The sequence below is a fragment of the Vicugna pacos genome, chromosome 26 (genome assembly GCF_048564905.1).
Source record: "Vicugna pacos chromosome 26, VicPac4, whole genome shotgun sequence".
In the NCBI taxonomy this organism is placed as follows: domain Eukaryota; kingdom Metazoa; phylum Chordata; class Mammalia; order Artiodactyla; family Camelidae; genus Vicugna; species Vicugna pacos.
The window spans coordinates 25,683,975-25,751,518 of record NC_133012.1 but is presented as its reverse complement, the minus strand read 5'-3'; the positions used below and the strand labels follow the sequence as shown (position 1 = coordinate 25,751,518).

Genomic DNA, 67,544 nt, shown 5'->3' with positions numbered 1-67,544 from the left:
GCACCAGCAGTCTCGCCAGGGAGTGACCGTGGGCTCCCTCCCCTTTGCTGCAAATGAGCTGGATGATCTGAGAACCAAATCAGTTGAATCATTTTATCTGTACAAGTCGGTGTGGAGACAAAAGTCCTGACCAGAGGCTTCTTGTCACTCACACCGTGGCGGCGACCTTGAGTTCAGCTGGGTGCTCTTCTGTCCGATGAGCTGTGAGAGCTGGGGTGGGGTGTGTGGCGGGGAGGTGGGGTGGTTGGCGAGGTGCCCCGGGTGAGGTTACTGGCTGAGCAGCACGGCCCGGTGGTCCCCATGGCGGGAAGGACCGCTCGGCCAGCGGTTCCACTGACAACGACGACAGCTGTCAGAGTGAGAGGGGAGGGACGGGCGGGGACAGCTTGCCGTCGGCGTGTGCTTGGGAGGGATGGGATTCCACCTGGACGGTGCGAGCTCCAGCTTTCCCCATGGAACCTTCGGCTTCTACAAACATCTTTTCATTTTTCAGATGGCACTAGGGCACTCAATTTTGAAAGACCCTGCTATCTTCGGGGTGGAATCTGCCTGAAGCAAGGCGCGCCAAACTGTGAGCCCTTCAGAGGACCCTGCCGAGCGTTCACCGTCTGCTGCAGAATTAAGGGGAGCTGATGGAAGCCCAGCTTGGGGGGAATCCTGGCAAGAGAGCTGGAGCATGGCCCCTCTTGTGCAAATAAAAGCGAACAGTTGTCAAGTCTGCACAGTCAGTTACTTTATCAAGCGCATGGATCAAAGGGACGGTTGTTTTCCATGAAGGGGTAGGCAGTGGGCGGGAGACAGTTATGAGAATTTTACATTACGCTTTAAGTTTTGCGAAGTGTTTGCATTCACATAACACACGTAATCATTAAACCGCTTTGGTCTGTCGGTCCATCCCAGAGGTAGAAACCCAAACTGGGCATGGCCAAACAGCCAGCCCCGCTGCCGACAAAGCAGGAGTGCAATTTGGGACTCTTTTCTTGGCTCTTAGACAACGGTCTGTTCATGTGGAAGGGCAGTTACGGTTTCCTTGATCTCAGGGAGGCTGGATGTGAAAGCATTCAGCACGGCGGGTCAAGGCGAGGTGAGACCAGGCCTTGGTCCTGGGACCCGCCACTATGCTGAGTGCGGGGGAGCACGTGCGGGGGAGCACGTGCAGGGGGCGCGGTGGCGCTGGGGCCAGGCGGGATGGGCGCCCGTGTGTACAAGACACTACCTAGAAGCGCCAGCTTTTCTTGCAGATGTTGGGAGAAGCCTGTAGGAAGCCAGGATCTTCAGTCGAAGGTCTTATGCCTGAGGCTGGAGCCCTGGGGCGGGTGTGATTTTGGGTGTCGTTCTTGTCCCCTTTCCCGTGCAGGGCATGACGCTTGCTGTGGCTTGCTGAGTAAGTCCTCTCTCCACTGCCGACGTCTCCGTCCCCCCTCCGGGGAGGCAGCAAGCCCAGACATCACCGGCTTTCTGCAACTCGCAGCGCAGGTGTGGGGCGGGGGGAGGGGGGAGGCAGGAATACTGCAGGGCGCGGAGAAGGTGGGGGGCAAAGAGGAATGACAAGGTGCATGGACATTCTTCCAAAACCAACTCAGTCATTTGGGTCCCAATCAACGAATAACTAAAGAAAATTCAGAGCGGGTTTTCCGACGGCCAGTGGGCTGTTATCAGCGTACCCCAGCGTCTGTAAAGGCATCGATACACATACAAATGTAGTTCCCCAGTTGTTCATTCCTGCATCGTCTGCCTGCAGGGGTTACAACCGGGTTCTGAGTACTGCTGGGATCTGAGATGCTAGTCCACACAGTGCCCTGTCAGAAGAGCTTATCTGTCCATCCGTACAGCAATCTGCTACCACCAGGGGAATTTAGGAACCAATGAGTAATTTAAAAATAGTCCATTGCCTTACTTGTATTTCTTCACTGTGAAGTTGAAACCTCCTCCGCTCTCCCATGTCTTCCCCACCACTCACAGCCTCACTGCCCCCTCCCTTGGGGCTCCTGGGGAGCCGCAGCCCTCGCCTGCGCTCCTAGCCCTGCGTCCCTCGCCCTGTGCCTCTGGCCCCGAGCCCTGAGCACTGAGCCCTGAGCTCTGCGCCCCTAGCCCTGTGCGTGGGTTAGTTGTTTATTATCAGGGAAAATGGATACCAAATTTTTAGAAAAGTGTTATTACTAGGGGAGGGCAGAGCTCAGTGGTAGAGTGCCTGCCTCGCATGCGCAAGGTACTAGGGTCAACCCCCAGTGCCTCCATTGATAGTAAATAAGTAGGAACCTAATTACCTCCCCCGCAGAAAATAAAAAATAATTTTAAAAAGGTATTATTACTAACAACTATAGAAAATGGATAAACAGCAAGGTCCTACTGTGCAGCACAGGGAACTACACTCAGTATCTTGTAATAGCCTATAATGAGAAAGAACATGGAAGGAATGTATCTATGCACAATGAGTCACTGTGAACGCCCCTAGTCTCGTTTCCCCTGCACACCTTTAGGGGCAATGCTTGATCTGCATAAGCTAAGGCTGCTTTGCTTCTGGCTGTAGGAAGGCCATAATGATCACCTTCAGGATGCGCCTCTTGATTGCTTCTCGCTAATTGTGGGAATGCCAGGTGAGTAATCGACCATCACCCAGGAAGGGAGGGAAGGCACAAGAGTCCTTGAGCCGGCCACTTCTGAAGACATTTGCTGCAGACAAGATTCACTCAGAGTAAGGGCGGTCGTTTGCTATGAGGAGACCAAGATTTTCCAGGTGAGAAGTAATTGAAATCTCGCCCCCAGCTCCCTGGGAGTCTAAGTTGGGGTCGGCTGAGCCAAACCCCAGCGACAGAGAGCAGGTTAAGTAAGATTAAGGGGTAGGTGGGCGGACGGCTGCCAGCATAACGGACGCCAACTGGGGCCCGTGTGTCCTCCTGTCTCGCGGGTCCGACTCAGCACTGGACGCGCAGCAAATCAGTCCTCTGTCGTCAAGGGCTTTGCAACGAGTAGATATTGTTGAATAATCATTAGGACCAGGTGCCTCCATGCTCTGTTTCTCCCCAGACAATCATGAAAAGCCTTTACCCAGCACCCCCGAGACGAACTCTCCTTTCACAAATCCTAACTCAGGAGCGCACCTCCTGTTCCAAGCACCTGCCTCCACCTTCCAGGTGAGCTATGACATTGTCCCAGTGGCCCCCGTAGGTGCGGGCTGCTCTGTGACTGCTTCTGGATCACTGTCCCCTCAGCGCCCCCCCTCCACCCCGTGAGTGAGTTACCCTCTAATGCACTGGCCCAGGGTCATTCGGAGCGGCCGGCCTCGTTTTCGGGCTCAGTATGCCTTCGCAGTTGGTGGCTCTTCCATTCCCTACCTCCTCCGACGGCGGCGCTGCACCCCGCCTCCTGGCAGGGCCTGATTTGAGAAGAGAGCTGGTGTTTACTCAGGCTTTGGCTCGGGAGGAAAGCCCCTCGGTTTCCACCTACCCTGCAACTGTGCTATGCTTGGCGGTACGAGAGCCGGGAACACGAGGTCTCATTGGTCATGAGACATCACCGCAGCTGGGACGGGGCCCTGAATCAGCAGGGCCATCCCTGCAACACAGATAAATTCCACCAGTCAGACTCAGTGGGACCGGCCCTCACTAAGAACCCGGCCTGGGGACACAGGAGCCGCTGCACCTGGGGCAGATTTCGGACGTTTCCCGGGACCTGCAGGGAGAAGGGAGCCTTGGGAGGTGAGCCCTGGGGGCAGGTGATGGTCTTCCTTCTACTCATTTCCGTAGTACCGAGTGCGAGGGTGATTCCTGGGGAAATAAAAGACTGTTTTGTGACCGCACCTGCGCCGGGGTTGAAGCAGCAGGCCGCAGAGACTCTGCGTGAGGAAGCAGGGGAAGGTCACGCAGACCGTTCCCAGGTCTCCAGGAGTAAGCGCGGCGGCAGTCCCGGCCGCTCCTGTTTCTCCTGCGTCGTCACTGTTGCTTAATTACCGTTCTCTCCTGGTCCTTGACTCACCGAGTGCCAGCGAAGAAACGCCTCCAGCGTGGAGCAGCCTTACCATGGCTGCTGCTTACTTCACGGGGTTCGGGCCACACCTGGACGTTCTCCTCCACGTGTGGTTGCGCTGATCAGACCTATAAAAGCAGCAGCTCTGAACGGCTTCTTATTCAACCGCACTGTAGTGCCGCTTGTTTTCTCCTTTCCAGGAACTTTTCCGAGGTCTCTTCCGAATCAGCACCATGAAGTTATTTTGCCTTTTCGTCTTTGTGGCCTTCTTCACCTGCCAAGTGATGCCAGGTAAACCCTCTCAGGCGCCTCCCTTCTGTACAGGAGTCCTATTTCCTTTCTCCAATCTGCTGCACTTTCCGAAGGATACCCTGGTCACCCACCCCAGCTCAGGGACACTAACACGGGAAAAACGAGAGCAGGGACGTTTCTCAAGTGCTTCACCTCATTTGCACCTTCGGACTGTCTACACTTGAGGCACTGAGAAGGAACACTGACATCGATGGGGGAAGAATGGCGGAAACGTGGGCCTGCTCTCTTGTCCAGTCTGATGACACCCCTGCACGTAGGTCTCCTTTCTTGAAGCTTCCGCCTACTGATGTGCGTTGGAGCTGCCAGCTCTGTCCAAAGTTTACCATTTGCCTCATCCTAGAGGCACTGTCTTGAATGAGTGGCTGTGAGAGCAAGAAAAGAGGACACTTTGAGGTTTGTGGAACCATGGCATCCTGGGGAAAACGCAGAGGTGTATCCTGCCCGTATCTTGAGCAAAGGGCGGCATGGATGGGGAGAGAGAGGGAGGCTGGAGCCTGAGTCCCTGCCTGATGGTTCCCTGCGTCACAGAAGTGCCGAGTGTCCCGGGGCCGCTTGGGGGAGCAAAGGGGCCTGTGTGCGAGCACCGCAGGGCTCTGGCTGGGCACCGGGGGTTGGAACCTGGCTTCCTGCGGAAAGTCGGCAGTTCTCTTCTGCTGCCGTGTTGTGCTTCGTACTCACCCAGCGTGGTCCTCCGCTTCTCCCTCACTCTCTTCTTCCTCCGAGGTCCTGTCTTAATAGAAGCTCATCTGATCAAATACTCCCTTCCCGGTCACACTGCTCAGGGCTTCTCGTGCCTTCCAGAGAGTCGGCTCACAAAACTGACAAGACTGAGCTAAGGGGTCAGGAGCTGGGTGGAGCGGCGTGCCCCCCACCCCGAGCCCCTCCTCCTCTGCTCTGGGTTGCCCGTGGCCCGTTCCCTGTGGAGCCACTGGGCAGGGTGACTGATTTCATTGTGTCACTCGGATGAGTGACCAGAATCAGCCTCCTCACTGGGCTAATTTTCAGTCAGAGAGGAGGCAAGTGTAGACCCTGGCGGGCTGTGAGTCCGTATCCTCTCTTGGGGAAGAGAAAGGAGGGGATTCGCAGGCCTCCTCACAGTGAGGTTCTCGGTGCAGCACTGGGACGGAGACGTTAGTGGTCCCCAGGCCTGGGGGGCGCAGGCGCCAGAGCTCCTCAGTCACAGCTGCCGTGATCAGCACAGAGGGGTGTGGGCGGCCCTGCCACGGCAGCCACAACCGCTCGGCGTGAAGACAGGGACACAGGAGCCGGGCTAAGCAAACTGTCTGCTAGAGGCCCAGGTCCAGCCCCTGCCCTCGCAGCAGGCGGGGAGAACAGGGCTGAGGCCCCGAGCCGGGGCAGCAGGGGCGTGGGAGCCTGGCGCGGACCCCAGGAGGGGAGGCTGTGGCCCTTGTCCAGGCTGAGGCCGGTGAGAGCCGCCCCCCGACCACTGCAGCCTATGCCAAAGCTGGCGGCCTCTGCGCGTGGTTCGTCACAGACAGGCGGGGCTCGGGGCCCTCCTCCTCTCTCCCACCTGCTAAGAGGCAGGAAAGCAGACTTTTCAGCCTGGCTTGGAGCCAGCTGGGATTTTTTTTCTCGTTTAGAAATCTCTCTCCCCAGCTGGTACCCTGGCTACTCTGGGACATTTGCTTCAGGGACTTGAATTTTAGGTCTTAAACCTTTTTGTTTTTAGGATGGATCTGATAAAGCCTGAAGGCGGGGTTGGTCTCTGAGCCTGGGAACTGTGCGTGGGCTTGAGCCGGTTACTGCCAGCCCTCAAGGGGCCAAGCACACTGTGTGCGTGTGTTTGCACTAGTAGGTGTGCAGTCTCCTGCCCGGGCTAGGGCTGCCGTACCGTCCTGTTTGCAGGGGGCTCCTGTCCCAGGAAGATAGAAAGACAAAATTTTAACGTGTTGCTTCCCAAAGACATTATCTGATGACCCCACAATGCGCATCTCAGAAGGCACAACTGCAGGCTCTCTGTCCACCAAGAGGAGTATTTAACGCCTCTGAGCCCAGCTTCCAAACGAAAGCACAAACTATTTCTGCTCACAGCAAGCTCTTGAAGACCGGCATCGTCCTCCTGTTTAAGGAGCCGGGAGAAGGGACAAGGTGGGAAAGATGAGGTGTGTTAAGACAGTGCTTTCATGAGCAATACATCTAGGGGGTTCCTGGTGGGACCGAATTATTTCTTCCCCCATGTAGGGAGCTTGAGCCTCTTCCAAAAGCAAACATAGTTTTTGTTCTTTCCGCAGGTTATGAGCACAGCGAAACGCTTCGTTTCTGTGACTCACATACAAGCGTGTGCCTGAGGAGAAAGAGAAATTGCATTATTCGCAGGCCAGGGCTATGCCCTGGGAGGAGCTTCTGCTGCACAAGGATAAAGTGAGCTGAAAAATCCACGTTTGGTGGAACGACCCTGAATGGGGTGCATTGGCGAGTTCACGTTTAATGGATTATCCTTGAATTAAACTGGAAAGCTGAGACCTCGTTATATTGTTCTCTTTATCAGTTTCGCTTGTTTTGTCAACACCCATTCATTTATTTTGAACACCTGCCCTGGGCTGGAAACTCCGCTGGTGGCCCGGGATGTGGAGTCAAGGTCCCTTGTGCTAAGAAACTCATGGTCATGGAAATCTTACCCAAGTTGGGTGGGTCAAGGATGTCTTCCCAGGGAAGGCCATACAGGAGTCTTTAAAAAATGAGTAAGAATTAGGCAGGGCAAGTTGAAGGACAAGTGACTAAGTGTGTTCCAATGTGCGGAGAACAAGATGTTCGAGGGACTCTGCCAGAAACACGGCTGCCACTGTGTTCGGGGAGTTGAGAACCAGGATGTGATGAGATGAAACCAGAGAAAGTATGGCCGGTGGGTGGAGGACTGGAGACACTGAGGAAGTTTTACTTTACCCTTTTAAGCTACAGGGAAAGGTTGAAGAGTTTTAACTTGAGGTACGAAGAGGGACTGGAGAGGCTGGAAACCCAGAGGACTGGAGGGTGGTCATTTAAACCAACTTGGGGTTTAAATTACTCGGGGAGCAGAAACATGAGGGTCTGGTCACTGGCGGTGGGAGGTGAGACCGAAGATTTCTGATGGTTCTGGCCCCCTGGGTCCTGGGGATTCCCAGCAGCTGAGTCCTTGGTCTAGAGCCTAAAGGAAAGATCAAGAGAGTGATTTCTGAGACATTAGGATTCTTATGGGGGAGACTCGAAGCCTCCCAGGCCAGGCATCCAGCAGAGGCTAAAGTAACAGAGTTGAGAATGAGAAGGTGGGTCTGTCCAGGAAGCCGGCAGGTTGAGAGGTAACCTTGGTAGCTTCGTCTGGAGCCATTCTGGCAAACGGCCCTTCTGTTTCCCTCCTGGCATCATGGCGATCAGCTCAAAATTGCCAAAGATCCCTGGGGTAGAAACTATCCTGATTCCGACTCTAACCCTAATGCCTGTTTCAGTAATTACGTCTAACTTGAGTTGAGGGCATTAAGGGTCGCCATTTGGCCTCTGACATCGGACCTCCTCAGGGACAGTGGTTTCTCTCATGATGAATCTTTCCCCATTGTCCCCAGGTGGTGGAGAACACGGTGCTCCCCTCAGGCATGAATTCCTTAACGCCTTGGTGAGAGGAAGGTCCCCCGACCTTCCCAAGGTCACCTAACCTAAGTCAGAGCACAGCTCTTGGTCACGTGCAGTAAGTCAATTTCAACTTCTGTCCCTCTTTGGATTCCTTCTGCTGAGGTGTATTTCTGATATTCCGACCCTTCGACTTCATTTACTGAATTCGTATCTAAGTCAGCCCAGCACCTCCCTGAGCCCCCCCGCAGTGGAGCTGGATGGTTCAACCCAGAGTCGCGGGTCGCTGTGCATATTCCCGCGTACCTGGGCTGCTCCCTTCCTGTTCTGACACTCTTGGCATACGTTCAAAAACATATTTCTTCGGTCAATATTTGCAAACCCTTGCAGTTCTTTTGATGTGAATTGTATGTCGTGGTCAGACCCTCTGTAGTCTTCCAGGATTGTTGCTCAGCCCAGAAGCAACGAGGAATTGACAAGGTATGTCTCGAGAAGCACGGGCATCTACCCTGAAGGCAACTGCACGAGGTCAATAGAGAGTCTTTGGTCAAGGGGAGGCTCACCTCCTCACACGGGGCAGGAGGATACTTCAATGAGCAAGGGATGCTGAGAGCTGGAGGTCAAGGTATTAACAGTTAGCAGAATGCACACAAATGTCCCCATTCCAGTTTCAGGTCCCCATCCTTATTTCCTTTGTGGCTGGTACATTTGCTAACTACAGTTACCCTGTAATGAAAAGCTGTCCCGTCTCCATTTATTCTGTCTTCTCATTCATAGCAGTATGAACGGATGGCTATTTATTTTATCTTTGGGTTATAATGCAATACTTTATTACCTTTTTTGACGAAGTTGTTTCAACTTTGGCCGTTGGGAGCTCTTTCGGGTTTCTCTTGTGACTTCCCAGCATGCTCCATTTTTGGGGGAGCACTTTCTTATTTTGTGAGACTAAGATGCTCCTGTCTTTTTTTGCATTTTCCCTGCCTCAGTCCTGGAGTCAACCAGCTCTTTAAGGATTCCTGGCTCCACACACACACACTCAAAGCTCTACCCCCAATCCATACATTCACAGACACATATTAACAGATTGCAGGTGGCTTGAAGAACATCCGTTTCAATAGCTAGAGGTGCAGAGACTAAGAGCTGGAAAACGGAGAGGCTGTCCAAAGCGAGTCAGCTCATGAGTGGCGTGCAGACCTAGAACTTGAGTCTCGGCCCTCCAGGCCAGTGACCCGCCACGCCCTCAGAAAGAACCCTCACAGGACCCATGTGGGTGGTGGTGCTTTTATTAAGCAGAGATCAGTGGTGCCGAGCGTCTCGTGCTGCTCTGGGGACGCTCCGGCCTGAAACTAGACTCTGCAGCAGTGTTTCCTCCGACTTCTGCATTCTGCAGGCAGGATGGAGCAGCCGTGGGTTCTTTGATGCTTACAGACACCACCCATTTTCTTACATTCGATGTTTTTTACCTTTCTTTCATGCCCTGTGAAGGAAAGGGAGGTGGAAAAAACCCAAAGAAATGAAGGCATGTTTAACCAAAGCTACCAGATTTCATCGTGGAGAGAAAATCTCCAGACTGTCGTCCACAGGGGTACAGCTGGCCCTCTCCCTGTTTCGGGGGGACCTGTGAACCTAGAATGGTTTTTTGTTTTATGGGTTTTTTTTATAGTTAACTTTTTTTAATTGTAGAAAAAATTCAGAAAGAATATTTGATGGTACCTGAAAATTATATGAAATTCAAATTCTAGGGTCCACAAGTTGTTTTATAGGAAAACAGCTGCCCTCATTCATTTATACATTGTCTGTGGCCACATTCATGCTACAACAGAGATGCACTGTCCTGACAGAGAGCTTGGGGCCCACAGAGCCTAAAATATGCATTGCCCGCCCTTTACAGAGACAGCTTATCAACCTCCGTGCTATAGTGTCTTTCCTTTTCAGATGAAGAACCCTTAGGTCAGAGAAAGCAGTTTGGGCCACAGATGAGGGATACACATCACGTGCTCTTCACAGACGCTTCCTAAAGTGCCTGCCTCTTTTCCAAAAGGATAAAATCTTACAAGCACTCAGCACAAAGTAGACAAACTAAGCGTTGGACTGAGCATTCTCACCCCTGATTGCTGTGCCTCCCGTATCCCATGCAAGGAGCGCTGTTTTATAAACTGGCATTTTAAATCCCACAGCCATGGCTTGTAGTGAGCACCAGCCTTCTTACGCTCCTGTGAGTTAAGCTGGAGAGAAAACTACGAGAGGTGAGTGACTAAGTCGTTCAGAGAGCAGGGGAGGAAGAGAGGGAGCCTGCATGATGTCTGGAGGCAGGAGAGCAAGGAAGAGAGTGACACACAGCCGGGAGGAACTCATGAATGAGAAGAGTGTCCGCCAAAGTCCGTGGCTTTTACAGGCGCTGGGTGTTTGTGATGAGGGCACAGTCAGCCAGGATTTGGGGGACCTGCCTTCCAAGTCCTGCTCCCCTATAACCACGGTTTTCTTTCGGGGGTGGCAGAGTCTCTGAATTTTTCATAAGAAGGCAAGGTAGTTATAAATTATGCATGTATTTATAATGTATGTGTAATTATAAAATATATATGTAATTCATATTATTAACAGGAATGAATATATAAATATATTATATTCATGTATTTAAAATTATTGTCACTTACATTAGATAACTGTGAATACATGTCCATGCGCGTCTGTCTCCACACCCACACCCACGCCCACGCCCACGCCCGCGTCTACATCCGCCTGCCTGTCGCCTGTCTTCCTCAGGCTGTTCACCAGATAGGTCTGAGTCTCTGTTTTCCTGGCACCAGGTGGGATTCGCCTCTTATGTGGTTAGGTGGGGCCAAGGCACTTGCTTGGTTAGTGAGTTCTGAGCAGAAGGGCCGAGTCCTTTCAGGGCTGGAGCCCTTCTTGCCAACGTGAGGCTCCTCAGAGCTCTTTCTTTGGACGCCATGCCCAGCAGCCTTCACGGGGGCGGCAGCGCCGTCGGGAGGATCTGAGCAGCTGCGCTGAGCGGAGCACCCCTCTGATGGGCTGGCATCCTCTGAGCAAGACTTAAACACTTGCTCTTGTAAGATGCCAGGATTTGGAGGCAGCGGTCACCACCGCACAGCCTGGCACCTCCTAGGCTGACATAGGTGGAGGGTTGCCAGGTAACAGGACCCCCAGTTTAATCTGAATTTCAGATCAACGACAAATAGTCTTTTAGTGCAGGTATGCTCCGAGTGTTGTGTGGGTCCTCCTCAAGCTAAAAATGTTTGTTTGTATATAACTCGGTGTGTAAATTTGTTTTCTGGGATTGTTGGCTATTTAATAAAAACATGGTCTCTGGAACCAAACCCAACTGGGCTTGAGTTAAAGGCTTCACCACATACAACCTGCATTAACAATTTACTTCATTTCGCAGTCTCATCTGTAGGACGGACCTAAACATGCTTGCCTACCGCAGAAGCGCTGTTACGAGGAGGCCGTGGTCCAGCACAGCAGAGGTGCTGTCGTGCTGGCCGAGAGGAGCCGGCCGACGTCACTGGCCATTGTGGGCAGAGTTGTTGTTATTCCCAAGGAAATGACCTGTAGGCTGCAAAGTCCCCTGTAAATGTCGTCTGTCACCGTTACTACTTGCAGATTTACTACCAACTCGCCAGGGACAATTGGGGGAGGACACTTTTCATTTCTTTAGGCTGCTCTTTCCTTGTTTGTGAACCAGAGCTTGCTGTACATGCCGCGCTTCTTTCAGATACGACGTTACTCGGTGGTTACGTGTTTCAGTGCACCCCCGGGTTAGGAGTCCACCGGACCTCCTAGGCCACCCACTCTGCCATCCTCCCAGCGGGACCCACAGCTTACCTGATGTTGCCTGGATAAGACATACAAGGAAGAGAAGGAGGAGGTATAGCAGCCGCATGACGGGAGATGAATTTTCGGGATTCCAGGCGGACGCGGCAGTGGCCAACGGCACATCAATGGGGGCCGGCGATCTGAGAAAGAGTTTGCAGAATTCAGCTAGACAGACAAAGCTTGTGCTCCCAATAAGGACGTTCAGTGAGGGCCTGGGTGTAATTGGAGGATGTCTTGTCTGTGGACAAATGGTCCCAGGCCCGGGTGTGCCTGTCACAGAGGAAGAGGTGAACAGGGGTCGGCAGTTCCTAGCGGATCCTCACTTCTGCTTATGGCTCTGAAGTTTGGTGCCTTTTTTTCTCTTTTTTAGAAAAAAACTATTAAAAATGGAATTCTGTTTAGTCAATTATTTATTTATTCATTCACCTTTATCGCATCTCTCTGCACCTGCCCATTTCTCCTTAGGAAGGCAAAGAACCCTCCCCACCCTATAGAAATTCAAAAAAAGGAGAAGGAATTTTGGAAATTGAAACAAGGTTCTCTCCCTTTTTACTTTCAATACTTTTTTTTGCTGCCGTTTTAAAGGGAGAATGGGCTCGTCTGGGGCAGGCTGTCAGCAGGCCAAGCGCCTGCTTCAGCCACAACCAGCTGAGGGCTTAAGGGCTGGAGGGTCCTCGCCACAGGCGCTCCGGCAGTGCGCTCCTGTGGCAAAGGGGTTAAAAGCGCGGGAGGAAATGAGGTCAGCCGTCGGTTCCTCCCCAGCTCCTTCTTCTCTCCGTCTCTGTCTGTGCAGTGTTTTTATGTCTCTTCTTTCCCACTACGTGTGAATTTCTAAAGTAACAAGTCCTGTTTTATGAGCTCATGTTCTCAGCACTCTGAACAGTGCCTGGCACAGAGCAGGCAGTCAAATATTTGTTTCCATTAATAGGTGCTAGTATGGAAGAACCCGTTTAAGGGTGAATAAATAAATGGATGAAGAAAATAAGGGATGTAGCTATAGTGAGGTAAACGTGTGTGTGCGCGTGTGTGAGAGAGAGGGTGAGAATGATAGGGTGAGTGGGAAGTCGTGAAAGGTTTCGTAGAATTCCCCTTTCCTAGCAAAGAAGGAAAGGATGTGCCGTGGTGGATCACGTGAGCAAAGGCTGGTGCTCCCTCAGTAAATCGACCAAATAATTTATCATCTAAACGGAACATTTTTAAAATGCAAGGGACTTACTGGTAATAGTTATCCTGGAACAAGAGGCGTACACTGGGAAGTCTCAGGCAATTTGATTTTTTTTCTTTTTTTAATGGAGGTACTGGGGACTGAACTCAGGACCTTATGCACAGTAAGTGTGTGCTCTACCACTGAGCTATACAGCACCCCCGTCTCAGGCAATTTGAGAGCTACTGCCGCCCTGTCCCCGAGCAGACCTCTTTGTTAGTAAGCGCACGTTTCTTTGCTGAAGGCCAGGGGGACCCTCAAGTTGGGCGTTCTCTCTCTCAGGGCCCCCCCCAGCACTGCCCTGGGAGCGGCCAAGGCGCACTGACCAACCACGGGCTCTCCTAGGACGTGATGGCTGTTGGTGGTACTGGTTTATCTTTCCAACTTGTCCTTTGCCCATTTTCCTCTCTCAGCCCAAGTACTATGGGATGTGAGACTTGGGAAATACAGCCCTACCTTGTATATTAAGAAGTCAGGTCATCATTAATTCATATGCACTTCTGATTTTATACTAAAGTTAAACACACTTTTGCTTCCAACCACATACCATTCGCAATCCTACACTTTTATAGGTAACATTACCACAGGTAATCATTAATCTGGGAGGAGACCCGAGAGGGCTTTCCTGCTTCCAGCTCTTGGTGAGAAGTTCACCCACCGTCTCTTAGAAAACCCTCGTCGTGCTAAGATGATGTCAAACGCTTTTTGGAAACAGGTTGGGATAACAATGAATGACTGCTTTAATATTTTGGCTCAGGCTTAATCTTCTGGTTTTGAGGGTCCGGTGGGGACCCACTAATTTGCTCCACCCTAAAGTGTTTCTGAGCACATACACCTCCTCACCCACCCATCCTTAGTACGTCAGAGTGTGTACCTAGTACGTCACCGCACCTAGCCTTCACTGACCCGCTTCTCTTCCGTCTGAAATGAACTGGGTGCATCTGACGTTTTCTCTCTGCCCGGAAGCAGCTTAGCAACAAAATGTTACCACTTCCACTCTTTTGATCAGCATTTGAATCCTTCCTTAAGTGGAGATCCATTTTAGTTTAGTAACATTGACCTAATAGCAGACTGCTTGTTTGTGCTGATCTGTCTGAGGGAGTCACGTTCAACTTTGTAGAGCAGCTCTTTGGGTTGTACCTCCTCGGCCCCAGCAACAGCGCTTTTATAATAATAATAGAAAAGAAAGTGCCGACTGAAAGCTTCGTCCACATTCCTGTCTCCTATACTTTTATGCTGAAAGCAATCCTTTTATTGACTCCCTAAATATTATGCATATATTCTCGCCACTTCTTCATCCCCAGGTGCTCTCGCCTGAAAACCTACCTTACAGCTGATTCCTCCGCCCTTCACAGACTGTCTGCTGCCTGTCCACTCAGGCGGGGACACCTGGGAGCAGTGGCCCATTGGCCCAGAGCTAGGGGCCAGGTCAGCAATGGGCAGAAGAGGGGCTGAGTGAGGTCACGCAGGACGCATTATGACCCCGGGTTGACAGGAGTCATTCTGGTGGAGAGGCGGGGGACCAGCCAGATTTGAGCAGTAGCAACCCCCACCCCCACCCCGAGCCTGAGAGGAAGGAGAGGAAGTGGGGACTGCAGACACTGCTTCCCAAGGGTTGTGCTGAAAAACCAAGCAAAGCACAGATGAAGCTGATCAATGCGACTGTCAAGGAAGACGGGTTTAGCTGCTCTTAGCTTTTATAGATTCAGCAGAGGGGCCAAGAGGTCGAGCCGGTGATGGTCTCATCCACGAGGGAGCAGGAGGACCCAGATGGAAAGGTTGGCCTCAGACCTGAGCATGAGCCCATTAGCTCACGATTCACATAGAAGAGCCACCTTCTTCTTGCTGCTGAGGTCGGAAGCGTATTCCTCCCACGCGAGAGTCATTGTAAGACACTTAGGAATGCTATGGCAATAAAACAGGTTTTAGGGGGTAAAACTTGACGGTTAAGAAAAAAATTAAACATGGAAATCCCAGCAAGGAAGATGACGAAAGTCTAAAAAAACAGTAAAATCAAATCACATTTAAAATCAGACAAAAGTTGAGTGACAATGAAATAAGCTAAAAATGAAGAATAAAAGGGATAGGAGATGTCAGAGGTAACAGGCTAGATTCAGAGACAACCAGTGACAGGGAAAGAAGGAAACACTCGTCGTGGCGCAGGAACCCAGAACCGGCAGCAGAAACGACGCACCTAAACCAGAAGTTGAGCAAGGACTGTGAAAGTCGAGAAAACGCTCGGATGTTGGGAGCAGCTGAAGTAAAGTTTTGGGTTAATTCCTGGGCCAAGGAAAACTATCGAATGGATTCAAGAAGATTAATGTTTGAAAATATGATTCGGAAGATCGCTTTTAATATATCATAAAGGTTTTTGTGTGGATAAGGAAGAGACGGATCAAACTGGATGGGACCTCACAGGCAGCGAAGCTCCGGGTTACGGGAGCAACATTTCAAGGGTGCGATTTTGCTCCTTTTCCAAGGTATTTGGAGGGTGCGCTTTTGGGCAGGGGTCTTTGTGGAAGCTGTGAAACCACAGAGCACAGACACCATGCCCGACACCCCAGCCGGAGGTTTTGCTTCTGCCCAGTAATCCCCAAAACACAGCCTTGAAATGAGAGCCTTTCATGTGACGCTGAGTCCAGGGACCCTCAGAGGGAGGAGAGGTTGGCAGGTGCACCGTGGGGTTGTGAGCAAATAAATACGAAAATCTGTACAACCTTCAACAGTGTTGGCAGTTTCCCACTATTTTGTCTCATTAAACAGATCTAGGTTTTGGACCTTCGGTGCTGTACCCTCTGTGCTCACAGCGCATCATTTTTAAGTAGTAACGTAAGACTGCAGAGTTTGAGAAGTAAGTGTCTTAACCGAAACAACAACAAAGTTCTGAGGGCAAATTTGGCTCCGCTAGGGGTCTGGCCCTGAGCGATGCTCACGGGCCGGCGGTCGCACGGGGCTGGAGCCGTCGCAGGGCTATGCCCATGCTGGCTCCTGGGCTGGGGACAGCTCGTGGGGCATCTCGGCTTCTCCCCACAGTCTCGCCTCGTGGTCTCTCTAGCAGCGATCTCGCAGCCAGCCAGGCTTCTCACACAGTGCCTCGGGGCGCCCACGGCCCTTGTCCTGGGAAAGCAAAGAGCAGGTGAGAGCTTCACCCCCACCATGACATCAGAGGCTCTCAGCATCACTGTGACCGTCCTCTTAATCTGAGGTGGTCACAAAGGCCCTCTCAGGCTCCAGGGAGGGGGACAGGTGCTCTGCAACTTGTTGGGAGAATGCCGTGGTTCTGGAAGGGCATGTTTGGATAGCAGTGTGCCACACGCAGGAGAGGACCTGAGCCTTGGTGCCAGAGAATGACTCATTTTAAAAACAAAACCCACAGAGGTTAATTGCCTTCCCTCAAATCATCCAAGACCAGCTCTGCTGCCTGGGGGAGAGTCCAGAGCCGGGTCTCGCCTCACGGGAGCAAGGGTGACAGGGCCGCCTGGCTGCTGGACGCCTGCGGACACACGTCGCTCCCAGCTTCCTCCAGGCCGCGGGCCGTGGGCCCTCACAGGCGGCGGCAGGGAGCGCCTTCCCGCCCGTCTCTCCCCTCCGGCGTCAGTCTGCAGGTGTGAAGCGGGGAGACGGCCCGCTGCCCCTCTCATCAATGCCAATGCGGGTTTTCTCTATTTAGGGCCAAGTGTGTGCGAGGTCGTGGAGTGGTCTCAACAAAGGAAGAACTGACTACACTCTTGAAAATTAACATATTTTAACACACTTTGTCCAATTCAGCTTTGCTGTCAATTAATAGTACTTGACGAAGCAGCGCCTCCCCTCAATGGCCCGCACGTACATGAACAGGGCAGAGTCCACGCCCGTCAGGACGTCATAGTGCGATGGAGACTTAGAATTTTACCCACACGTGTGTGAGTGAGTTAGAAGCACGAACCGAAAGGAAGTGAGTGAGGACACGGGGAGAAGAGAGAGAGGACGGGGGGCTGCCTCCTATGCGGAGCAGTCGTGGCTTCCCGACAGAGGTGGGGGTCCAGTGGGACTGGCCCCACGGGCTGTGTGTTTTCGGGGTGGCGTGGGGTCGGTGAGGACATGGGGGGGCAGGAAGCAGGAAAAGCAAAGTGCACGACACAGGACAGCACAGGGAGGGACTGCGGGAGGTCAGGCGACCCAAGGGAGCAGGGACCCTAAGCCTGGACGCAAGGAGCGTCCCCCGTGGCCCCCGATGGCCAGTGTGGGGGCGTCCTCCAGGGTTTCGGAGATCAGCCTGTGATCACACACAACACCAGGGTTACCAGAGGGAAAGATTCTTTGTCTTTGAATACAGTGGTTTAACCTGGTTTAAATTTTACGTAATTTTTGGAAGGGAGCAGGTTCTGACTCCGCGTCGGCCGCAGCCGTCCCTTCGCTTTCTTGCTACTTTCTTCGGCAGCATTTTACTTTGGGTGAGCCGCAGGTGCCAATCTGCTTCATTTTTGGACCACACTTGACCGGCACACAGACGCCTTTATTCCCAAGGCAGCTAACGGTATTTCCTATATCTTTAGTAAAACCTGAAAGAAAAGAAAAAAAGGCAAAAGAGGATCAGAGATGAAGGCGCCATGTCAGAAAGGCAAACTGTGTCCCCTTCGAGTGCCCCAGGGGCGCTCTTTCCCCAGGTCTTTGCCCTCAGGACAGTAAGTTGTGAGTCGAGGACGACTTGGATCCAGCTCTCAGACAGAGCCCGGCACTGCCCGGGGACTGGTGGGTCCCCACTGTTCTAGAACCAGAAGGTTGAAGGCTCTGATGTGTGGCTGAGGAGCTGGGGTGTTACGAGGGTGCTGTGCGAGGTCAGCGAAGATCACCTCAAAGCTGTGCAACTCCCATTTTCACAACATGCCAGAGGTCTCAGAGCCAGAACCAGCCAGCAGGTGTCTGTTTTTAGCGTGTTGTTTCCCAGCCCATTCGTCGACCAGGTAGCTGGGCTGAGGCAGGAGACGATGGAGTGTAGGGACTGTTTACAAGGGCTCTGTGTCTAAGTAACTCACAATTGACAGTAACAATGGCTAAGAAAAACCCTTTTGTACTATTGTCCCTAACAGCTCAGAATTCTCGCAGATCTGGTCTGGGCGTCATCCTTCCCTCACCCGCCCGCCTCCATGGCCTCCTTCTCATCATCTGTGTCTTCTCATCTTTCTTACACTTCTGTCTTCCTGACCCGTTCTCCTCCGTCCTCCTCCCAACTTCTCTTCCAAGTGCTGCATCACAGCCAGAAACAGAACTGATAAAACGAAGGCTTTTCAACATACTGTCTAACATCTAATCAGTTATCTCAGGGCTCAGCCTCACATTCTCTCTCTCTCCCCCTCTTCCCTTCCTTCTTCACCCTTTTATCCTCTTCCCGTAGGTACCAGGGCTGAAGTGCAAACTAGGCACCCGCTTCTGAGAACGGCTCTGGAGGAGCCGCTCCCAGCCGCGGGCGCAGTGCGGTGCCGCCAGGGTCCCGTCCGTGGGGCTCTCCCCGCTGAGCAGACAAAGCACGGGGTCCCAGACAGCGGCTCCCGGAGGTCGGGCTGGGTTTTACTGTCCCCCGGATTCTCTGGTCACCCAGACACTCCACCCTTCAAGTAGGAAGATTTATAAAGCGATGTTCTGGACTTCTGTCCTTGGACAAAACCAAATTCCTGGCTTTTATGAAAAAAGAAGTGTCTCCCAGCAGAGGCTTCTTCTGTTTCACAGCAGACTCCGCACGAAATACCGGGAGGAGATGGACTTACAAGCTACCGGTTCCTTCAGGGTGACTTGCAAACAGCTGTGACTCGCACAGGAAGGTTCCTAGATTCCTTCCACGCCGGGGACACGGGGCTGGGTGCTCATGAGCAATTCCTATGAGGTATTTAGTCTAATCGTGTGTAGACGAGAGAAGACGGACAGAGAGAGAGAGAGAGACAGGAGAGAGAGACGGTCCTGTCCTTCCCCCCTGTCCCGCCCGCCTGCCGCGGGGCCCGGCTCACCTGGAACGGACAACAGGAGCGCGAGGAGAAAGGCGAGGAGGAGGTCACGGAGCCTCATGCTGGTGGCCGGTGGGCGTCACAGCAAGCGGGGGCCGGAGGGGAGGCTGGGCCGTGCACTCCGTCAAGCTCCCAGGTTCCCGGGAGAGTTCAGTTTTGGCTGCAGCTTTGGTAATTACAGAGTGATTAACTGAGCCTCTTGCCTGTGTGTCATGGGAACGGCCTTTAGAGCACAAAGCACGCTCAGTCACCCTTGCGCTAATCCGGACGTGGAAAATCCCAGAAAGACCTCTCCTCCTGCCTTTGGGACCAGAAGCTTCTTCCCATCTCCGTTCAGCTGATGGGGCAGGGGTGAGGCTGGGGATGGACGGGCCCAGTGCCCGGCGCCCAGGGTGGGGTTTTTCTGAATAAGTTGCATTAATCGTGACTCCTTCCTTAATGATGTTTCCTTAATGATGCTTGGAAGAGATGGATATATACTTCCATATAGTTTATCTCTAGGTAAGGTGTTTATCTGTTTGTTTATAGACTCGGCGGGGCCAGCGTTGCTAAGTGCTGTAGCACACCCCCGGAGAAGGAAGCAGCGCCTGATCCTGGTCTACTTTCTCTCTTCGCTTAAAATGTGTTTTAAAGATCCTAGTTTGCAGCACAGCAGACGTTTGTTTTGTTTCGTTTCTTTTTTTTTTTTTTTTAAAGAAAGCTGGTGATCCTGTTGTGTGGACAAGACTGGGCATGACTTCCCACGAGAGGAAGTCTCTGACGGGGTGTGAAACAGAGGGCTGGCCCGGTGCTGCAGGAAGGGGTTCCCATCCAGGACGCTGGTGTGGCTGCCAGGGGGACACGGCCCTTGGCAGGAATTCCTATGACTGCAACTGCTTCTTTCCCCTGGTGACAAGGTCTCAGGGCGAGTCCTCTGCCGCTGTGTTTATCCTGGAGGTGCAGCCTAGGGGCACCCTTGTCCACCAAAGGGAGGGCCATGTTGTTTTGCAGGGAGCTCACGCCCCAGCGAAACCACGAGGTGCCTCACCCCAGAAACCAGAGATGTAGTTATTATCGGATTTGGGGAAGGGTTGATTTTAGGTAAGATCTAAATGAATTATTAGTTTTCACAGGCTCAGAGCAAAACAAGGTTGTGTGGGAAATGGTTGCTGTCACACCCAGACTCGTGGTCCCCGTCTTTAAAGGGGAGATAAATGCTGTGCCCTCCTGTGAGTGAGCAGGAAGCTGACGCAGCGGCTCAGTTCCCCAGGCGAGAAGGGGTGTCCATTCCCACAGGCGTGCTCTTTGGAGCAGCAGGGTCGTTCCCAGCCCTTGTGGCCAGGGCCGGCTTCATGGCTTGTGACGGTCACACAGGGACCTGCCCTCAGAGGGGAACCAGAGTCGGGCTTAATTCTCTGTCGCCACTGCCAGGACAGTCTCCTGTAACCCCACAGCTGGGATAACTCCGCCAGGTGCCGCCGTCCGGGGTGCCGCTTCTCCAGTGCCGGGGGACCCCGGAGCGTGGGAAGGACATGGTCTTTCCAGTGTGTGCACCGCTCCCTTCGCCGTGCAGAGCCTTTCGGTTTGCTGTCATCCAGCGTGTTTGTCATTCCCTTTGTTGTTTGTGCTTTTGGTGTCAAATCCAAAGTAAGCTTTGTTGAGACCCATGTCCAGAGCTTCCCTTCTATGTCTTCTTGGAGTTTTGTGGTTCCAAGCCTTGTGTTTAAGCCTTTGATCCATTTTGGGTTGATTTTTGTGTATGGTGCAAGAGAAGGGTCCAATGTCATTCTTGTGTGCATGGCTGTCCAGTTTTCCCAACACCACATATTGAAGAGGCTGTGTATTCTTGGCCCTCTTGTCAAAGGTCATTTGACCATATATGTGTTTTTTTTTTAATAAAGTGTATATGGATTTACCTCTGGGTTCTTGATTCTGTTCCATTGATCAGTGTGTCTGTTTTTGTGCCGATACATTATTGTTTTGATTACTGTAGCTTTGTAAAATGCAATTTGAAATGAGGAGATGTGATGCCTCCAGCTTTGTTCTTCCCGGTCAAGATTGCTCTAGCTGTTCAGGATCTCTTGAATTTCCACACACATTTTAGGATTGTTTGTGTGTTTTTTCTATATCTGTGAAAAATGCCAAAAGCTCTTTTTAGACCATCATTTTACCTTTAATTCATATGTTTCATAGGAAAAGAAATAATAACTTTGTTGGAGCCAACTAAATTCATCACTAACGTTCACTTGATAAAGTTGGAAATAGAACTGAGCATTAATTTCACCATTTTTTAGAGCTGTCTTAGAATCAAATGAAAGGTGGAGACTTCCCATGTGACCTCGGATGCTCCACCGCATTCCGATGCCCCTGCTGTCTGAACTCTGACCCCAGTCTCTGACTCAGGAGCACTGCTGGTCCGTTTGGGTCCTTCCTCCCCGTGCTCCGGCCTGGAATCTGCCTTGCGCGGAGGCTGGAGACAGCCTGCCTCTCACCCGTCCGCTGCCCAGGCTCCGCGGTCACGGGCCTGCAGTGCTCGCGCTCAGCGCCTGACACGGCGGCGTCACTGCCTTTGGCTGCTTGGTTGTACACTGCAGGGGGCCGCTCCCAGAGCCGTTTCACTATTTTGGTGAACGGCGATGTCCAGGCTCCGGTCTTTTGGGGAGTCCGCTCCCCGCTTGCTGAGAGCCCAGAGCCTCGATTAGGGGCTGGAGTCAGGGACGACCAGTCTCCCGCTCCGTCTGCTGGAACCATTCCTTGTCACCCTCGAGAGACCGCTAAACAGTTACACGGCAGGGTCTCCAAGTCGTTAGAAGGCGCTTCAGTTCAATAAACACTTGTTGAGCTTCTGTGTCAAGGCACTTAGGCCAGACGTGATTAAGTTCCCTGCCCTTCAAAAGCCTGGAACCAAATAGACGTTGGAAATATGCAAATGTATAGAATGCAAAAATCAAGCAAGACTCAGAGATTTCAAGTCGGAGTCCTGTGGTGAATCAGAGGAAAGACAATATTTGTCAGGGAAATCAGCTCTGTTTGCAAGGAGGCCGACTTTGACATGGCCACGAGAGATGGTTAGAGCTCGGAGAAAAAGCTGGAAGAGAGATTATGTGCCAGGACGCGGTCAGACAGAGCAGAGGCCGGGGTGAGGGGAGGCCAGCGGCAGAGTTGGGGAGCCCGGCCCCCCGTTTCTCCGAGGTGCAAGGAGTTCAGAAAGACTCGGGAAGGCCCCTGAGAGCTGCACTGAAGTTTAGGGAGAGGTCTGGTGGGGAGATGCTGTGGCAGGAGGAGGGGCTGGGAAGCTCAAAGGCAAGGGTGATGAGAAAGCAAAGGAAGTATTTCGGGAGGAACCAGGAGTCCAGTGTCACTGGGGTGCAAAATTTACAAAAGAAGAGTAAGTTCTGGTAACCCTTGGAACAGTTGTTTAGATCCCCTTGTTTGAGTTAAAGGTGAGTCATGAACAAATTCTAAGTTGCCTGTTTCTTAACAACTAGCACCATGACCAGAATTAAAAAAAAAAAAAAGATAATCAAGCTTTTAACTTTTCTGGAAGAAATATTTAATTTGACTTGGCTTCTATAAACGTCAAGCAGGCATCTTCACACTTTGCGACACTGTCACTGTGAGTCTGGGCTTTTCACTTCTTCTTGCGGCAGCATTTTCGGCCACTCAGAGAGCAGCGGCCTATCTGTTCCTCCTTTGGGAGGCAGCCAAGCACAGCACAGCGGCCGCTTCTGACTTTGCAATAATACTTCTGTAACTTGTTTATGATGCGTCCATTACCTGCAGAGAAGAAACAGAACACGGGGAGGTTTTAGGAAGGCTGAGGTACAAGCAGAGCTCTCGGAATTCTGCAAATAGCTGACCAGCTGTCTTTCTTGTATCCTTTTATTCCTTTTTCCCTCCTCTGTACCATCAGGAGTCACGTAGAAGGTGGGACTAGGCAACCGATCCGCAGTGCCTTTGGGCTCTAGCTCACGGGAAGCACCGTGATGCCGAGGATGTGGCGTGGCCACCGCCAGCCCCCTCGTGAACTGACACCTGTGAGAGCGGGGGCTGCAGTGGTCCCCTGGCCTCTCCGGAAACCCAAAACTCTAGCCCCAACCATTGAGCAAATAAAATGGAAGTCTGTGCTTCCGATCTCAGATTAAATCAGTCTTTCCTGTGGGTATTAAAGTTTTATATCACTTTCTTCTCGTCTCAATAACAGGTGTGACAGTCTTCCTTGAGGAGATGGCTTTTGTGGGCTGTTCAGTCTCTCAAGAGTGAATCAGAAGAGATTATGAAAACTGCTTTGAGGTCCTTGGTGATCCTTGTCAGAAAAGAGAGAAGGGACTGGGGACGTCCAGTTCCTGTAACACAAACCTGCACTTCCCAGAAGACTGGAGATGGGTGGCCCTCTCCCCTCCCGGCCGTCTTACCTGGAACAGGCAGCAAGAACAGGAAGAGCAGGGCGAAGAGGAGGCAGCGGATCCTCATGGCTTCGCGGCGCGGAGACTGGGAGGGAAGGCGGGCTTGCTCCCTTTATAAAGGCCTCACTCCCCAGCCATGGGAAGAGCTGCGATTCCTGTAATGTTGCGGCGATGACACCATGACGGACTTCCTGGTGCTTCATGCCAATGTGTCTTACCCGCAGACCACGCCCATCCCCCCGGGAGGTCATTACACACCCAAGGGGAAGCAGGCCTGCTGTGAGAGCACGGGGCCGCCCTGAGGCCTCCAGGCGCTGGGCGCCTGGGTCTGCCTGGCTCAGCTCTGGTCGAAGGCGCAGGTGGGGACGGCCAGCCTGCTCCTGGAGACGGTCCTGGGGCTCGTGGCTGGGAGCTCCCTTGTTTCCGCTTTTGCCTTCTTCCTAAAGTCCTGGGAGAGTCTGAGGCCCACCTGGGAACCACATCGGTCCAGTCCAAGGCAGGTGCATTCAGAGTCTAGGTGTAAACTGGGGCTGGACCACACCCTGAGCCTCCACGGATACGCCTGAAATTGCAATGAGACAGGATCGGCTTTTAATCAGTGTGGGAAAGGGGGAAAAGCGGGCGACGTTCCAGAGACCCTGCCCCCTGCCCTTGGCCTGCGATGGGCACTGTACCTTGGGTGAAACCCGGCTTACACTTCCTCCTGAAAACTGCCAAATTCATGAGTCAAGAAAGTGTCTCATTTTCCCATCATCAGAGAAAGAGAATGCCGGGGATGGTGTATCTGATGGACCGGCATCTCCTCCTTGGTGACGACACTTCCTATGCAGATGAGGAGCTCGGGAAGATACACGAAAGGCTCCTGGTTACTCACGGCTCATGAGAACTCACGGAAGTCCAGGGATCGGATGATCTCCACTGGGTATAAATTCAGTGCTTAGTCGGCCGGCTGCTTCTTAAAAAATGATTAGACTTAAATGTTAGGGAATCCAATCAGTGGGTAATACTTGAAAGACCGTTTACTTGGGAGCCGAAATCTCCAGGGCGCTGGTTGGCTGTTGCACGGTGCGAGCGCAGCGACAGTGGGCCCCCGGGGTTCTGGGGTGCTCTGGTCTAGGACCAGGACAGCAAGAAAACTCTGAATGCCTGCTCTTGACAGAGGCCACTACCGTGTGCTTTGGGGGAGGGCGGGGGTAGAAGAGGTGAGCTGCAAAGGGGGCCTGGCTCTGGTTCTTTCTCTTGGAGAGCCCGCATGGTGGTAAAATCAGACGGGCATACAGTCAGATAAACCACAGAGAGTGAATGTTAATAATTGCCGTGGTAAGTGTTCAAGCACAGGGCTGTGGAAATGCAGACAAAAGGTAACTCATGCTGAAGGTGAGTCTCTGTAGCAGGTTTCAGAAGAATTGCGAATTGTAGACACTTCACCTTTTAAAACGTTCCTCATCAGTTCTGGGATGAGAGACAAGGCAGTTTTTTTTAATGGGGAAGGGACTGTGGGGTGGACAGGCGTGTGCAGAGTGTCACTCGGTGTCACACAGGGTAAGGAGGGGGAGGGGTCGGGTGTTGCAGAGAATTAGAGCCAGTTCTCAGCCCAGGCTCGGGCTGAAGTCGTCAGAGCTCCGGTCACCGGTGATGGCTCACTTTGCCACGTGGAGGACAGACCTCCACGGTGAACCCTTGGTCTAACCTGCCCCTTCGAAGACCAGGAGGCATTTCTAAGGCAAACATCACTATTTTTTGAGAGTTGCTTCGGGAGTGAAAGGCACTTTTTCTTGTCAGCTATTCGGCAGCACTGCCAGAGCCCTCTCCCCTCACAAAATGAATTTGAGGAGCATTTTGGAATTTTAAGGTGTTTATAAAAGCTACACCTGCCTGTGGTGAAAGTTCAGACAGCTCCTCACTTCACCCTGGGGACCACTGGCAACTCTGGTTTGCCTTCTTTTTGACTTATTAAATTTTTTTAACGTCACAAATACTTTTGGCCTCTCAGTAAAGCAGTTATGTGTTTGCTGTTGAAGAATTGACACGTCCCGTGGAGCCTGACAGCACTGACAAGGGCCGGGGCCTCCCTGCGGGTCGACGGCCTTGAGTCACAGGACGTGGACATTCAGAGCCTGCCAACCGCTGCCCTGGACGTGCTGGGTTTGTTCCCAGCTCTAAGTCAGCGGTTTCCCCGATGTTGATTAGGTTGAGAGAAGAGAGACGAGTTATTCAGCTGTTTTTGCTCATGTCAGACTTTCCTCTAATCTCCTCTAATTGTTTGAAAAATTCTGTTTTTAAAAAATGGAGCAGAGATTTGGCTGATCAAATATTTCGGTCCAGGAGCACACTGTGCGCACGGCAGAGCACCAGACCGGAGTGAGACGTTACCACTTCACTCCAGCCCTGCCGCTTGCCGTCTGGGTTTTTACTTGAATAAACTCCGTGGGCTCCTGAGTGTGTGCGCCTCAGCAGCAAGGCACAGAGCACTAAACGACCTGTTTGGTCCACAGGGAAAGCCCTGCGAGTTCATGATGTACAACGGACTTGTAAGCCGCAACTACCATGTGCCCCAAGGGTCGTCCACGTGGCCCTGGGGAGGAATACCCAAGGAGGGCTAATTAGCGACGACAGCGCGCAGCTCAGCAAGGGGACGCAGGACGCCCACTGTTATCTTAACACGGTCCATGGGCGCTGCAGCTATTCTCCTTTGCAACCATTTTAATCTTGCCAGGACCACCATTATTTACCTTATATAGGCACAGATAGGCATTATCCCAGTTTTCCAGATGAGGAAACTGAGGCTCAGAGAGGTTGAGTGACTTTCCCTAGGCCACCCAGCTGGTCAGTGGCAGCGCCCTGAATTTCAGGGAGCTCTGCACTTCCCAGGCACCCCTGCCCTCCAGGAACCGTACAGATGTGCCAAAGGGATGCGCTGGTGGAAGACGAGAAGGCAGGCACTGGTAAGAAGCCAAGATATTTATCTTCCTGTAGTTTAGAAGGCATCGCCTCTGTGCCTCCTGTTTTGACCAGAGCACCAAGAGGTCTACCAGAGGGTAGATTTGGCATCTCCATCTCAATCATCCACATTTTAAAAAGTGCTTTATGATTGCATACATCAGAAACCAGAAAATCTCTTTTGCAAAAGACTAGATACTACATATTTTTAGGCTTTGCTGGTCATGTGCTTTCTGTTGCAACGACTCAGCTCTGCAGGTGTACTGCAAAATCAGTCATAAACAGTGCGTAAACACGTGCGCCCGGCTTTGTTCTAATAAAATTTATTCACAAAAGCAGGTGGCAGCTGGATTTAGCCAGGGGGCCATGGCTTGCAGGCCCCTGGCATATATTCGTAAGATAATGAGTGTGTAGGCAGCCTCTAAGGTGGCCTCTGGTGACACCTGCCTGCTAGCATTTATGCTCTTGTGTAATCCCCTCTTGTTGGATTGGATTGTGGGCTGGCCTGACTGACTCATTTCCAGCAAATAGAAGGCGGACGAAATGATGGATGCCACTTCTGAGATTAGGTTACAAAAACGTGGGCTCACTTTTGGGTGCCCACCTGCTCTCTTTCTTGCTGACTCTGAGGGAAGCCAGGTGACATGTTTTGAGTGCCCTAGGGAGAGGCCCACGTGGCAAGGAACTGGCGGAAACTTTTGGCCAACGGCCAGTGAGGAACTGAGACTCAATCTAATAGCGTCCAAGGCACCAGCTCCTGCCAACAACCACCTGAGTGAACTTAGAGAAATGAAGCTTTCCCTGGCGAGTTTCCCAGTAGCCCTGACCGACAGCCCAAATGCAACTTCATGAGGGTCTTGATCTAGATGCATCCAGCTAAGCCGTGGTGGTTTTCACCATGCACAGAAATTGTGAGATAATCAATGTTTGTTGTTTTCAGCCGCTGAGTTCTGGGGTCATTTGTTACACAGCAATGGGTAACTGCTATAGTAAGGTATGGTACAAACAATACGCTCCACGAGATTTGGAGACCTGTGTTCTGGTCCCATTGTCTTTTGACAAGTGTACTTTGTGGTTTTAGGTTAGCTGCTGACCCATTCTGGGCCTTCCATTCCCTGTGCCTGCCGAAAGAACAGGAATAATGAATTTCTGAAGTTACTACACGCTGAAATCTTCACACTGATTCCTGCATCTGAACCAGAGTTGTGAATTGGTGACCCATGGGTAAAATACAGCCTACCAACTAATTTTGATATAATTGCTGATATTTGAAGGAATAAAGATTCTGCAGAAAATAGCAGATTTCTGGCATCTTCAGAAAAATGTGAGGATTTAATCCACGTTCTCATAACAAGAAGGTGTATCCAAAGATCCCTGACCCCTTTACACAGGAAATGAGCCCCTAGATGCAGTGCAATCCCCCTACTCATTCATTGTCCCTCGCTGGCCTGTCTCACCTGCTCATAACACCTGGCTCTGAAGGGTTTGGAGGAGCTACTTAAATTATGCTCCATCTGGCTCTGAGATCTTCCCTAAAAGAGAGCAGAGCTGTTCTCTTCCCTTCTGAGCACGTCTGGAGCCCAGCACACGGACCACTTCATGGCTCCATCTGCCCTTTGTGAAACCCAGCTGTGTCACAGACCTGCACCCACGAGTTCCACGTTGCAGACCTCAGGGAGACCCCCACGGAGAGGCGGGCAGGCGTCCAGCTGCTTTGCTGCAGTCCCTGTGTTCTGCCGGCTCTCCGCCACGGACCAGACCTCTCACGCCTCCCACCGCCATCACAGGGAAACAAACGCTTGCCCTGCGCACGCACACACAGACAATGACAGAATTCACCCCAGCTCAGATGGGACCTCCATTTGTCTTATTTTCCCTCTGCTCCTGGTTCATAAGAGTCTGAAAAAAGTCACCTTTTCCTCCTCTTGCAGGTCCTCACTGTCCCTCTTTCCTGATGTCATCTACCTTCTAACAACCTCCATGAATCTTTGGTTTCTCTTTTCTTTTCTCTTTCCCTTTCTTTCTTCTTCCACCTCCTTTCCCGTCACCACGCTGACTTTCCGGCTTTTACACACTTTTCTGCTTGTCTGTGTTGTTTCGGTTTGTATTCTCACGCTTTTGGGGTCTAGGCTATTCACGTCTACACGGACATACATGTTTACGTGACTGTGACTTACATTTTACTTTGAGGGTATTTTTGTGTCTTGTTAGAAGCATTTCACAGGACATGCGCGTTTTGGGACGCGCTCTGGCCCAGGGCCAGGTCTCGGCTTTGGCACTCCTGTTATGTACACGCAGGCACAGCTCACGACACCTGTCCAGACCTGCCCACCTGGTAAGGAGCTTGTCTCCTGACAACAGCCTACACAGACTAGGGGGAAAACCAACAGCTTATCTAGACGTTTTCAAGCACAGCACACATTTTAGAAAAATAGCTGGTAATGGCCTGGATTTTAGATCTCCGGGAGGCTGGTATTTTGGGTCACCAGCCTGTCATTTTCATGATGTTGTGGACATCACGGCTCACTGGTCTAGAGACCCCGGGATGGCTAAGAGGGGGGAGGGCACTGCTTTCCAAAGGGTCAGATTGCCTCTGTCCAGCCGGTTGTCTATCTACAGCCTTGTCAGAACTCGATTTTCTTTGAGACAACGGTGCTCCGTGTCACAACTGCCTTGCCCAGTCACCTGAGTTTCTATTTATTACAAGTCTCACTTTGCAGACTTCTGATATGTGCCTCCTCCCTGGGGAGGCATGGAAGCTCCCGACATAAGCCTGCAGATCTCCTTCAAAACCACACCTGTTTACTCAGAAAAGGAAACTATCACACATACCCCAATATTTTTTTCTTCACTTCAGTCTCTCTTGAGCAACCTGTCTTCTTCTGTTCTGTTCTTCTGTTCCTGACACTGGGATCTTTTTCCAGTCTCTCACCTTGTTTTTAGGCCTCAAGCTGAGGCTCACTCCTCCTCTGTCTTCATCTTCTTGCTTCCGCTCCATCTCCGTTCTTCTGTCTCCATGTTCTTGTCTCTCGTTGTGTCTCCTACCTCCCTCTCTGCGTCTATCGCTGTGTGTGTGTTTCCCCTGGCTGGTCTCTCCACCGCTGCTTTGGAGGAGAATGGCGCGGTCTCTGGCTGTCTCCACAACAGAAGCGTCCTCCTGACGGGCTGCAGTGTTTCCAGCTCTTGAGACCACGCTCCCCGGCCAGCCAAGGGGACTTCCTGGCTGGAAAGAAACCCTCCCTCCTCGGGCCACACAGGGGCCTCTGGGTTATTCAGGGAGAGCATGGCCAGAACACACAGCCCTGCTCCTGTCAACAGCTTTTGCCACAAAGCTTGGCGATGACACGTCCTTTGAAGGTCCATGGGGAATGAAGCAGCAGAGATATGAATCAACCCTCATTTCCTATGGGGAGAACTCTGGGGGGGTTCATATCTTATCCGGGACCCATCATTCTCAAATCCCAGTGAGGCAGGCTCAGGCAGGCCACTGTCTTCGCTCCCGTAGGAGATAAGATCAAGCTGAAAGGGTCAGAGCCTGGCTTTCTAGGGGACTTCATTCGCATTCTTAAAGACGGTTTTCTAGCTCTGTTATTAACACAACAAAATCTCAAGACTTAAAGGGATCTTCAAGGTCATGTAATCAAGAGCCTTGTATGATGGCATTTTTTAAAACTCATGCCTCTTTTTGAGCACTTCTAATGTTGGGGAACTCACTGTTTCCAAAGGGACCCCATTTTATTTTCAGCTGTTATGATTATTATTCTACTTTTCTCCTTACTGAGCCAAAAAATGCTTTCCTAACAAAACTTGTCTCATTGTTTCTGTCTTGTTTCCTGGTCCTCAAAAAACCTGCCTGCCTTTTCCCTTTCTTGTTTTCTTTTTAAATTAATGAAATGTGTCATTTGTATTTTATTGTATCTTTTGACTTTTTGATTTTTAAATTTGAGGTACAATTGACACATAAAACTGTTAGGTATTTAAAGTGTACATCATGGTGATTCAAAGCACACGCACGTTTTGAAAGGATTCCCTCATCTAGTGAATTAACACATTCATCACTTCACAGCTTTATCTTCCTTTTTGGGGAGTGGGTTTTGAGGACCTTCTTCCTTCTTTCCTTTCTTTCTCTCTGACCTTGAACACAGAGTTCAGACTTGGCTGGAGCAGCAAGGACTCAGGACAGCTGCTCAGGCAGTGGTGACCCTGGGGAGAGGTGAGACTGGGCTGGGCCTGCTTTCTTTCCTCAGGAACTTCGCCCTTCAGCAGAACGGTTCTTCTGCAGCCAGATTAAAGGCCCCTATTGTTTCCTTGAAATCTTCTGGAGACTAGAGACTCAAGTGAGTAATTAGGGTTTACGGAGGTTGTCTCGGGGAAACCCACAGAAAGAGGCTTTCAGACACCCCGGCAGGCAGGAAGGAGTATTTGTGCAAATTGGTGGTTTCATGTTCAGACCCAAACTACTAACGTTTAGTTAATGCCCCACCTATTTGCAGGGGACTAACTGTCTGGATGAGGCGGGGGGGGGGGGTATTTCTTCGGAGATAGTTCCTAAGCCGGTGTTTTTCATGAGACACTAGTGCCTGCTCGTGTTAATTCTTCCTGCCTCCATGGATGCCATCAAAAGTAAAAATGCACCATTTTTAATGCATTAATGAAGCATGTTAGTTAAATTATGAATAATGTATTTTTATCACATGGAATTTTAACTGTATAGTTATTGAATGAGCTCTTTGAAACCTATTTACACATAATTACTTATTATATTTTATGCTTTTGCAAAAATGAAAAAAATGAAGTTTCCACATCAAGAACATTGTTCACGTAGCAATTCTTACAAGAGTATTTAACCTGGACTTTTTTCAAGGACACTGACACCCACATTTTGATGATCTTTTTTTTTAGTCTTAAACGAAGGTGTCAACATAAAGTTTCCAGTTAAAAACCGGAGCTGATACTTTCCCCCTAAGTGGTGTTTGTGTGGTTGGCTGGATGGAGCGCTGAAGAGCTGCTCCTGGAACGGGGTGGGGAGCCCGGGAGGGAAGCCTCGCCTGCGCGGTGGGTAGGGCGGGCAGCAAAGCAAAGGGAGGACCCGCTACGCTATGAGTGAGAGCCTCCCCCTCCATGGCGGGTCAGGGGGGCGTTAGCACCCGGAGAGGGGAATGGCTGGAGCGGAAGAAGTCCTGGAGGGAGACTTTCTGCCATCACTGTTTCTTCATCCTTTTAATGAGAAGCGCGCTCTCTCTCTCACTGGAGACTCGTGGAGCCCGCCCTCCACGTGAGCAGAGCGCTGCAGATGCCAGGATGACTGGGAGGGAGGCGGAAGGGCAACCCCGGCCGCAGGGACCGAATCCACGCGGCGAGGCGGAGCAGGCCTCCGTCCTCTCCCGGCAGGCGGCGGCGCCACTGAGAGCTGGCGGCTCAGAGCAGAGCCCCGGTGACTCAGCGAGCTGGGCGCTCAGCTGTGACGCCTGACGCCGGGTGTGGGCGCGTCCAGGGGAGCACCACAAAATAAAATGGAAAAGATGCGCCTTTCAAATGATTGTTCTCACCGTGCTGCCGCAGGGAGGAGCCCGGGGGAGCACAGACGGCGCCGGCCGCCAGTCCAGGGTTACGTCTCTCAGCGTCGTTGCCCTGAAGACGGCGTCTTCTTTAGCCCTTGGTTCTCGGCGCGACCTGGGCAGCACTTCAGGATCACACACTCTGCCCGAGGCACCGTCTGCAGGGACGGACCGAATAAAGCGAGGCGCCTTAGCTGATTCTGTGAAGACACCCGAGTGAAACTATCATGCATCCGGAGCGGAGGAAAACCGCCTCGGGTCCGGCAGCTGCACAAGCTTTCCCCGGCGACACAGCTCCGTCACATGCACACAGGAGGGGCGGCCCCCTCTCCAGAGGAGAGCAGAGCCGAGTTTCAATGACCTCCCGTAACACGTACTTTCACCGCATGCCCCAAAAATCCATGACTAGAAAGGCCACCCTCCTTCTTAGACGGAAAGTAATCCGCGACATGTCGGACGGCCCGCCCTCCGACTCGGGGACGAGGCGCTCCATGGGGACAGAGCCGCCTCTTCCAGACAGACAGACGGACGGAGCGCCCCGAGGAGCAGGGCCGGTCCCACGGGGGGCAAAGCCCTCCGCGCAGACAGGCGCCGGGGACTCGGGGCTCCCCCCGCGACAGAGACGGCGCCCTGCGGGGGAGACGGGGACGCAGCCCCGCGTGGGGAGGCGCCGGCGGCGGTCCTGCCCCCGAGCCGGGGACACGGCGCCCCAGCCCGGGGACACCGCACGCCATCCGGGGACACGGCGCCCCGGGGAGGAGGGCGGACGCTGGGCCCGCCGGTCCCGGTCCCGAGGCGGGCGCCCTGCTCCCCGCGGGGAGGGCCTCGCGGCTGCGGGTCCTCAGGCAGGGAGGCCGCGCGCGTCCCTGGGGAGCAGCGCCTGCTGCCTGACTCTCCCCGCCCGCCCCCCACCCCCCGCCAGAGGGCCGCGGGGCTGTGAGGAGGAGGGCCTGGGGGCCCGCCCCGCGCACCGGCCGCCGCCGAGGCCGCGCCCGCTCTGCGCACAGAGGCCCCGCGCCCCGCGAGGGACGCCCCCGTCTGTTCCCGCGCCTCAGACACACAGACAGACAGACAGCGGGCACGCTCGCCCAGAGCCAGGCGCGCGGGGGACCGGGCAGAGCCCCGGGTCCCTCCGCAGGTTCCCACTGAAGGGCGGGAGAAGCAGGCACAGGCGGCAGCCCGCGCAGCTGGGGCTCACTTCCTCACGTGGGTGTCCGCGACCCCCCGAAGCCTGAGCCGCGCGCGGCCCCCGCGGACGGAGGGCGGAGGGCAGCGGCGGGGCGGCGCGGGGTGTGGGGGGAGCAGCCCCAGCCCCGCCCGGCCCGCCCCGGCCCCGCTCTGCTTGCGGGCGGGGTCGGGGGGGGGCGCTGCGGGGGGCGCTGAGCACACACCCCTTCCCCTGCCTTTGATGGCGTTTATAGGATGGAGGAACGGGCTAACGGGAAGACCGGTCAAACCGGGGCCCTCTCCGGGTCCACCATCAACTGGCTACACGGCTTCAGGCAAGCCTCTGAAACCTGAAAGCAGGCGTAGTGAAGATGTCTGCTGGCCCCTGGGCGGGTGTGAGCAGAGGCCTCCCCTAGAGCCGTGTGACCGTGGGTCAGTGTCTTCGCATCTCAGCCTTGCGTGTCTCATCTGTGTTGCAGGCATATTCGTGCCTGCTCCTTCCGTTAACCGAGATAAACGCGTGCAAGCGCTCAGCACAGAGGAAGCGTTCAGTAAGCGCCACGTAGCCAGTAGAGATGGCACTGCCAAGTAGACTTTGAGAACGTACCTGGTCCCTCAACCTCCAGCACCAGAATTCCTCTGGAACTGGACGCCCAGTGACTTCACTGGCCTGTGCCGCGTGAACGCTCAGACTTAGCCGGGAGAGGCCCACATCTCCCTGTAGGTGAGGCATGTGACTGTCTCCTGTGTACACACTTGGAGTCCCACAGGGAGGAAGGCTGGAACCCGCAGGTTCGTCTGGCCTCCAGCTGTTCTGAGGGCCGTGGAGGGCTCAGTCTTCTGAGCCTGGTGGATGCTGACTTCACCCCGAGCGAGAGCTGGAGCCCAGGACCACGGGGGTTTCTGAGATTCCAGGGGTCTCAGTTTTCTGGCCCCAAATACATGATCATGCTCAACTCAGTTCTTTCTGAAAAGATCACATTGTTTGTGTTTCATGGAGGAGGATTCTGGAGGCAGTTCCCAAAGAATTTTAATAGGCTGAGCTATTACAACATGATGGTTAACGTGTACGACCTATGGCCTCACAAAAGAAGTATTTTGAAGGGTTTACTTGTTTGCTTTGTCAAAATTCCACCTCACCCCTTTATTGTTGCAGTGCCTCGAAGGACAGCATGCTTTTTAGACGGCAGATCACTGCTCTGCGGGACCTGAGCTGCCTGACCATGCTCAGTGTGAGGGGGTAGGCTTGGCCTGATAGGTTGTTAATGGTTCTAGTGTGCCCACATCCCCAGCATGGCGCTGTCACCGGGGGGGCCATCTGGTGGCAAAAGTCACCTTCAGACGCAGGTGATGGGATGAGCTTTTCACCTTTCTCCGTGAGAGAAAGTTTATATGTGGTTTATCTGTGTTCAAAGATCTCAAGACATGGGGAGGGCAAGTGCCTGGGTCTGGGGAGTTCAGATGAGCTCCAAAAGATGACAGACATGAACCAGGTGATGGACTGTTTCACCCATGGGTGGTTTAAAAATCCACTCGGGCTTTAATTGTACAGGGGAAGAGCTGGTGTAAATGTGTCCACACACATGCATGTCTGTGTTTCGATCACTAAGTAACTCCACCCACAGGTATTCAAATGTGATGTGTTACTATTTCCATGTTGAAAAGCAATCTCAAATCACTCTTACTATGTCTTCTTTGAATCAAGAGGATCCAAATATTAGATGACAAAATTAATCACCCATCTGGTCCCCATCCTCTAGCGTTCACAAGGAATGAGAAAGCGGCAGATACAGACACATGCCCAGGTGACAGACGAGGAGCCTGGCCAGGATGGCAGGTGCAGGACCAGAACTCTGGGCTTTGAGTCTTTGTGCAGTGGGAGACGGCAAGCAAACGCCTGTTGTGGAGGCTCAGGATCCAGGAGGGCCCTTCGTGGCTGCTTCTTGTCCACAGCGGGGAGCGGTTAACCCTTGCAAGTGATGGTCCATGAGCTCAGCTGTGCGTGGTGTGTCAGAGCAGAGCTAGTGGGGGCTTTGCCCCACTTTCTGGCCAGTTGTGGGAGAAAAGATGGGGAGGCAGGCTGTAGGCTGTGACTGGGATGTGGCCACAGTCACAGTGGGGTGTCCCTGTCCCCTGGTGGCTCCCATGTCCTGTCCTTGGGTCAGAAAGGACAGCAGTGGTGGACTGAAGAAGACCTGCGTTTGAAGCTTGGATTAATTTATTCACTCCTAGGGGAGGGTGTAGCTCAGCGGTAGAGCGCATGCCTAGCATGCACAAGGTCCTGGGTCCAGTCCCCAGGCCCTCCATTAAAAATAAATAAATTAACCTAATTACCATCCCCCCAAAATTTTTTAAAACTTCATTCCTTCACCTATTTTGCATTGTCTGTGCTTGATGGTCACTAAAGTTACACGCAGGAGTAAGACCCAGACCTGACCTGAGGGTTTCAAAGTCCAGCAGGATGAACAGACATGTGAGTGAGGAACGGCAGCACAGAGACATCCTAAAACGGGGTCACACAGAGCTGCAGCACTAGATCCCGCTGTGCGGGGCGCAGGGAGGACCCTGGGGGGTAGGGGTGAAGGGGCGTTTGAGCCTGTCGGACTGTAGGGGGGCAAGCCCCTGTCATTCCTGGCCACTCACTGAGCCATCTCAGAAGAGGGAGCTGAGTCTCTGAGAGGTGCAGTGGGGGAATAATTACATTTATCTCAGGAAAAGGAGCGATGGAGGATGTGAGAAGACTGGACCCCCCTGGGACCCAGTCAGGTCCCTCTGCCCCCCACTGGCTGCCCAGGGCCCAGGGCCACCGCCAGGAAGGGCCCAGCCCATCGTCGGGCCAGTAGAGGGTTCAGGCTCCCAGCCCCACGTCCACCGGGAGGAGAGACTCGCCGAAGTCCCGGGTGGGCTGGCGCCTCCCGCCGCCTTTCCCGGAGCCCGGCTGAGGCTGGGATTCCACACCCGCCCCCCCGGGAGGCTGTGCTGGGCCGCAGGGGTCTAGACCAGCCCCCTCACTTTATTTTTGAGGAAAATAAAGTCAGGAGAAGGGCCTGGCTGGCGAACGGCACAGGGTCAGAGGAAGAGGTGTCTGCTCTGCAATCCCTAGTGCGCGGACAGCTCGGATGGGGAGTGACAGCGCTCCTGGCGGGGGGGGGGGGGTGTCCGCCTGTCCCGAAGCTTAGGGACTCGTCCTGCCACTCGGGAGCTGAAGCTAGGCCCCGGTCGGCTCCCTTCCTGGGCGGGTGCGCACCCCGGGTCTGGAACAGGTCCCCGGCCCTCTGAGGGGACGACAGAGATTCCACCCTTGATGTTTGTGATCGTGAGAGGCTCTGCTCCACGCGACCCCATGCGTCTGTCTGATTATATTTAGAAAACAACCAAGAGTGAGTTTCGGGGAGCCTCGGGGGAGGCCAAGGCATCATGCCAGGTGCGCACTGAAGCGAGGACCCGAGAAGGAGCCCGGAAGCAGGTGTTCGAGGTGACTCTCAAAGTAAGTTCAGCACGCTTGTGAACAAACGGGACTCAAGCAGCGAACGTACTGCAGGAGGCACTGGAAACACTGCGAGCAGGAACCTCATCAGGCATCTGATTCGTCTCGGGCGCCTGGCACGAGGTCTCCGGCATCAGCACAGCTGCCTTTACTATTCTTTCGTGTGATTAACATACACTGCTCTTTGGATGACTGGCTCCAAGATACCATACGGGTGGCAAGCTTCAGCAGGATCCAGAGAAAAGCAAAGGACAACGGGCTGTGAGCGCCAAGGAGTCTTCGTGAACAAGAGCCCTGCCTCGCTGTGTTTGCTCAGAAACATGTCCTTGAGAAGTAACAGAACAATGAGCACTTTATGGGCCAGGCACGCCCAGAATCCCCCTCGTGAATTGCTGACCTGGGGCAGTTCACTTAACCGTCTGATTTTCATTTCCTTTCATCCCTGAGCTGGAGCCGCTTCCACCTGGTTACACACCCCATAAGACTGCGTGTTAACTAGCTGAGATAACCTGAGAGTAAATGTTTGACAGTTTAAAAGCCTATTTATGTGTGACATATCAGCATTGTTACTTGAGAAGACCGTGGAAAGGGGCCAAGTCTCCTGAAGGTCTGCGAGTCAGTAGGATGAGGCTGGGGTTGGGTTTGATGAGAGCAAAAATGTCATTAATTTGACAAGAGGTCAGCAGACTGACTGCATTTCTGTCTCCCTGGAGCTGGGATCAGTTTGCAGCTCGGTTTCTGGTCTACTCCCATCTGTGAGTAGGTTAAGGGACACTTCCTGGAACAGGGAAAGGAGGTGGATATTATAAAATTATGAGACTCTTGAAAAAACAAAACAAAACAGAAAAAGGCAACGTTGGCAAACTTTCATTGTTTTAGTTTAGACGCTACCACGGCCTATGCTGTGCACGTTCTGATTTTATTCAAGTAAGTTGAACTGTATAGTCAAAGAAAATCTTTTCTCAGAATTTCATCCTTGGTGCTGGATTCATTCAACAAACATTTGTTGAGCACCTACTATGTACGCACCTACTACTATAAGCTATGCATTCTTCTAACCCCTTAGGACACTTCAAGATCCTGCCTGCCTCTGAAGCTTGCAGTTCAGGTACTAGGTCCGTCATCGGTCTCTGGTTTCTCTTTTCTCGTCCCCTCTGTGTTGGGTAGGCAGCACCTATTCCAGGGATCGGAGCAGATGTCAGCCTTTTTCTCACCAGAATGGCAGAAAAAAAGTCTGCAGGTTCCATGTTGCGAAAGGCAGACAATGTTTCTAATTCCAGGTGGAACATCCCCTATTGACACAATAGAATAGAGTTGATACTCAGTTCATACAGTACAAGCATGAAGGACGACCCTGCCCACAGGCCAGCCTCAAACGATTACTGCGTTCCTACGAAGTGAAGTGTCTGCACAGGTTGCATTTAACTGGGCTTCAGTTTCTCAGCTTTAAAACAGGGACAGAAGTCGACACCTCAGAATGTTGCCAGGAACATATACATGTTTTTATATGTTGCTATATTTTATCAGGTTTCTCAAGCTTCCTGCACACAGAGAACAATGGTTGGAGGGGTGGGTCTTGGTCTCTAGGAGAGTTAAACATAGTTCTGAGTCTCAGCTTGTGGCCTAATTTTCAGTTTTACAGCCTACAACTAAAAGAAGAGAAAACCTTTCTCCACGTCATGACTTGTGGACGTGCAGGTCAAGCACAACCACCCAGTGTACTGTAAAGAAAGCATTTCTATTTGTCACAAGAAAAGAAAGATGGAACGACCACCGAAGACAGTGGGAGTGTTGACTAGACCTGCCGTGGCGATCATTTTGCAACGTACACAAATGTGGACTCGTTACGTTGTACACCAGAAACCAGTGTAATCCTGTATATCGATTATACCTCTGTTAAAAAAAGAAAGCCTTTTCTATTTGGGAATGAGATGGTTGAAAGAAAGGCCTTATGTCCTGTCTGCAAATGCCATCAATCATGACTCAAAAACCCAAAAAGCCAAAACACCCACAGAGTGGGTATGTTAAAAATGCAACCTTGCACAAAATCTCAGCTCCAAAGGGGGTGCACGCTATGATCCCGTGTCATTTCGGCTCTGTCCTGGCCTGGAGAGGACCACCAAGTGAGGGCACGGGCTCGCCATCGAATGAAGATGGAACAGCCACAGCCCGGGGATCCGAGATCCGGACTAGTCTTCCTTCTTCCGGGAACTACCTACTCCTCCTTGGACGATTCCTTCAGCTGGCTGTGCCTCGGTTTCCCTCTGTGGATTCGGCTCTCTGTGGAAGCCGGGGGAAGGCTGCTGTCCGTGGGAAGAGCTGCGTGACTGTAACTGCTGACTGCACGGCCGCACCGTGTCCCCTGTGAAGTCCGGGGCTGCCGCCGAGCTCTGTTCAGTCAGCTCTGACATTCGCGTGCCTATGTCCTTCCGCAAACTTTTCCCAGACGGCAGTGAATGCTTCCTATTTGCATCAGAGCAAACATGCCCCTTTGTCTGATGTTATGCCCCCGAAAACGCACATTTAGCTTTTAAAAACCTCTCTGTAGGGACGATGAAAACGGACCAGAGCTGAGCCCCAGAGGAGCCCGCCCGCGCCCACTGACAACACGCGGCCCCACGCGGCAGTGGATTCCTGCCCCGCCTCCCCCGGCCTCTCCCCGCTCGTCCCTGCTGGCCGAGAGCAGCTCCCCACCCCCCCAAACCAGGAGATATTTACCTGAATTCATTTGGACCAAACAGAAGAGCACGGTGAACAGAAAGAGGGCCTTCATGGTTTAAGGTTCCCTCGGATCTGCCCGCCCTCCTGTGTAGGAAAGCAAATCCGATGAAAGAGCCAAGTGGAGCGGAGAGAAGAGGGCACAGAAAGGGGACATTTATAGGTTTTCGGGAACACTGATCAGAAATGACCGCATTTATCTGGTCTGCTGAGTCAGGCTGTGGGCAGAAGGCACTGGATACTCTTCCTTTCGTCCTAAAAATAGACAGGCTCCTTGGTGTTCAGAGAAGCAAGGTTGGACCGATGACTTGGTACACCGAGGTTGCAGAGGAAGAGAACGAGCAGGGGTGACGCGGTTACTGGGTGACAGGGATAGAGACGTGCAGAGACGTGTTCCCTGCCATCAAGTGGCTTCCAGCCGGGCAGTGTCCACCGCAGGGGGCACCCAAAGGATGCAGGTCTGAGTGCACCACCGGAGGTACACGAGTGGTCACCATTCCTTACAGCTGTCGACACAACCCACCCAGACGGTGCATCCCACCCCAGCGGTAGAATACGCGGCGCGTCCCTCACAGCAGTGCAGATAAAACAGCAACTACAAGCACCCATAACGTGGATGCTCCCCACAGACACTCTGAATGGAAAAAAAAAAGCCAGACACGGCATGCGGTATTAGGCTTTAAATCTGGCAAATCTAATCCACGTATTAAAAGTCAGCAAGTGGTCTGCTTGGGGGACGGGGGGAGACTCTTCTCTCATGCGACAAAGTTTTCTTGGTTGAGTTGGTGGCGGTCTAGGGGGAGTCAAGGGAGTCTGGACGTGAGGGCTGGGCTGGTGGGTGCTGGTGGAGCTCTGCAGGGCGCTGCAGTCCAGATGCCCCCCCCCCAAGTGGGGGACGCAGGCAAGTCTTCGTAGGTAGGATGGCATTAGAGTTGGGTCTGGAAAGACAGCTTTCCATGAAGGTTTAACAGCAGTGGTGCTCCAATGCCCAGCTGATGCAGCTACACATTTTGCCTCCCATTTGATTTTAGTCCCCGCATCACTTAGATTTATTTCCCTTGCAATTCACTCACTAAGAAGTTAAAAGCAAGTCCTTTTTCCACCCTGTCTCCCAAGCCTTCATGACAGCTCTGACCAGTTTCTTACCAATCCTTCAACAAGTATTTTGGGTATACCTAAGCATGTATGAATCTCAACTCCCCTTTTTGTACAAATACTAACAGTCCATACATCTTATTCTAGACTTTTTTTTTCATATGATGTATCTTGGAGATTTCTTAAATAGGTGCATGAAGAGCTTTTTTATTCTTCATAACAGCTGCAAAACAGCTACAAGAGCCCTTCGAGGTAGTCTCCTGCCTCATGTAACCAGTTTGAAACAAACGTATTTGACCCCGAGTCTTAACTAGAAAATGGATTTTGACAAGGACATGTCAGGTGGCAGCCCCACATTTCTGGAGGTGAGCAAGGACACAGACACAGGTGAGCAGTGCGGGCACCAGAAGGGGGGGGACCAGACATTCATTCTGCAGATTCCAGGTCTAGGAAGATTAAGCAGAGGCAGTGGGTCCTTACCAGAGCTAGCCTCATCCCCGGGCCTTCCCGTACCCTGTGAGAACGCCTATGAGAGTAAGACTTGAGGGGAAATTACTCAGGAACTTCACCTTTCTCTGCCAACAAAAAGGTCCACGGTGCACTGAGTAATTACAAAACAGATACTAAGGTGAGTGTGTATGTCAGACTCAAAACAGTAAACAATGAATCTTAAAATGTGAATTTCTTTTTCTGTGGACCATTTGTTCTGAATACACCTCTGAAATCACCGATTGTAAAAAAGGTGTAAGCAGTCTGATTTGACTTTCTAGAAAACTGGCTTCCATGGCAAACAAACAAACAAACAAACAAAACCATAGCCGAAAAGTTCAAGGGTTCCACTGAGTAATTATAATTCTGAATGCACTTACGTGGATGGAGAAAGTACAGCCACAAGACACAAGAGTTACTTAATAGAAAAGTCTAGAAGGTACACACCCGAGTATGTGGTCATTTTTTTCAAAGTCACCTCAGTAGATGAAACAGGAAAGGGTGTGTTGTATCCTCTGTGTCATTCTTGCTATTCACACTGGCCTGACTTAGAAAAGGTTTAAGGTAAAGGTGGATGGTGTATTTTTTCTGGCAGTAAAGCCCAAATAGTTGCAAAAGTATAGTTTTGAGATTGTTTTCTGTGTAGTTTGGAAATTTTATGAACTACGTTGGAAAATCGGCTCATTTGGGGGAGAATAAATTTGATAGTCTGAGGATTTCTCACCCACCTTTTCCTCAAGACGAGAATCTACGTCCAAGGCACAGACCTGGAAGGCAGCCAACTGAGGAAGAATTTCATAAAGAGTCTGGAGAATCAGGCATGCCGCTCCGAAGGAAGACCGACTAGAAAAGCAAGCTCATTGCATGAGCTCATTAATCTGGTCAGAGGTTGACAGGTTTGTATAATCACAGGGTTGAAAGGAACTAAAGCTCCGACACAGAAGATGGAAGAGAGAACAGATACTCTGAGGCCTTCCTGAAAGCAAGAGGACTGGCCACAGGCTTCGCAAGTGCCCAGCGATGCCCGTGGGCCTAGCGGAGCCATCTCCCCCGAGGGAAGCCGCCCTGCCCCACGGCGGGGCTTGGCGGCGTTCCCCGCAGCCAGGCTCATTCCCGTCCCCGTGGTCCTCACAGGCAAAGCTGACGTTACTCATCTGACTCCAGGGAATTTTTCTGACCCATCAAGAAAGAGACTGTGTTAATGAACTCAGTTTCCCTTCTTTGGGATATTATAATATTAATTTTTTTTCTTATTACTAAAGGATTCCCTGGGTCCAGTAAGGTCGTTTTCTTCGACCCAAGAGATAAGGGTAAGCTGGCTGAGGGGTAGGCCTAGCCTGCAGAGCCGTGGTGACCACCAGGCGTGGGCAGGAGAGGAGATGTGGTGTGGCCATTATTAATCCCAGGAGGCCAGATGGGGACACGACTGAGCCCGTCCAGCCCGGCCCCGCCCCAGCAGATCTCGGGCACCGAGGAGGAGATAGACTTCCCGATGGCAGGGGAGTCCGGGGGATGGATGAGCCAAGGGGTCAAAGCCCCCGGAAGGCTTCTCGGAGCGCAGTGGGCGGGCAGGACTCTGCGTGTGGATGGTGGGCGAAGAGGGTGGACTGCAAGGCAGCCAGGTGTTACACCTGGCTCTGCGATGACCCGCGGCCTGAAGGGTCCTTCCCAGCAGGGGCACAGCGGGTGTCCATAAAGCCTCGGCAGGCTTCCGTGACAAGAACAGCACAGTGTGACTGACAGAGCTGCTGGTTCACAGCTGACCCCGAGAAGCCATGACACCCCCCTTGTCTCCAGGCTGACTGCAAAAATGACCACAGAGTGGTAGAAAAAATCAAGCTTTTACCTGTTTTTTATGAATCCCCAATGTAGTTTCCAACATCTCTCTGGGTTACATGTTTTAATGTTTCATAAGCTTAATGTTATTTCTTAGGTTAAAATTGACTTAAGGCAACTTATGTCTACATACGTATTTATCCTTAGGCAGTCAGTTTTGTCTTCTTAAGTGTATATTTAAAGTTGAAGAGTAATACAATAACTTGACAGGGTATTTTTAAAGACAAAATAATTAAAAATCACCAACAATCTTAATGTTGGAAACTAAAATCACTTTTTTTTGTTTTGAATGTATTTTTCATAATTTTACTTAAAATATATAAAATTGTATCCCATAATTTCTAAGACAGAAAATTATCTTAAAACTTTAATATTATGAGTTTTTATGGGTTTTTTACTTTTATGTTTATATGGAATAGTCCTTTAAGTAGATGTACCTTAGTTTATTAAGCAATTCGCTTTATTTTGAACATTTAGATTTTTTTCAAAGTTTCTCAAAATATTTTTGTGATTTCCTAAGGACGATTTTTTTTAATTAAAAAAAGGTAAGACAACTTAACATGAGATTTACCCGCTGAAGAAAGTTTTAGATGCACATGACAGGATTCTGAACTAGGTGCAAGGCTGTACCGCAGACGTGCAGGACTTGCTCAGCGTGTGCTGCTGTGACTATACATCCACTGAAGAGCAGTTGCTGAGACGCAGGATGAGTCAGCAAGTACAAGTATTCTGTGTCTTGCAAACTTATTTTAAAAGCCTCTTCACAAAGAGGTTATATAAAATGGCCATGCGTCTGGTTTTGTCTGTAAGTACTGATTTGATCTTGGCTTCACCATTCTAAGTGTCAGCCTCGGGAGTGTGCCCGAGTGTGAATTAGGTCTGGAACACATTTCTTCAGAAAGAAAGCCGGAAAGGCAGCGTCCTGGAAAGAGGTCTGCACCCCTGGTTTGGTCACTGTGAGCTCTGGAGGCTGGACTGCAACCCAGATACTCAAACATGACATTATCAGAAAGGATTCTTAACTCATAAGAACTAAATAAAGATGTAGAAAGAACGAGGGACTCAGACTTTCCTGATATGAGTCAGCTCGCTAATAATTAACTCCAGCCTAAAACTAGTCACCACTTACAGTTTATAGCAAGTTTATGCAAATCCCGCTGTTTCTTTACTGATCTGTCAAGCTGTCTTTGAATCTTCTTTTGAGCAGAGATGCTCGACGCAAAACCCCAAGGTAAACAACAGATTTGTTTTGTGCATAGAATATAACCACTCCTTCCCGTAGGTTTACCCGCCAAGACCGCCACAGCTGGTCTACTTGGGAAATGAGGGGTTAGAAGTCGGTCCAAACTCACTGGAAGTTTCAGGGGAATCCGCACTTGAAAGACGCAGGAGAGACGAAACTAAACGTAACCTTCCTGCCTCCAGTCTCACGCAGTCCCGGTCCATCCCCAACTCCCCTGTCAGAGGAACATTCTAAAATTGAAATATGATTACGTTCACTCCCTTGGCGCACCTGGTCGCCCTCCCTTGCTTAGCAGTCCAAGGTCTTTAGTACAGTATTTATTTTCTTTGAGAATTTCACCCCATTTTCCTGCGCCCTCCTCATCTGATACTTGTCATTAGTCCCTCTCTTGAGGTTCTGAGCTTCTGCCCATTTTCTTAGCAAATCGTTCTTTCGTGTCTCCATGACTTCCTACAAACTATACCCTTTGCCTGAATATCTCTTCTTCTCTTTTTCCCTTAACAAACTCCTAGTCATCCTCCAAAATCCTGCTCAAATTTCCCCAGGAATCCTTTCTTAATTCTCTTATATTTATCTTCCCCACATGTAGCCACATTGTAGAATATGTAGCATTTTGTTGTTTTTTTACTTATTGAGATGGTTTCCTCTCCATATTCATGTTTCCAATTCATTACCTTCATGTAATGTTTCCAATTCATTGCATTTCTCAGTGCCTAGACCAAAAGGAGGTACTCAAAAAGTACTTTTAAAATAAAAGAACGAATTACTTGCATGCGTTCCTATGAAAGTTTATTACACCCACATTTATCAGCAAAAATTGTGTGATTTGGAAGATATTGCACATCTCAAGCTAAGGCACTTTCTCTAAGGTCGCATCCGTAAGACCACATGTAGCCAGTTTTCATCTTTCCTTCTGCTGCAGTAAGATGTTCAGATGGCTGGCACAGACAACAAAGCTCAGGGCCTCCCCAGTCCCTTCTCCAGACACCTGCTTCTGCACTGACGGCCGGGGGAGGCAGTGGACAAGCTTTGTCTTCTGTGTCAACAACCTCAGTTCTGAGGTAAACAGCAGGCGTCTTTGGTCTTGAAGCAGTAGCCTAGTTGTAGTTCCATGTAATTACAGTATTTTTGACACTTGCCTTCGCTTTTCTTGCAGTTGACAACTTTGAAATCTGGTTCAGGCTCTGGATAAAGAAATACCCAGCGTCAGGCTCCTCAGACCGTCTCAAGAACCGGACACTGTGACCCCAGCCCAGAGCGGGGCGGGGGGGGGGCGGCGACGGATAGGAACCAGAGTTCCTCTGCACGTCTGTCATATTTCATGCAACCATTCTGATAGCAGCAAACTCAGATCCTGGATTCTGGCTGAAAGGTCACCTTCACTCCCCCTGCACAATGAACTGTCAATTCAGAGGCAGCTGGGAAGAGAAAGCGAGGGGTGTGTTGTGATACAAATGTTTTACTTTAAATAATTTAGCATGTTGTGTAAAGGCACAAATGAGGCCTCTCCGAGGCAAACCGTGGAGTGAGGCGGCCCGACTGAGCAGGGACTGAGACGCGATGGTCCCTGGGGGAGAGGACCATCCCTGAAAGGGAGGTGAGACATCTAGGTGGGGCCAGGTGAACAGAGGTAGCAGAGGGTAGAGTTTGAAGAACTGAAAGACTTATCTTCTCCCCCCTCAATGAGGGAGCGCTGGGGGCAAGCCGATGCCTTAAACAAGTGTCAGGTTACTTGAGTCACGTGAAACCGGTATGTCACCCCAGAGTGCAAGTACCGAGGTTATCAAACATCAAATTTTCACTGACGACAACTGGTGGAAGAAGGCAAGGAGCGTGTGTAGAAAAAAGCAAAAGCTGATGAGCACCACGAAAGCAGAGGCCCAGCATCAGAGAATCGGCCCGCACTGCGTGCGGGGAGGACGGCTGCACGCCAGCGGCGCCCGCCACCTCAGGCTCTGCCCCCGGCTTCACATTTGACCTTCAGACAAATTAAGTGTGAAGACATGTTACCCTCTTCCGGTCCTGGTCCCTTTCAATCAGTACACGTTACAATCATCTGGCTAGATCAGTGAATCAACTGGTCAAGCCATTAAAATTACTTTCTTATCACTTCACTTTTCAGATCAGTAGTCTTTTTTTAATCTATAAAAACCTGTACATATGGAACGTATGAAATGTGATGAGTTTGGACATATGCGCACTCCCATAATACCATCCCCCCAATCAAGGTGATGAACGTATGTATCACCTCCCAAAATTGCCTTGTGTCCCTTTGTTTTTGTTTTGCTTTGCTTTTGTTTTTCTCGTAGTAAAAGCATAAGATCCACCCTCTTAACAACTTTTTAAAGGCGCTGTGTTGTGCACCCTACGGCTAGAATGCATCCATCCAGCATAACCAAAACTTACTCCTGTTGAACAACAACTCCGTTTATTTCTCTACCCCCATCCTCTGCAAACATCATTCTGCTGTCTACTTCTCTACCTTTGGTTATTTTAAATAATATATATATAGTATATTACAGTTCATAGTTTCAAGTTCAAAGCTATAAAACCAACTCCAGATACAGAGCTCTGCTTCTCCCCAGAGATTCACCTCCCCAGAACTGTTATCCGTCTAGCTAAGCCGCAACCCAGGGTCTGAAATGGCATTGCTGGCAGGTGAACCCTGAACCCAGGATCATCTCAACACTGCTGAGAACTTTCATGTCTTCCTAGGCATCCCGGCCAAAGACGCAGAGCAATCAGTGTTAAGAGTCCCTTTCTTGTTGGAATTCAAAACTCCTCCTCGATAATGTTTGCCCGCTGCCTGGCTTAGTCTGATCCACTCAGAATAGTTACTGACGGCTAGTCCCCATCCTGACAGCCTGGCGTCCTCTGCCCCCTCCCAGGAGGCCTTCCCTGAGCACTCTCTTTCCACCTGGCACTTAGCAAGTGCTCAGTACATCCCACAGAGTGAGTCAACCCCGAGGCCAAGGGAGCGGGCTTCCCACCCGCCCCGGGGAGGACATTCTGACCCAGGACCTTCTCCTCTGGCTACCGGCTTTGGGGGAAGTCAGAGAAGTGGCCTTGGACACCTCTGCTCTGATCCTTTCAATGCTCCCACGTTTTACAAGGCCTTCAGGGGTCCCGCTGTCAGACCCCCGTGGCCTTTCCAACAGGCAGGACAGCGTAAGCCACCCACACATCCCGCCACTCTCACCCCCATCTGCACACCTTCCCGGGATCTGTTCTTCCACTAAACGCCCCCGAGTCGATGACCCTGCCATGGGCTTTGCTACTCACCCTGGAAAGGGGGCGTGCGTGGTAGGAGGTAGCGTTTTACGTGGTGGTGAAGCTGGTGAGACCCGTTTGCTCCTTGTCCAGGGGCCTCTTCCCTGGGTTCTCGGGGACCCTCCGTGCCTCGGTGGGTAGCATGGGTGACCCTGGATAATCCTGTTCAAGAGTCAGCACAGCAGAGGACGTTCAAGGCTCTCCACCCGCAGACCCATGAGGATGAGGTACTCACAGGACGAGTGACAGTGGAGACAGCGGGGGGGCGGGGTTGTCGCCCAGTGGGTATAAAGCTCCAGTCACACAGGACGGAGACGTCCCAGACCTTGCATCCAGCGTTGCCTCTAGACAACAACACAGCGTTGTGTGCTGCTGAACTTGCTGGGAGGGGAGCCCTCACGCTAAGTGTTCTTTTCACAGAAGAACAGCAGCACAAACAAACATGGGCGCCTGGGGACGTGCTGGGGTGTCCACCCCGCTAGCTGTGGTGATGGAACCACAGGTATTTTCTTATGTCCCAGCTCATGAAAATTGTGCACATTAAGTCAGGGTAGCGCACTGTGAGTCATTTTACCTCAATAGAGCTGTAAAGAAAGAGTGGCGGACGGATGGGGCGGGTCGGAAGGGGGACAGATGTTACTTGCGTCTGTGTGTGCGCGTGCGTGTGTGTGACAGGCATAGAGGGAAAGGTGTGGGAAGAGGGGGTAGTGGAGCCTGACGGCCCCGAGGAAGCCAAGCTGAGCACCCCCGGGGGCATCACCAATGTAGCTGTTGAGACTCCCTGAAACGTAAGGTGCTTCCTGACACATCCTGCCCTTCTCCGTCAGGGGAGGGGGTACTGGAGGGATAAGAAAATGGAATCAGGTTCGGGAGGCCATGCCACCCGCAGTCAGTGTCGTTCACAAACCTTGGCCGAGACCCCTGCCTGAAACCCCCCGGGAAACGGGCTCCCAGGGCTGCGTTCCCAGCCTGGACCCCAGCCCGGAAATGACCACGGCGCTTACCTAGAAACAGCAGGACCCCAAGCAGAAGGGTGACCGGAGGGAGGAACTGCTTCATGTCACCCAGGGGACAGCAGCCAGGCCAGGCGGGCGGGCGGGCGGGCAGGGCTCCTTTATAGCCGGGCTGGCGGGGGGGCCTGCAGCGGGGAAGGGCTGCGTCCCACAGTGACACACGGGCCACTTCTCTCAGGAAGCGCATGACATGCCTGAATGCCTCGGGTGGGTTCGCTGAGTGAGAAAGGACGAGGGAAGGGAGGGGAAGCAGAGGAGGAGAGAGGGGGCAGAAGGCCACCAATTTCAGGAGCTTCTGGCTACAGCACTGCTCTTCCTTCATCCGGCGACATGACTGCAGCTGCCACAGCGCTTCCACCCTGTCTTCCAAACGGCCGCTCCCTGAGGCTGGAGAGGGACAGAGGCAGCGCCAAAGCAACTCCAAATTGTCCTTCCCGTTCTCCCCCCCAGGCTGCCAGCCCTTCTCTCGCTGCCCTTCGAGTGTAACCTACCAGGCTCTTCTTCACTTTTCTCCCCCACCCTCTAGTCTCCTCGTTCCCCTGCCCCCGGATGCCTGACTACTGACGCCATCGGGTCCGAATCAATTCTGCTTTGAAAATAAGTTCTGTAAAGGAGTCTGGGTTTTCTCTTCTAGTGATAATTACGCAAAAGGCGCTTCCTCCCCTCCCCTTCATCCTCTTCTTGGCAGTGTGAGGTTTCCTTTTGCTGCACAAGGCTTGCTCAACCCAGGCAGCCTGTCCTGGACTCAACGGGAGAAGCCTAGGCTTCGGCTCAAGAGCTTTATAACTACGTGACACCCAGCCTTACGTCAGTGTCTCTGGGAAAAGCGTTTATCCCAAGTGCCTCTATTTGCGTGCACATTCTGGCCCACAGAAAATGTCATAGCTGAACGTAGGTCTGTTCTACCTGGAGAAAGGGGAGGGCGGATGGAGAAAGTGGAGCAGGTACAACAGAAACTTGGCGTCAAGGGAAGCAGCAACCGAGGAGGAGAGGAGGCCTGGAGCCACGAGCAGAGGCTCGGGGAGGTGCCCAGCATCACACCGCAGCAATCACCGATGGAGGAGCTGGGACGGCTTCTGCCTCGGGGAGCGCGGCACTGCTGCTCAGGGGTAGCATAAGATCGTTCACAGCCTTTTGTTTTCAGGCATTAGGAAATTTTCCAATTCGAGAGGACCCTGGGGCCTCTGGTAGAGGTGAAGGGTGGCCGGGTGCTGATTTCCGGCACAGCGCCTTGCAGGTGGAATAGTAAGCAGCCAATAGCATCCAGACGAGGAGTTTGGAGGCTCAGGGTCCCCACTGTGAGACACCCACCCTGACCTGTGGAACAACCAGAGTCACTTGGGCTCTGATTGGCTGTTACATGGTGTTAAAGAGTCAGTGCCAAATTCTTCCAAGTATGGTAATAGCGCTGTGGTTAGGTTACCCCAGAGGTGAAGACCCCAGTTCTTGTCTTACCCAAAAGATAAGGTTTACAGACGGGAGCTGGAAAGTACCGTGTAGCAGAAGGATTTTAAACGACTTATTTAAAAAAGGAAAAGCCACCTCCAGGAACGGGAGGCGGGCTGATTCAGCGGCAGTGTCCTCTCCCATCTCCTACATCCTAGTTTAGAGGTGGGCTCTTGCTTGATTGGCAGCTCTCGCCCCTGGAGTGCTTAGTCACGTTTGGCCCCTGTGCGCATGTCCTTGCCCAGGACGCACACAGAACACCCACGAGGGGGGCTGAACTGCAACGTGAGTTGTAACACAGTGAGCACGGGGCTGCGTCTGGTGAAGTCCTTTCTGCTGCCACGCGGTCGTGGCTGTCGGGTGCTACCCGGTTTCTTGCTGACATCGTTTAGAAGTAAAGTCCCTTTTTGCTGGAGGGGGCACAACGCCATCTTCCGGACCATCCTCCCTCCCCTCCACCTGTCTGCCCGGCGCTCCCACTATCTAACAGTTGCATTAAAAAAAAAAACAATTGTTCTTTCTTTTGAGTTACACATTTCAAAGTATTTCCCCATGAAGTGACAGGGCATCGTGAGTGTTCTTGGAAATAACCGGGGGCAGGGGGGGCTTATCAAGGGATGAAACAAAGTCAACCTCATGCAGAAGCGGGGTCCTGGCTGCATGAAGGTTCACATTACTCTTTTGGGCAAAAGGGCACTGTCCAGCCTAACAGCTCGCAGGTGGCACTGAGGGCCTCTCCTGGGAGGCACTCGTGCCCGGTGGCTGTTCTTGTCCACCTTAGTGGCCACTTACCTTCACCGGCTGGGTCATCCTCTCCCCTGGTGTTTGCAGAGCAATGATATTCTCATCCTGCCGCTCCCCCTCCGTTTACGGGCTGCACGGCTCTCGTGGAGAGAAGCATTCGCTCGTGCACCATTTGGTTCCCCTGAAGCACAGTTCGGGCAGGAAGGCCAGGTCTAGTGTTTTACCGCTCCCCTTACTTTGCCGCTTTTCAGGATCAGGAGTCTGGACACGTCCACCCAACGCGGCCCAGTGGCAGAGCCGCTCTCTGCTGCCACCTGCTGGATGTGACCCGCCACAGACGTCCGCTTGGGTCAAGCCTTCCCCCATCACCTCTTTTGTTTTTTCTCCGCGGGGCGTCTATGTTTTGAAGTACGGGGTATGTCAAGCACATTGCACTTAATATTGATTCATTTTCCATTTTAATCGACAAAAGAAGTATATTACTGTTAAGCAGAACTTCTGATCAGAAAACAAAACCAAAGTTACCAAGGTGAATTGACATAATTCAGGCAAAGAAAAAATCATGTTCACTTAGGCTTGTGGCTGAACGGATATGGTTGTTTTTTTTTTGGTTCATCTTTTAAAGTATTGAAACTCACACATAACCGACACCAGGCCGAGGCCCTGGGTTCCGCTGATTCTCCCGCGTCGGCTCAGCACTGAGTGAAAGCTCTCAGCACGTCCTCACCTTGTAACTGGATTAGTGGCTCCACTGCGGGCCTTCTGGCTGTAAGGCCCCGAGGACGGACAGCTCAGAGGGCCAGCCGTTGGCGACTCTAGGAACCAGGCACCACTGGGTTTCTGTCTTTCATAGGATTCAATTTGTTGACGCTCCACTTTTTCAAACAGCACGCGTAGGTGTTGAGGCATCTTCCAATTCTGAACTCGTCACTTTTACAATGCGTCCGGCAGCGAGAAGTCCCATAGCCACATATCCTGCCTGTGTCCAGGTCACTGCTCACTAAATAACAGAACAAGTCAGTGTGATTAGCTGCACCAGGGCGGAGAGGTTTTTCCCGGGGGAATGACTGGAGCTGACTGGAGAATGCTGGGGAGTGGTGGTGGGACAGACACACGATGCGGGTGCTGGGGATTGAACCCAGGACATCATGCATGCTAAGCATGTGCTCTACCACTGAGCTACGCCCTCCCCACCCTGCTCCTTTTGTATTAAGAGGAATCACTGCATTCCTTTTAATCCTAATCCTCTGACTTGATATGAAAAGGTGTAAAATTCAGGAGGGTGACAGAGTCAACTTCTGGGCAGACTAAAGCTTTTCAGGAGGCAGGTGGGTGTCACCATGGAAAGGGGAGAAGAAATCTCTTACTGCAAAATCAACAATGAATAAGGGCAGCCGTCCTGCAGTGCAGTGACAATGGCTAGTGAATCCCCCAGGGGCGGCTAAGGCCCTGTGCTTTCGAGCGGTGATGCCTCCCTGCGGCCAGGAGGTGTGTGTGAGGGCTGCCTTGCACTGCGTTCTACTCATGGCCTCAGTCAGGGCAGGGATTAAAGGCTGCAGAGCGCCACAGGACGTTTATTCTAAGTCAGGTTTTTCCTCCACCTTCTGCCCTCTGCAAGTGCACGTCTTTCCAGCGGAGAGTCTCTTTACCTGGAGGAACTTGGTGGAGCAGAAGAAAAGTGGTTAAGAGCAGGATGAGGATCCTCATGGTGCAAGGGTTGCTGGAGACACAGAGCAAGCCTGCAGGAATTACCAGGAGGCAGGAGGGAGCGGCTCTTTCCATGGGCGGAGTGCGGCGCTGATGGCCAAGCTCATCAAAAGCCACGCTCACTGGCGATCCCTCCCCCGGGGACAGCACGAGGGGAGGCGCTAGGGACATCCGAAGTGGCCTGGAGACAGGGCCCGGGGGGCAGGGGGAGGGGGACTGTCATATGGCAAGGATCCTTTATGAGGAGCTGTTTGGAAGCTGGTGCAAGTCGCTTCATTTGTTTCCCCACCTGAAGTAAGAAGTGGACTAGATAGTCTCAGAGATAGTCCTGACTCAGAGGAAGGGACTTTCAGTTCTGTTCCTGTTCAGCTGGCATTAACTTGCCCCAGGTAGACTTCAGTCCGGAGCTTCCTGCTGCAATGGCGACATGGGCCCGTGGGGTCCGAGTCCACCATGCCCAGAACCGCGCTGAAACAAACAGCACACGACGTGAAAGAGACGAGGGGTGTGGGAGGTGGGAGAGACGCAGCCCACTCCTGGAAGAAGGCCTGTGGGGTGGGGACAGCAGGTACCCCCAGGGAGCAGCTATCAAAGGCAGAGAGGCGGGCACTGCAGGCCGTGTCTAGGGAGGCGCCAGGCGGAGAGGAGCCAGGGTCGGCAGGGAGAGTCTTGGACCACACTGTGGGCCTGACACGGGTGAGAAGGTGGGGGTGGTTGGAAAAGCCTCGGACTGCAGTGCAGACGGGGGCCCCCCGCGCCGAGGCTGCCCCTCAGAAGACGCCCTCGTCAGCAGATGTGGCCGGGCGCTGGGCCTTACTTCCCGACTGGCAGCAGCGCCCTCAGCCGGGCTCTGTCCCCTCACGGCCGACGAGCCGGAGCAGCCAGGTGTGGGACCCCGGGCTCTCCCCACCTGCCCTGGTGATCTTGGATGGAGAGCCTCGGGGCTTCTATCAGCGGAGGAAGCGGGAACCCCACCCACTGCAGTAACGGGAGGGCACCCCGCCCGCCCTCACCCCGCAGGGCAGCAGCGGAGGGGCCTCCGGGGGCGTGAAGCTGGACGTCTGTGCCACGTGGCAGCTGCACTCCGACTTCAGGGCCTGCCCGGCGGGACAGGAGGCTCCTATCAGATCCAGAGTCTCATGGCACCACAAGCAAAACGTCCAAGTTCCGACTAAAAATAACTCATCCACCAAGAGGCAGAGAGATGTCAAACCGGACGGAAAAACACAGCCAACAGATGCCAACCCCAAAATGACAGAGATGTGAGAATCACCTGGTAGAGATGTTAAGAGACATCAGGGAACGTGTGAAGACAGCACTGAGGGCTCTCACACACCCCGCGCCCAGGCCCCGACGGTAACACGCGGTGCATCTGCATGGCAGCTAGTGACCGATGCGTCGTTACCCATTAAAGCCCTCCTTCGCTTAATGTCCTTAGTTTTCACCCCATGTGCTCTTTCTGTCCCAGGATCCGCCTGGGACACCACATTTTCTTTCATCGTCACGTCCCCTCAGGTCCCTCTGGGCTGTGATGGTTCCTCAGACTTGCCTTATTTTTCCACGAATCCCCTTGACGGTTTTGAGGAGTACCGGTCAGGTGTGACCATCCCTCGGCTGGGATTTGTCTGACATTTTTCTCGTGACTGGAGTGGGATTAGATGTTTTGGGGAGGAAGGTCACAGAGTAAAGGCCACTCTTGTCATATGTGAAGGGTGTGTCCTATCGACATGACTTACCACGGTCGACGTCGACCCTGGTCACCTGGCTGAGGCCTCTGCCCTGTAAGTTCACTCTTTCCCCTCCCTTTACATCCTGTACTCCTTGGGAGGAAGCCGTGTGCACAGCCCACGCTTAAGGAGTGGGGAAGTATGCCCGCTTCTCTGGGGCAAAGCACCTACGCCAGTCATTCGGAATCAGGGGCGCTGTCTCTTCTCCCCCGTGTGTTTGCTTGTTCAGTCTTTTATTGACGTCAGTGTGGAGTCATGGTCATGGACATTCATATTTCACTCTGGGTTGTAATCCAGCACTATTTATTTGTGTATTTACTTCTTTATTTCACTCGCATGGATCCAGGTTGGCCACTAGAGGCCTTTCAGCTGGTTTCTGCGTCCCTGTGGCACACTCCTGCCATTTTTCGTCTCTCTGTTTCGCTTTGAGCACTCCATTATGTGCTGGCATTTCAAGCTGCTCTGAGTTTATCATGTGTGTTTCCTGCTCCAGCCCTAGAAATCGCCATCTCTCCAAGGGTCCTCGGCCCCTTTTACTGGAGAATGACGTGGAGAAGCTGCATCAGGGTCCCAGGTGTGCTCGCAGCTCCTGGAGCACCATTGCTTCTGGCCCTCCCTGCCGACAGAGCCAGGAAATGCGTGTTTGTCTAATGACCTGTAACAGACGCCATCTGTACCGACCCCAAGCGAAACATGAGTTCACGCTGATGTCCCCAGTTCTCATCCATCCCCACAAGGGTAGCTCTTCCTGCTTATCCGTAACCCCCACTCCAGCAGTAAGAAAGCAGGCTCCCACCATCTCCCAGCCATTTGCTCGACTGTTCAGTGCCAGTGTATGTGTGTAGCAGGATCTGAATCTCTACCTTGTATCTCATAAGAAACGACGCCGTTGACTGGACTGCGATGCTTCTAAACAGGCTGTTTCACCTTCAGACTTAGAGATGGCGCTGCTTTGCAAAGTGACTTGGTCAGCACCCCCACCTCCAGCCCAGTGCCTTCAGTGAAGCTGTTTCATACATTTACGATGCAGCTGGCCTGTTCCGTCACACTCTGCATTCCAGCCTGGGGCAGCCCTGACTCTTCTAAATTATTTCTTTTCATTGGCATAGTGAACCCGAGTTCAATCTCTGTGCTGCAGAGTCCTAAGAGTTTTAACAAGGGCCTAGTATCATACAGGATGGTTTCACTGCCCAAACCCACTCCCTGTTCTTCCCCCAGGAAACCCTGGCAACCCGTGACCTTTCTACTGTCCCTACAGTTCTTCCTTTTCCAGGATGCCATGTAGTTGAAGCCATGCAGTCTGTAACCTTTTCAGACTGGCTTCTTTCATGGAGCAATGTGCATTGAAGATTCACATATATCTTTTTGAGGTTTGATGGCTCATTGCTTTTTATCCCTGAATAGTGTTTCATTATATGGATGACTCACAGTTTGTTGATGGATATCTTGGCTGCTTCCAGTTTGGGGTGATAGGAATAAAGCTGCCACTCACATTTAGGACAGGAGTTTGTATGGATTTAAGTTTTCAAAACAACTGAGTAAAATCCTACACGTTGATGTTTGAGAAAGATGCGAAAATAACTTAATGGAGAAAAAACAGACTTTTGGACAAATGTGCCAGAGCAACTGAACATCCACGGGTGGGGAAGAAAGGCCCTGGACCACTGCACAGCTTTGAGAGACATTAACTCTAAATGGTTCATGGATTTAAATGTAAATTTGAAACTACAAAACTTTTAGAAAAGAATATAGGAGAAAATCTTCCATATCTCAGGCAACACGAAACGTTCTTAGACTTGATCAAAAACCATGATCCCTAAAAAGGAAATATGTCAGACCTCACAAAACTTGACAAATTTGCTCTGCAAAAGGTGCTATTACGAGGTTGGAAACACAAGCTGTAAACTGGGAAAAAAACCTGAAAACCATATATCCAACAGATAACTAATATCAAGAGTATGTCAAGGACTCTCGAAACTTGACAGTAAAAACAAACAAAAAGATCCAATTAGAAAATGATTACATGACAGATATTTCTCCGAAGGAGAGACAGAGATGAGAAATAAGTACATGGAATGGTGTTAAATATTATTAATGTTCAGAGAAGTGCAACTTAATATCACAATGAGCTGTCAATACACAGTTACCAGAATAGAAGAAATAAAAAAAAATGGGGACAGCTATTTTTGGCCAAGGCTGGCTAGAATGTGGAAAAGCTAGACTTCTCTTGCATTGCCGCTGGGACTGTAGAACGGCAGCCACTCTGGATGACAGTTCAGCGTTCTCTTATAAAAACTACACTCCCAACTACCGTAAGAGTCAGCAGTTTATCTCAGAATATTGAAAACTTACGTTTGCTCAAAACCCTATGAACATCAATGTGTATAACAGTGTTATTTGCAATAGCACCAAGTAGGAAACCACTCAGACGTGCTTTGCAGGGTGAATAGTTAAGCAGCCGCAGTGCACCCATACCATGGACTATGACTCAGAGATGAAAATGGGGACTCCTGACACATGCAATAGCTCTGAAGACTCTCTAGGGAATTATGCTGAGCGAAAAGCCAGTCCCCAGGGAGGGGCATAGCCCAGTGGTAGAGCACGTGCTTAGCATGCATGAGGCTGTAGGTTCAATCCCCAGTACCCTCGTTAAAAAATCTAACTACTCCCCCAAACAAATAAAAAACCAAGAAAGCCAGTCCCCAAAAGTTGCATACTGTGTGAATCCATTGATACGACATTCCTAGAAGGACAAAAGTTGTAAAAACAGAGAATGAATTAGTAGTACCAGGAGTTAAGGAAGAGGTGGAGGCTGGAGGGAAGAGGGTGTGTCCTAGGAGGGCAACACGGCGGTCTTTACGGCCATGGGAATAATTCTGTATCAGGGTCAGTACCCCAGTTGTGACGCTGCAGTACAGTTTTACAAGGTGTTGCTATTGGGAGAAATTGGGTGAACGGTATAGGAGATGTCCTGGTATTATTTGTCACAATTGTATGTGACTCTACAATTGTTTCAAACCAGAAAAATGTCATAAAAAGTTTCACTGATTCCCATAGGATTAAGCATATTGACCTTGAGCAATTAAAAAGGAGGTAAGGCAAGATTGCTGAGCCCACGTGGAACCAAGGCTGGATCTTAGGCCTAGGGAGCACGACAGGGAATCCTTACCTGAACTAGGTAACATGAGTGCGTAGAGTCAGAAGGTAATTTGGAAGTTAGCCAGTTCCCAGGAGAATAGTAGAAAGTCAATTTGGGACCAGGATCCTGGTCACTGGATCTACTGGCAGTTACAGAGATATTTATGATCCCTCTGCTTTCAGCAAATTTGATTTCAGACTTAACAAATGGGAGACAAGTTCATAGGAAGTATTTAATTAACTGTCTCTGATTAAAGGCATGGGAGTTGAGATGATTAATTTATATAGACAGGTACATGATGCACGGTGGTCCTTAACACACAGATGATCTCAACACACATCATCAGTGTAACTGTCTGTCTAGATATACATTCATTTCTCTGTCCATCATCTGTCTATCTCAACAGGTTGGTTGGGTCAAGCTAGCGGTTTGTTGGTTATAATCATTTCTAGTCCCGTTTTTAAAAAAAACACTGGGAGGTTTAGGAGCAATTCCTTTATGAAAAAATTTCAGAAAAATAAGCCAGGAGTCTGGGTCCATCAAGGTTAGCTACCCATGTTCCCCTTCTAAGTGAAGCACTTGACAAATGAATAAAAGATAGTCATTTACTTTATTGAAGTGTCTTCTTACTGGAGGCTGGAGTGAAAACAAGATGGTCTGGGTCGTCCGTGTTGCTCTGGGATCTCTAGTTCTTAACTTTCCCAGCACGGCTGGAGTGTCAGACAGCACTGCTGAGACTTCTGGCAGAGACCAACAAGTTCTTCATTTTTCTGACAAGAGCGAACGCATCTCCCTTTAAGCCTGTAGCATCTCTCATCAAAAAATCCATTCCTGGCTACACAAGGGAAGGAGCCATCTGGATTAATCCTCTTCTCAAATACGTCCTAGTTACCAGGCACAGTCATGTCACTAGTCAGTGAAGGCTTCTCTACGAGCCATTGCAGGGCCTTGTCCCGCCAGCAGGTGAGACGGCAGTGGGCAGTGCTTTCAGCGTGATGGCTCTGCCTTTCTGTCATGTGGGACGGAAGCCCGGAAGGACAGGTCTGTCCGCCGGCGTTCTGGCTTAGGCTGCGTGGGGGCTTTGGGAAACAGGAGCTATTGTTCTTTGGGGATAATTACCGACTTGTCCCTATAAACACCTCCAGAGTCAGTGGCTTCCCTGACACACTCTCAAGGGCTATCTGGTGACTGTAGGGGGACACCTGCGACTGGGTTGACGTCCCACCTCTGGCGTGAAAAAGAATACACATGAGGAAAGAAAAAAGGTTCCTGGAGAGGACACGAGTTAAGAGATTGCTTTAAAAGGCTCAGTCTGATTTGCCCTCCAGGTTCTATCAAATGTCTTCGGGAGCAAGAATGGGGACTGTGTGGGGAGCGGCTCCCAAGACACCGCTGTGTCGTTCTGCACAGAATGCTGGTTCTGGCCTTAGTGCCGTCACTTGAGCAGCTGGCTCCAACTTAAAGACAGACAGCACATCTTACCAGAGGCAACGCTTGAGGGCTGCGCGATTTAGGTGTGTGCAATGGACGTGTCAGATACGCACGAACTGCAGCTAGTGCCAACCTACGAAGATGCCCGATTCGCATACACGTAGAGCAGGCGGACCGGCGGCAGCATGTGCATAAATCGTGCCCAGCATCGGCGTATAGGTTTGCAAGTTTAAATACCCAGTATTCCAAAGCTCAGCGAGCCATGGCTCCCACCACAGGGATCGGTGTTCTCTCCGCCCTCCTAACGCAGCAAGGCTAGCTCAGGCTGGAGGCACTGGACCTCACTCTGGCGAGAGTCCTTGTACTAGGTCCAGTCCACAGTGATGGCCCAGAAAGAGAAAGAGCACCCCAGCCGGCAGGGCTTCCAGCGGGCAGTCACCGACTGACACCGTTATCTAGAGGACAACGTCGCTGAGTGTGCCTGTGTGTGCAGAGACGGCCCATCGATAGGTCAGCTTCATTTAGTTACGTTAGATGACTTTATATTATACAATCTTGTGTTGTGTTGACTAACTGTATAACAAGGATGAGCGATCTGAAGAGGATGCCTTGGTCCGTTGCCAATGTGCTGATCAAAGCCAGTGGAGGGAGGGGCCCCTGTGGGGGGACCGCCATATACTTGGTGCATAATCTACTCACACAGGGTTGTTGCAAACCAGACCAGAGACATGCACAGCTGGTGTGAAAATTCTGAGCATCACACTGGGGAGATCATTAAGTCTTGCACAAACTTGGACTCATTGTCAGTTCTGGAAAGCTCTCTCTTCAGCTTTTTGGAAACTGGGATGAGTCTAGTCTTAGACTATAATTTGGGGGAAGATCCAGATGGAGCCACTGGGGGTCCTCAGGAGCAGGAGAGAAAGATGGGAGCTCGGATCTGAGAAGGACACTTCCTCTCACTGTGGAGGGACAGAGTCAGCCTCAAGTCCTGGCTTCCCACTTGCTTGTCTGTTTGACTGAGAAGTGCTTAGCACAGCTGAACTTTAATCTCTGCAGCTGTGAAATACATGTAAAATGGGCCTTCCAAGCCCAAAGAGTTGCTCGGAATATCACTAAATTAGAGGTAGGAAAGACGGCATTGTCATTGGAGAACTAAATGCGTTTCATTATGTGACATTTTTGCCTCAGCACCCAGCTCTGCAGCCTGTGATTAAGGAATGGCAGCTTCAGCTTTACTATTTTAAGTCATGCCGCGACTGGCATGGTGCCCAGCGTCTTCACGCTCCATTCCTTCTCTCTTCCATCTCCCCCTTTCTCTGTCCCTCTTCCTTACCTGTCTTATTTCTATCACAGCTATTTTTTTAAAAGATCCATAGCTGGCTACTCTTGCTTTTAATTTTTTGTTTCAAATTTTTGTTCTTGTTAGTGAGCATGAGACTGGGGACCAAAAGGCATCTTCCCTGGCATATCCTGACTTCTCCCAACCTGTGACACTCCATCCTAGATAATAACGAACAGTGCACAGGATTTACAGCAGAGGCATTAGAGGAAAGTCACCTCCTGGAGCAAACGTTCCCCTGCAGGGCTGCCGGGCCGAGGGCACCACTGCGCTCCCGGGCTGGCCGCGCCCGGGGGCTCGCTGATACAGCCCCGCGCTCCGGGCCTCCACCTCCAGTAAGCTTCCCCACCGAGGGGCCCGTTTTACCTGGCGCCAGGAAGAGGCAGACGGCAAAGAGAACGAGGAACGTCCTCATGACCTGCAGGTCCTGAGAGAGCAGCCCAGTGTGCGCGAGAAGAGAGCCGCGAACACCCACATTTGTGCGTTTGTCCCCCCAGGAGCGTCTTGATCGGTGAGGCGTGTCGGGAGAGGATGCTTCCGTGCCCTCTCACGGGGCCCACAGGTGTGCGGGTGGAAAGACCCGAATTCTCCACCTTAATCCTCCCCCTCGTGAGACAGGAGTCGGATGCCTCTCTTTAGGAAAAGTAAGATTAGGGAGATAAGCATGCATCCTCATCGCCCTGCTGCTCTGACTGCTGCTGATGTCGAAATACCTTAGAAGCATTTGTCGTAACAACCATAACCCCCCAAAAGCAACAGACGCTCGCTCTGTCATGGAAAAGGTGGTTTTCACATGAGATCTGGGTAAGATCACGAGTTTACCTCCTCACGCCCTGCTGATATCAATCAATGATTGAATGTTTAAATAAACTCCAGAAAATGGACATTTTCAACAGCAGAATTCCACATGGTATTTGTCAACCCCCCCCTGCAGGAGGCAGAGCTTCAGCTGCCTCAACTTAAATGAACGTGATTTGCTCCCAAAGACCAGAACGTGGGAAAGGAAGGGTCACCTAGGAGTGGGGACGCCTGGCAGGCACGTCACCAAGGGCGTAACCCCAGGAGGGGTCAGTCACGTTTGCATCTCGTACCCCCGACATGAGGAGCGGAATGAGGGGCCCGTCCACCCTGTGCGCCTCTTCCCCCGAACCCCAAACCCCGGTCTAATCACGAGAAAACATCAGACAAACCTGAATCCTGTAGTTTAGTTAGTAGCTGGGTACTGACACTTCTCTCTCAGTTTTGACAAGTGAACCCTGGTTATTAACATCAATAACTGTTAACACGGATGCTGGCACTGGGGGGGCTGGGGGAAGGGTAGATGGGTACCCTCTGTACTATCTTTGCAACTTTACAGCGAATCTAAAATAATTCCAAACCAAAAATTGTATTAAAAACAAACAATTGGGGGAGATCCTACCTAACTTTAGCCTCTCCCTGTGATATTTTTGTTAGTAGCTTTATGCACACTGGTGATATATTATGAATAATCCAGTTAGGAATGATGGATTAATATATATTCTCTCTTTTCCCTTCCAACTTTACTTAAACAGATTAAAGTCCATAAGAAGAGGCAAACTGCTAGAAAAAGCTTATTTGTGCTGCATTCAAAGCAATTGAATGCGGAAGAATTCGAGCCCGGAGCCAGGGGGATCTGTGCTGCAGAAGCAGACGACGCAGCAACCGGTACCCGGGCGCCATCTCTGTTCGGTTGGTACAACAGGGAGACCCCGTGGTCCCCGTGATGAGGACAAGCCCTATAATTAGAGGTGACTGCAAATGCCATTACATTTTTCTGAGAATGGAAGTTCACTTCAGGTTAGGGCCAGCTACATAAATTTGCTGGGACTTGTGCAGGATTCCATGTTCAAAAAGCAGGGAAAAAATGCCTTTAAAGCCACCAAAATATGAACCTTTTTCCTGTCCTCCCAGTTCTCCAGTATAGTATTTTTCATTTGCTGTTTGGGCACAGGGATACTCTGGGACACTTGCAGACCCTCACGAGTGCCTGGGGCCCCCCACCCTGCCACTCTCCATGTATGCTTGTGGCCCCCTCCTGCCAACCGCTGCTGGGTAGATGTGCCTTGTCCCAGAGAGGGTCAAGCCAGGTATCTCTCCTTCCCACGGGCCTGCCCTCTCCACCACGGCAACTGAGCGACTCCCAAGATACTGCAATGCCTGTGGTACGTGCAGTCGTCCTGAACTGAGGGTCAGGAGAGAGGCTCACTGCTGCCAAGCTGCCCGCCTTCACCACAGCACTAGTAGCCCCCACAGGGGTTGATCGACATCGTGCCCTGAGATGCTCAGGGATCAGGAAGTCAACCCCAAACACCTCTGGGTACGTCCACACCCGGTCCAAGCTGAGGGTGGATGGTGGTCGCTGGGAGGTAGCAGAAAGGCGGTCAAGTGGGGCCTAGGGACCACGGGGGAGGGGCCAGAAACCCTCTGAGGGTGGTCAGACTTCATTTACAAAGCACATACTCAAAGATAAAATGGCTGAGAATTTCAGTGCACTTTGACTACAGTCCTTTAAACCCCAAGGTGACAGGAAGGGCTGTGTGACTGCCCTGGTCACGTGTCCACAAAGCCAGCCTGGCTACGGTTATTAGAGATGTCTCGAAGCTGCAAGGCCTTAGGTTCAGCTCTGTATCCCAAACACATGCTCATTAGTTTGTGTTCCTGAAGCTTAAGTGTGTGTAAACATACAAATAAAAGCACTGCTGTGTTTTATAGGCCAGGAAAGGTTCATTATGTATTAGTGGACTTGAAAAAGAGTTTACAGAAAATCTGGATAGAAAGACACAGTAATTAGTACTAGTAACAATAGCCAGACACGCTGGTAAGCACTTTACATACGTGATTTCAGTTCATCATCTCAAATATCCAGTGAAGTAGGTACCATTATCACGTCCATATTTTAAGGATGAGGAAATTGAGGTTCAAAAAATTAAGCCGTCTGTTCAAGGTCACAAACTTGCTAAATTGATCCGACTTTAGGGTCTGCCTTTTAAAACGATCCCACCTGTCATTGCACGACGCAGAGTACTACCCACATACGATCACGGCCCCGTCTTCCGTTTCAAAACCGGAGAGTCGAGCCTTGCCCGGGCACGGGCGACGGGACGGGGCTGCTCTGGGGGCACGGTGATGCATTATAGCTTTTAATGCTCGTGGTCTTAATGAAGGAAAAGGATGTGGCAGTAGGGACTTTGGTCTACTCAGTGGCGCTGTTACAGGCTCAGGGATTCACAGCGAACTTGGCAAAGTGACTGCTACCCTCCCTTTCTCCTTGGGACACTTGGGGACAGTACGTATGGAAGCCAGGAAAGTGGCAGTCCACAGTGACTGGGCTCTTACAGGGCACGACCTCCTTCTGAGCATGCCTCACGTTCAAAACACTCCCGTGTCAGTCACAGCGAGCCTGCGGCCGGCCTCTGTCGGGGCGGGCAGGACGGGCCTGCGCCTCCCCCCGCACTGCTCCCCGCTCCCGGCCGCCGCTCCTCCTCTTACCCCGTCGGAACCGCCCAAATTCAAGGCTCTTTGGAGGCCAAGGGTTATTACGCGTCACTCCAGCCCTTGATCTTGGGAAACGGAGCAGAGAGAGGTGCTTTCTTTACTGATTCACTTCACTGACCACGAGCATTTCCCATTACCTTCAAATGTAAATAAGCGAGCGTCCCATCCTCTTGAAGGAATCCCAAACCTCTGTTCTGAAGAGTCCTCCCTCCGAGATGGCCCCGAGCAGGAAGATGTTTTATTTTGTCTTGGCCTTTTTCCTCATTCTGGCTCAATTTCCACCAGGTAAATGTGAACTGATGGGATTTTGATGGGGCCGATCATAAAGCTTGATGATTCTTCTATGTACCTGAGGGTAACTCCAGAACTGAGAGCAACAGGCAGCGCCTCACTGCACGTTTCACGGGAATTCTTAAACCTGCAGTAGCATTTTCTAAGAGCAAGCTACTCTTCCTCCTTTCCTTCCTTCCTCCCTCCCTCCCTTTTCTTTCTCTCTCCCTCCTTTTAAAACAACTTGTTCTTACTGGATACCAGGAGTTCGAGCTTTCAAACACAGAATAAAGATGCGCCCTCTGTGGCCAGCTGCCCCTTGACGGCAGGTGTGTGAAGTTGAGAACAGTGTTTTACATAGTGCTGTTTCCTGCATTGATTTTAATATCGCAAATGTGCTTTGTTTTGAAATTAGGGTGCCGGGCAGGACTCGAGTACGTCCAGCCATTTCCAGCGGGTAAGTTAAACCCTTGTGTAGGATTTCCCCTTTGGGAACCCTGGCCCTGCCTGGGAGCTCTGACTCCTGGAGACAAGGGAGCGATGGGGACCGTAGTGAAAACAGAACTGCTGAAACCCCAGTCCGCTAACCCTACCTTCCTCTCTCCCTTTTGTTCCCAACGTCATATTTGGACTTCCCATTTCACAGAGAAACCTCTTTGCTACTGGACTGTGCTTTTGGCCACAGAGATTTGGACCTGGTGGCTACTGTCATTAGCTCATGGTACTAACTAAACCAAGGTCACAGGACCAGGCTTGTACCAGCCAGGTAGGCTGCTGTATGAACATGCTTCTCCATCTCTCCAGCCTCTGCTCCTAAATCCAGTAAAGCGTGCCACACACGTATGCCACAAATAAAGGCGTCAGCATGGTTCAGTGAACCGTCACCACGACAGAGGAGCTGTTATAATGAACAGTCTAGTCTGCTGACCTTTTCTGGTGGACTCACCCTATACAGGAAGAAAGCATATTATAAACAGAATTGAAATAAATACTCCTGGGCACTTGTAAACAATTTTTTTTAATGTTTAGACAGAATTTCAGAGTGAGAAAGAATAAGGTGCCCCTAAGTCACTGAGTGCTTACTGTGTACCATGCAGTCTATTAACGACTTCATGTGGATTATGTCATGTAACCTTCAAAACATCCCTCTGAGGACGGCACTGTATAACCACCACTTTACAGAAGACGAGGCAGAGCCAAGATGCGATGTCGAATAATTCTGCCCAGGGGACATGAAGGATAAGTGGTGAGGTAGGCTTCCGACTCAGGACACCAGAGTCACAAGTTTTAATTCTGTGATTCTCAACCAGGTAGCAATGCCCAGCAATGCTCTTAAGCAGAAGCGGCGCACAAAACCTTCAGCACACTGTGCAGCGTGAGCACTGGACAGTCGGGCCACACGCTGCCTGGAAAAGAGCAGGTGTTGTCTTAAACAGCTACTTGGTCAGCGCAAGGGAGTCCAGCGGCATATAAGCCCTGCGTACAAACGTCACCAGGGAGGGTTATTAGGATGATGGGTAGGGGAACGCGTGCCCCACTCCTGCAGCAAATGGTCTCCTAGGGATAAACCCAGCCTTCCAAAGAGTCAGTCATATTAGAAACACAAGAGCTTTCCATATCCTATCTGATTCTAAGGGTGAAAATGCTCCCCTGCCTCAGTAACAAAGGGCTCGGGAAGTGGGCCAGGCGGAGGCAGCAGAGCACAGCTGTTAGCAAATCCGTGTGAAGAGAGGTGGCGCTTGTTGCGTGAGCTGGGAAAGCCAGGCGGATGCTAATGCAGAAGGTCCCAGGTGAGGAAGGAGACTGGAATTTAGGAGAAAATAATAAAACTAGAAACTGGGCATGAACAAGGAGTTGAGAAGCTTGAGATTGAGCTTTTGAGTGGGGAGAGTTCATGTTTAAGAAGAGGTCAGTGTGATCCTGACCTCCATGCGTTTATCAATTTGTGTGGCTCAGAAGTGCGCGCAGTTGGACCAGGTGTCCTGTCTACTAAGGACTTTGAAGATACGTACCTGGTGGGAAAAAGTGGAGCTCTCTGGAAAGATCCAGGCTGCTTTTGGAAAACGCTCTTTACAATCATAATCACAAACCCTCGCTTCTTTCGCGGCCTTTGCCCTCCCCCCTTTTCCAGAGAGTCCCAGGAAAGGCGGGTCAGCAGCTCTTTCCTGCCATAGGTGAGTTCGCTGTTTGCGAGCCGTGCAGGCTCGGGCGGGGCAAATGCAGGAAGATGTGCACCGAGGAGGAGAAGGTCATTGGAAGCTGCAAGTTGAACTTTGTGTGTTGCCGGCGGAGGATGGGGTGAGCCAGACCGGCGCTCTTCTGGCCTCAGAAGCAGGACCGGATATTCAAGGAAGGTCAAGAGAAGTTATGCAGCTTAACCAAGTCACCCAGTGAGCGGGTGTCAGGATCATTCTCATCTCCTTCTCTCTTTGCTTTGTTTCTTTGCTTTTTTGTTTGCTCTTTCGTTAATGGGGGTACTGGGGATTGACCCCAGGACCTCGTGCATGCTGAGCACACGCTCTGCCACTAAGCTCTACCCCTCCCCCTTCTTTGCTTATTTTTAAAGATGATCTTTAAAAAGGTTGCCAGTGGGGAGGGGGAAGTGGGGAGGGGCAAGGTAGGGGTAGAGAATTAAGGGGTACCAATGACTATGTATAAAATAAATAAGCTACAAGGATGTATCACACAGCACAGGGAATAAGCCAATATTTTATAATAACTTTAAATAGAGTATAATCTATAAAATATTGAATCATTATGTTGTACACCAGAAACTAGCATAATGTTGTAAATCAACTCTAATTCAATTAAAAAAAAATCAAGTCATGAATGGTTACCTAATAGCTCCTCACTTAATCAGATACTATAACTACATGTATGGAATACCTTACAATTTATGAATCTTTTCCCCATACTTTTCTTGTATGACTCAAGATTATCTTATAAGGTAGATTTTATTATCCCCATTTATATTCAAAGAAATTGAGACCTAGAGAGAATATCTATTCCTCAAGTTCATAACTGGACACCAGTAAAGGATGTTCACACAACTCTCATTTCTGTGTATCTGTTAAGTACTAATTCTCACAGAACAGATACACAGAAATGGCATCCACGTCTCCGTTAATGGAGATACAATTCTATAGGATGTAAGAAATTATCTTCTCCGCATCATTTCTTGGTGTACCTATATATTGTCACTCTTGATTCTAGTACTTATGGTGTATTTTTATTGACTACATTTGACATAAAACTGCGTAAATTTAAGATGTACGTGTTAATTGGATACATTTATATTTTATAATATGACTGCTGCTGTAGTGACAATCTAGCACCTCCATCATAATACACAGTTATCCTTTTTCTTTAGCCGTCGGGATAATTACATGTTAGTCTCTTAGCCAGTTCGATGATTACAGCACAGTGCTGTTGTCTGCATTCAGCACCCCGTGCGTTAGATCGCTATGGCTTATCTACTACCTGTTGCAAGTTTGTTCCCTTAAACAACATCACTTTCATCCCCCTACCTCCGGTCCCTGGTAAGCATCATTTATTCTGTTTTTTTTTTCTTTTTAACAAGTTTGACTTTCTTAGATTCCACATATACTAGATTCCATACAGTACTTGTCTTTCTCTGTCTGACTTATCTCACTCAGCACAGTGTGCTCACGACCCATCCACACGGTCATAAATGGCATCAAAATGGCCAACAGGTTCAACAAAAGATGCCCAACACCACTATGCACCAGGGAAATGCAACGCAAACCCACAGCGAGGTGCCACCCCACACCCCTTAGAATGGCCATCATCAAGAAGACAAAAGACATCAGGTGTCAGAGGATACGCGATTTTTTTTTTAAACATCTCAGCACTTACTCAGTTAAGGTCTAGGGCACCAGCATGTCTCTTCCTGCCAGAGGATGAAAATGTTAGATTAATTTCATATGCTCAGCATGGAATATACATAAATGGTTGACTGTATAACTTTGCCTTAAGAAATAAAATTTGTAGCTTCACAAAATAAAGGTCAAGATTGCCAGTCCTTTGAGTAGTGTCTCAAACTTAATCACTCAGTGTTAACATGTGAGAATGAACAGTATTTTGCTCAACGTGTGAGAATGTACTGTTGTGTCGTGTGTCCTTCTGCACTGAGATCCACTTCCTGTCCT

At 51.2% G+C, this 67,544-nt stretch overlaps 7 protein-coding genes and 1 long non-coding RNA gene across 8 annotated transcripts in view; 2 read left to right on the top strand and 6 right to left on the bottom strand.

Annotated features, from left to right (window-relative positions):
* The window catches only part of LOC107034627 (uncharacterized), a 6,047-nt gene extending 5,329 nt beyond the window's left edge, over window positions 1-718 (top strand). The window contains exon 4 of the long non-coding RNA XR_001460146.3: window positions 494-718. This is a non-coding gene — a long non-coding RNA (uncharacterized lncRNA). The remainder of the gene's footprint in view (window positions 1-493) is intronic.
* Window positions 719-9,106: 8,388 nt separating this feature from the next.
* On the bottom strand, window positions 9,107-14,299 carry LOC140689525 (beta-defensin 33-like). The gene is made up of 3 exons (XM_072950533.1): window positions 14,204-14,299; window positions 11,683-11,813; window positions 9,107-9,316 (listed from the first exon to the last, which is right to left on the bottom strand). The coding sequence occupies exons 2-3, from the start codon at window positions 11,738-11,740 to the stop codon at window positions 9,186-9,188; spliced, it is 189 nt and encodes a 62-aa protein (XP_072806634.1). The 5' UTR covers window positions 11,741-11,813; window positions 14,204-14,299; the 3' UTR covers window positions 9,107-9,185.
* A 1,313-nt stretch (window positions 14,300-15,612) lies between these two features.
* On the bottom strand, window positions 15,613-19,155 carry LOC140689524 (beta-defensin 1-like). The gene is made up of 2 exons (XM_072950532.1): window positions 18,859-19,155; window positions 15,613-17,418 (listed from the first exon to the last, which is right to left on the bottom strand). Exons 1-2 carry the CDS (start codon window positions 18,914-18,916, stop codon window positions 17,282-17,284), a joined length of 195 nt encoding a protein of 64 aa, XP_072806633.1. The 5' UTR covers window positions 18,917-19,155; the 3' UTR covers window positions 15,613-17,281.
* A 3,208-nt stretch (window positions 19,156-22,363) lies between these two features.
* Window positions 22,364-23,396, bottom strand: LOC116285677 (beta-defensin 103A-like). The gene is made up of 2 exons (XM_031691360.2): window positions 23,250-23,396; window positions 22,364-22,611 (listed from the first exon to the last, which is right to left on the bottom strand). The coding sequence occupies exons 1-2, from the start codon at window positions 23,305-23,307 to the stop codon at window positions 22,466-22,468; spliced, it is 204 nt and encodes a 67-aa protein (XP_031547220.1). The 5' UTR covers window positions 23,308-23,396; the 3' UTR covers window positions 22,364-22,465.
* Window positions 23,397-37,496: 14,100 nt separating this feature from the next.
* SPAG11B (sperm associated antigen 11B) lies at window positions 37,497-39,165 on the bottom strand. Its single transcript, XM_031691362.2, has 2 exons — window positions 39,111-39,165; window positions 37,497-37,684 (listed from the first exon to the last, which is right to left on the bottom strand). Exons 1-2 carry the CDS (start codon window positions 39,163-39,165, stop codon window positions 37,497-37,499), a joined length of 243 nt encoding a protein of 80 aa, XP_031547222.1.
* Window positions 39,166-44,590: 5,425 nt separating this feature from the next.
* Window positions 44,591-48,243, bottom strand: LOC102541770 (uncharacterized). The gene is made up of 4 exons (XM_072950121.1): window positions 48,048-48,243; window positions 47,804-47,881; window positions 47,056-47,205; window positions 44,591-44,957 (listed from the first exon to the last, which is right to left on the bottom strand). Exons 1-4 carry the CDS (start codon window positions 48,241-48,243, stop codon window positions 44,824-44,826), a joined length of 558 nt encoding a protein of 185 aa, XP_072806222.1. The 3' UTR covers window positions 44,591-44,823.
* A 2,818-nt stretch (window positions 48,244-51,061) lies between these two features.
* LOC116285679 (beta-defensin 104A-like) lies at window positions 51,062-51,953 on the bottom strand. The gene is made up of 2 exons (XM_072950120.1): window positions 51,896-51,953; window positions 51,062-51,246 (listed from the first exon to the last, which is right to left on the bottom strand). Exons 1-2 carry the CDS (start codon window positions 51,951-51,953, stop codon window positions 51,062-51,064), a joined length of 243 nt encoding a protein of 80 aa, XP_072806221.1.
* An 11,367-nt stretch (window positions 51,954-63,320) lies between these two features.
* On the top strand, window positions 63,321-65,677 carry LOC116285665 (beta-defensin 105-like). Its single transcript, XM_031691325.1, has 3 exons — window positions 63,321-63,390; window positions 63,791-63,832; window positions 65,550-65,677. The coding sequence occupies exons 1-3, from the start codon at window positions 63,321-63,323 to the stop codon at window positions 65,675-65,677; spliced, it is 240 nt and encodes a 79-aa protein (XP_031547185.1).
* The last annotated feature ends 1,867 nt before the right edge of the window (window positions 65,678-67,544 follow it).

What these genes read in the sequence shown, in the direction of transcription:
- LOC140689525 (XM_072950533.1), bottom strand. Translation starts at nt 11,740, where the DNA reads ATGCGGCTGCTATACCTCCTCCTTCTCTTCCTTGTATGTCTTATCCAG. An exon ending in TCTTATCCAGGCAACATCAG is followed by an intron (nt 9,317 to 11,682) that starts GTAAGCTGTGGG and finishes TTTCCTTCACAG; the next exon opens with GGCATGAAAGAAAGGTAAAA.
- LOC140689524 (XM_072950532.1), bottom strand. Translation starts at nt 18,916, where the DNA reads ATGAGGCTCCGTGACCTCCTCCTCGCCTTTCTCCTCGCGCTCCTGTTG. An exon ending in GCTCCTGTTGTCCGTTCCAG is followed by an intron (nt 17,419 to 18,858) that starts GTGAGCCGGGCC and finishes CTTTTCTTTCAG; the next exon opens with GTTTTACTAAAGATATAGGA.
- LOC116285677 (XM_031691360.2), bottom strand. Translation starts at nt 23,307, where the DNA reads ATGAGGATCCGCTGCCTCCTCTTCGCCCTGCTCTTCCTGTTCTTGCTG. An exon ending in GTTCTTGCTGCCTGTTCCAG is followed by an intron (nt 22,612 to 23,249) that starts GTAAGACGGCCG and finishes TCTTCTCTGCAG; the next exon opens with GTAATGGACGCATCATAAAC.
- SPAG11B (XM_031691362.2), bottom strand. Translation starts at nt 39,165, where the DNA reads ATGAAGGCCCTCTTTCTGTTCACCGTGCTCTTCTGTTTGGTCCAAATG. An exon ending in TTTGGTCCAAATGAATTCAG is followed by an intron (nt 37,685 to 39,110) that starts GTAAATATCTCC and finishes TTGTGTCAATAG; the next exon opens with GGGATGTTCCACCTGGAATT.
- LOC102541770 (XM_072950121.1), bottom strand. Translation starts at nt 48,243, where the DNA reads ATGCGCTTCCTGAGAGAAGTGGCCCGTGTGTCACTGTGGGACGCAGCC. An exon ending in TGGGGTCCTGCTGTTTCTAG is followed by an intron (nt 47,882 to 48,047) that starts GTAAGCGCCGTG and finishes TTATCCCTCCAG; the next exon opens with TACCCCCTCCCCTGACGGAG. An exon ending in GAGTCTCAACAGCTACATTG is followed by an intron (nt 47,206 to 47,803) that starts GTGATGCCCCCG and finishes ACTCTTGAACAG; the next exon opens with GATTATCCAGGGTCACCCAT.
- LOC116285679 (XM_072950120.1), bottom strand. Translation starts at nt 51,953, where the DNA reads ATGAGGATCCTCATCCTGCTCTTAACCACTTTTCTTCTGCTCCACCAA. An exon ending in GCTCCACCAAGTTCCTCCAG is followed by an intron (nt 51,247 to 51,895) that starts GTAAAGAGACTC and finishes TCTGTTATTTAG; the next exon opens with TGAGCAGTGACCTGGACACA.
- LOC116285665 (XM_031691325.1), top strand. Translation starts at nt 63,321, where the DNA reads ATGGCCCCGAGCAGGAAGATGTTTTATTTTGTCTTGGCCTTTTTCCTC. An exon ending in TCTGGCTCAATTTCCACCAG is followed by an intron (nt 63,391 to 63,790) that starts GTAAATGTGAAC and finishes TTTTGAAATTAG; the next exon opens with GGTGCCGGGCAGGACTCGAG. An exon ending in CGTCCAGCCATTTCCAGCGG is followed by an intron (nt 63,833 to 65,549) that starts GTAAGTTAAACC and finishes TTCCTGCCATAG; the next exon opens with GTGAGTTCGCTGTTTGCGAG.